General features: G+C 38.7%; 1 protein-coding gene across 5 annotated transcripts; it reads left to right on the top strand.

Annotated features, from left to right (window-relative positions):
• The first annotated feature begins 13,487 nt into the window (after positions 1-13,487).
• NDFIP2 (Nedd4 family interacting protein 2) lies at positions 13,488-60,626 on the top strand. Of its 5 annotated transcripts, none has more exons than XM_086771492.1 (9): positions 13,488-13,608; positions 33,000-33,156; positions 35,360-35,487; positions 42,474-42,561; positions 50,066-50,190; positions 53,048-53,114; positions 56,863-56,968; positions 57,120-57,165; positions 58,785-60,626. In XM_086771492.1, the coding sequence occupies exons 1-7, from the start codon at positions 13,573-13,575 to the stop codon at positions 56,964-56,966; spliced, it is 705 nt and encodes a 234-aa protein (XP_086627618.1). In that variant the 5' UTR covers positions 13,488-13,572; the 3' UTR covers positions 56,967-56,968; positions 57,120-57,165; positions 58,785-60,626. The 5 variants fall into 5 exon arrangements, with proteins under 5 accessions (XP_086627618.1, XP_086627645.1, XP_086627638.1 ...); XM_086771519.1 differs by lacking the exon at positions 57,120-57,165 and adding an exon at positions 39,447-39,506; XM_086771512.1 differs by lacking the exon at positions 53,048-53,114.
• The last annotated feature ends 11,463 nt before the right edge of the window (positions 60,627-72,089 follow it).

Genomic DNA, 72,089 nt, shown 5'->3' with positions numbered 1-72,089 from the left:
GAGAAAATTAGACTACACCTTGCACTTTGAAGCAAAAAGAGGAGAAAGTTGTGGCAGATTTTACATTCTACAAGAGATACTGAGTCACGGCGAGATTATTCAGAAATCACAAGCAACTGTTACCCTCACTTTCACTTGCCTTATTTTGTGAAAACAGTAGAGAGCAGTCGTGGTTCTGCGTCTTTTCTTGGTTATCATTGAGATAAATCAATCACAGATTTGGAGGGAGGTATTCTAGATCTTGAACTCTGCATGACATTCAATACAAAGTCAACATACAGTGGTTTATTTTTCTGAAGAACCAACCTGCCCATGAATATTCCAGCTGTGGTGTACACAGTGCACATATTTATGCTAACTAGACATATTCTAGTTAGCAATATCTGTTGGGATTGTGCTTGTTTCCTGAATATTGCCAGACTTCAGTACTGAAGACACGAAGAATGAAAGGAGCCTAGTTACCGCTTAGTGTTTTTTTTTTCCTATTCATGCTGGTGGGAAGTAAACCAGTCACTTAAGACTGGAGCCATCAATAGACTCTGACTCATTGACATTTTTGCCCTAGTCATTTGTTTTTGCATACAAAGTATTTTAGTTTTTTTTTTCTCGTATAGGTATTTAATCTAAGTCTTTCACATCAAAGAGCTCTTATAGCATGGCTGTGAGATGATGATCACGTAAACCAATTCTAATGGGGTTTACAAACACAGGCACTAAATACAATTACTCGCCTTTAGTGGCAACAGTACTAATAGTGAAATGAGTTAGCAACGTGATCTAATGGATATATTAATTTGTCTGCTAGATTTGGACAAAAGTAGTATGAGACAGTGTGGTATCAGTCTCCTTATCCTAAAAGACAGAGAATACCAGTATTGATTTCCTGAATACTGACTGATTATTCTCTGTGGCACATGAATCACTTTCAGTAGCAAATATCAGGTACAGTGTGAAAAAACAGCAGAGTAACAAGTTTCAGCAAAGTTCCATACTGCTTTTTCCTTTGCTAAATCTGAACTTTGTATCAGTTATCTCTACTCTGGTGGTAAGTAGTCTTCTCAGAATTAGTAGAGGCTCACTCTGTGACCTGTCTCTAGACTCCCATTACAAAAATATCTCTCTCCTACTCAAATGGTACTCGTTTCTCTGATTCAGAAAAAAAAGCCTGAAAAGCTGTCTTTTTTCCTCTCTTAGCTCTGTTCTTATGTGCACCTGGTTCAGACGAAGTTAAGTGTCTTCTAGTTCATGTAAACCTTTGGTGCCATAAATATTTATGCTTCGGTAAGATTCCAATTTTTTTGTGTATGTCCATTGGCTTCTTTCTCTAAAAAATAGATGAGTTTGTATGATGGGTGCTTTCCTCTGAGTGCTTACTCAGAGTTATGACTGTATCTTCAAAAACTGCTGAAGGAGGAGGAAAATTGAAGTTATATAAAAGCAATAGAATAGCTACAGTGAGTCAGGCAAAAAAAACCCCACAAATATTTAGACCAGCATCCTCTCTCTCTGACACCAATCAACACACAACACATTTGACAGTCCTAGCACGATTATACATTGATTTCCTCAATATTAAGCCTTGCCTAAAGCTAGTAAAGAAGCCCTTCTTACAGGCAAGAGAGAATGGAGTAAATGTGGACTCCAGTTGAAATAGATTCTCCATCCTTGGAGATATCCAACATTTGACTGGGCAAGGCCTGAGTCACCTGATCCAACTGGGCCTGCTCTGAGCAGAGAGCTGGACTAGCTGACCTCTCTGTCTCCCTTCCAATCTGCATGATTCTGTGACTCTACCCTTTCTATTTAGCATCCATCCGTCTATTGCTAATCCCTTGGTAGCAGAAAAACAAATCCTTCTCACACTCATCTGGGATCTTTTCAGTTATGCAATGAGGATGTCAAAACACACATTCTGGAGCTTTTTGGAGGCACAGAGGGCAAGCTAGGTGCCAACCTATGAGCTAGATGCTCAAGCTCCCCATATGGACAGTGGAAATCAAATCAATACACTTGATAGTTGCACTAAATTGTATGAGTCTAGGTTGCCCACATTCTCTACAAACTTCTTACTAATTTGCTGCATTTAAACTACAGTTTGGGTTGCCCCTGCCAATGTAGTGCAGTACAGCTTGTGCAGTTTATGTGGGTCACACATGTTTTACGTAGAACTGGGAATTTACTGCTAGTCTAATCAAAGAATTATTATTAGTCTGGGTACAACGATACTAGCAATTATAATTCAAATTAACCAAACATTATGGCTTATCCCAATAATGACACAGTAAAAATCGAAATACCCAGACTTTATAGTAATTGTCCCTGTCTCTGGTATTATGCTCACCCTTTCTCTGTCATTCTGGTGACACACAGATGACAACATTAGATTGATGGCTTTTGTCTTGGGAGGAAGGTGTCATGGTGAGTCATCCATGGAAGAGGTAGGATGTCGGGCGGTTCTTCCTCCTCTTTTCTGGAAATATGATGTTAGTGTTGATGGTTTCTTACTCCTTACTCTTGGGTCTGTTTAGTGTCATTATTATGCACTTGCTAACACAGTTCACTTGCTCCTTATTCATTAGTTCACAATTCCATATTACATCCAAATCTACTACATATGGCATGTTTTACATATATGAGATGCTTGTTCTATGCTCTTTTTGTTACTCCTAAATTGTTTTACCCAGCTCCCAAGGCTGCATTCCTCTGGCAGCCAGTAACTGACTACTGCTGAGTTGTTCATGACCCAAGGGTCTCTGTTATCATCCTGTGTCTGTGCTTCCAAGGCTCCAGTTATCATCCTACGCCTGTACTTCTCTACACTGCATTTTTATTCTAGGATCAGACAGGTCACTAGCGAAAGAAAAAAACACATGTTGTATCTACTACTTATAAAAATGTCTACTACAATAAGCTTACACCTTTCAACTCGACAAAGTTAAAACAAATTTGGTAACAGTCACCTGGTTATCAGACAATTGTTGTTACAGCTAAACAAACTAAACCCAACCTCCAGGCAGGTCAAGGCAAGTCCAGGCGAATCACAACACATCCTAATGCCTGTGTTGTCCACTTAACACAGAGCCTGCAGCCTGCTACTTGTCATGGTACCACTGTATGGGCCAGGTTTTAAGGCTGAAGAGTCTGGAGAGCTATTTAGCTCACCCTGCAACAGATGCCACCATTTGAAGAGCCTAGTCCCACCTCTAAGTGTCCTGAATGTGTTTTGAATCCTGGCAATGCATTCCTTGAACTTCAAGGAGAGTGAATTATTAACATTTTCTTTACCTAGTTCTGATAGCGCTGAGATCAAATAACGTTTCTAAAAGTCATCCTGAAAAGCACATGCTTGGCAGAACTGTTTTGAAATGCAAATACTATGGTCTTATCTACACATACTTTACCTCTGCAAGACCTCATACATCAGAACAACTGGTACATTACATATTTGGAACCAGCTTTTCTATCATTGATAAATATGATGTTGTCCAGGTAAGCCCAACAAATACCACATTCCTTCCATGACTGGTGTATTTGCCTCAGAGTAGAAATAGTTGAAATCAGCACAGCCTCCCACGCAGACATTTGTGTGCTGAGTTGAACTACATTTTGTATTGCTGCAGCCATACTCCTGTAGTATTTGCTGACTTGCCACTACACTTGCTGCACATAGATTCACTTTTGCTGGAACTCTTGCACAAGACTCAGATCTTCATCTCCAGTTGTAGATATCAGAAAAAAAAAATGCTGGAAAACACTAGGGGTCCCATTCAGGCCACAATTCCGGGCTTCATTTCTGTTGAAATTTAGTATGGCATATATCAAAGGCTAGGAAATTTGGTACGATGCATGCTTCAAATGGAGTCAGGAAATGGTAAATGGAATCAGCTCCTAGAAAAGCAATTTTAGATCTGTAAGTGGATCTAGTGCCTGCAGATTTTACCAAGGCTCCCATTTTCAATTCCCACCATCTTGCTTCTTATTACATCTGCCAGTGCAAACAGCTTAACAGCAGTACTGTCAGTACATGATTTGGCACTTCTGGAAGCTATCACTGCACAGTATTTCAAATGACAAGGAAATAAGCTCTCTTAATTCTTACTCAATGTACTTATTAAGTTACAGGCTTACGGCTGGAACATGCTGTGGTCCTGATCCTCAGTCATTCATTCTCCTTTCTGGGATGGGCACCTGGGTTTTTTTTCTGTTATGGCCACATTGCAGAACTAGCATGGCAGTTAATGCCCACACGATTTTCACCTCCATGATAATATGGTTGGCATGCAAACACATTTCTGGAATTACAGGAGACTAGTCTCCTATTCCTAGAATTTAACTCTTGAATATCCTTTCCCTCTTTGGTCTTTCCCTCCTTATTCTGTGATGAGCAAAATTAGCCCTCAAGTGGCCCTTTCCTCAACTTTCCAGCTGGAAAGGGCTAATCAAATGAGATATCCTTAAAAAAAAAAAAAAAAAAAAAAAGAAAGAGCTCCAACACTGAGATGAAGTACCTTCTGCTATTTTTCTGAGAAACATACCCTTATCAAAGATACATTCTAAACACCCTGTGGGTCACGTACCAGTTTCCTCATCTTGTGTGTTTCCTTTTTATGTCTGAATTCTTTTAGGAGATTCTTGCTCATCCATGCAGGACTCCTGCTGCCTTTGATCTCTTATTTGTTGGGAAGGACCCTTCTTGAGCTTGGAGGAGGTGATCTATGAATATCGACCAGCTCTCCTGGATCCCTCTTCTTTCCAGAATCATATCCCATGGGGTTCTTCCAAGGAGATCTCTGAAGAAGTTGAAGTCTGATATCCTGAAATGTAGGCTTGTGGTCCTGCTTTTTGCCGAGCTTCCTCCTCTTAGGATCCTCATCCTCCTGGATCTTCCTGGTTCCTGTGACTCTAGTGGTCACATGACTGCGCCAGCCAAGGCTGCCTCCAACTTTCACATCCCTGACCAGTTCTTCCTTGTTTGTAAGTATCAAGTCCAGTAGAGCACCTTTCCTTGTTGGCTTTTCAAGGCTGAGAGAGCTGGGATTGTCCACCATGGAGGAGAAGGCTCAGGGGGATCCCATCCATGTGTATAGATACTTGAAAGGAGGGAATGAAGAAAAGGCAGCCAGAGACTTTTCAGTGGTGCTCAGTGACAGGACCAGAGGCATTTATCTTAGAATGAGATTAACTGCATCATGGAAGTGCCTGTTTTTCTCCACTCACTATAAAAAAACAATCTAGATATCTAGATCTGATGCAGACATCTGCAACAGAAACATGTAAATTTAGGTGAGCTAACTGCTCTGTAATGGAATAAATCTGGGCAACACAGCTGACAAATATTTCAAGGTAAGTGTTCCTGCTTTCGTTTAGCTGAACTCACATAACTGCGTGCAGGATCAAACCTTCACTGAACTGCTGAGTTTAGAGCACTTCTGTATATTCCTAGCAGCATTTAAGAAACTCAAGCATAGTGCTATCTTTTTTTGCCTCAAAACTTATATGAACGCTGAAAGATCAGAGGGCTGGAGCACCTCTTCTATGAGGACAGGCTGACAGAGTTGGGGTTGTTCAGCCTGGAGAAGAGAAGGCTCCAGGGAGACCTGACAGCGGCCTTCCAGTACCTAAATGGAGTTTATAGGAAAGATGAGGAGAAACTCTTCAGCAGGGTCTGCTGTGACAGGACATGAGGTAATGGTTTTAAAATAGAAAGAGGTAGATTCAGACTGGATATAAGGAAAAAAAAAATTACAATGAAGGTGGTGAAAAACTGCAACAGGTGGCCCAAAGAGATGGTTGATGCCCCATCCCTGGAAACATTCAAGGCCAGGTTGGATGGGGCTCTGAGCAACCTGATCTAGTTGGAGATGTCCTGCTCCTTGAAGGGGGCTCAACTAGATGACCTTTAAAGATCCCTTCCAACCCAAACCATTCTATGATTCTATGACGCTATAGCATACTTGAAGCCATATACATGCACCACACAACTAAACAAAAGCTAGCTTCAGTGGAAATTGTCACTGAAGATTATTTCTCAAAATTGATTTTTACTTTCTGCTGCTGTAGTTCTAACTCAGCTCAGCTATTGATGGACACTTTCACTTAGATTCAGCGAACTAGGCATTTTTTCCAGAAAGCTGGATATTTTTGAAAACAAGAGTATGGAAATGACTTGAGCAATTTTAATTACAGTTGTCACTATATGTTTGTGCATTACTACTTCCTGAGGCATGTCTGGATAAAATTCATGCGACTACCTCTATTTAGCTGAAATAGTACATTGTATTCTGACAGCAGGACACATGTTCTTTAACTGTTAACATGCTGATCCAGTGAAAAACAACGCTTTTCTCCATGTTTAACAAGGTACCTGTTGAGGTAAGCTGTCACATTCGGACAGTTTTAACAGCCACCTAAGCTCATGTGTCTAGCTAATAGGTAAAAATTATGCAAATCCCCTGCAAGTCCTTTGAAAGGCTTTGCAAGATACAGAATGCTTACTCAAGAGGAAACTCAAGGCACGGGGCCTCAGACAGAATTTACGCTGAGTCAGCATTGCAGCTGGCGAGGTCTGGTTGATGCTATGGCGGTTAATGGCACGGTAATGCCCTATTTTTGTTTACATTGCAACTTACGTTCAAAGGAGACTAAGCTAGCATTACAAGGAGCCACTGTACCAGCGCAGCACTGTGTGGTTTTTAATGGAGTTGTATTACAAACACAAAATAAAAAGGTAGTTCCCAATCCAAGAGGTTTAGAATTTCTGCAGAGCTTTATTTTATAGAGAATAAAATCAATTTGAGCATAAAGCCTGCTCAAGAGCTCTATATATGGGAAACATATATATAATGACGAACAGACTGAAAGTTATTCAGAACAAAACCATTATCAGTACTGTGCAGGACGGTGTGTCACAGGACATCTAATCTGAATGACCAGCATCATCTTGATACTGAAAAGATCATTTTCACTTTATAGCTTCTTCAAATAGATTTTTATATTGTGCTGCAAGTGGTAGGAGAAATGCTAATACACTAGACTTACTGACCTAACAGTAACTTACCATGAACTTACACTCAGCTTCCCCCTGTTCCTGTAGGACAGATCACGCACTGCAGTTAATATTCTAAAGCAATATTGGCACTACAAGAGCATGGAGCTACTTCTGTATCTATTACTTGGCCTTTCCTCTTCTAGTTGCGTAACAAAATCATTTTCAGATAACATCCAGGCCTTTACTGTTTAGATTTTTTGCATATTTATTCTCAGATAATTTCACTCAAATTGTTTTAAAAGAGAGACAATATTCACATCGTTCACAGAACACTGAGAACCATTTTTTTTTAAAAAAAAAAAGTAGCTTTCAGAATAATGGCTGAACAAATATTTGAACAAACTATTTTCTAAGGAATACACACTATGACTATTTTCTACATAATCATACTTTATTGATAGTACAAAAAAATTGAGTGGAAATGTCTTGTCCAAATAGGACTTAATAAAAGCAACGGATTTCTTCTTGCAGCATCCATCTATCTTGACTTTGAATGCACAAAGCATATTGTCATCTGTATTTTCTGCCATTTCTTCTATTTTTCCCAACAGATCTCAAGAGTTTGGGGAATTTATTTTTGTTCTTTGCTTTCTAACTGGAGGTATTTTCTCACATATTTCCCATACTCCTTCATAATTTGGCACATATGTACATTTTTTATTCTGTATTTCTACCTTACTGTCATCAGTTTTATCGGTTTTGCCTGATTTATGCACATTCCATTCAACTCTGTTTGTTAAATGGAAACTTCAAAGCCATATGGGGATTTTTTTTTGTTTTTTAAACATTGTTTATTTCCATAACAGCATATGATGAGTACTGTCAAGACTAGGTTTTAACATGAGATCTGTATCTGAAAAAAACACTGAAAAACTACACCATACGATTTTCAAAAAATGCAATTAATCCAAGTAATTGGGTTTTTTTTTTTATTTTTTTTTTTTTTCAGGTAGTGTCCACCACTGGTGTTTGTTACACACAAATAATTATTATATTTTATTACAAGGCATTTACCAAACAGTAGTTATAAACTCTAGAATTTTAAAGAGAGGAATCAGCTTTAAAGAGAACAATTTCAAACTGGCACACTCGTGTTCACTCCTGTGATTCTTGTGCTTTGTACTGAGTTCTCTCCAAGTACACATGCTTCACCAAAAAGGTAGGACTTAGCAGATCCTTCTTACTCACTGCCAGACCCTCCTCTGTCACCTGTGTGAAACACCGTCAGCCTTTGCATTCATTCCTCATAGCAACATCCAGTTTGCATCACATTACGTGGAAATAGGACTTTTTAAGAAGAATCTCCTCTCGGAGACAAGCACACACTGCCTCACCCTTTATTTATGGACTCTCTACCACTTCCTTGAGAGTCATAGCTTACTCCACAAAACTGGCTGAGCAATCATCTCTCAGTGGCAACTTGTTCTGCACTTTTTTTTTCCGCAAAACCACCGAGCTATACTGAAGAAACTGTACACTGGCTCCCTGAATTTGCCTGAAGCATAACGATGCCTGTTTGGCAGATAACGTTCCTTCACTTCTATGGTCTCCTGCTTTAACCATGCTTGCAGCCAGCAAAGCTAATTAGTGTGAGTTGTAAAGGAGACAACAGAGACATAGCGATCTGACCGTGCTACCAATTTAGACAAAATACAGATCCGCACAGCTATGATGAGCTTGACAGAATATAACTGAACTAGTTTAAAACTGTCTCCGTGATTAACAGGAAATAGTTGTGGCAGTGCAGATGTCTGTGCAGACTGCAAAATCCATCCTAGACCAAGGCAAATATTTGAGATGTTTCCCACCCTGAGCTCTGTGTTGCAGTAATGACATTTAAAGCCGGTTCAGATATATTCGCGTGGTATTTGGACATATCCAAGGATCAGGCTTGCAAGACTATACACAGGTATATACACACTGGACAAAGAAGATGACAATATGTAATTGAAAACCTGTATTCAGCTACAAAATCTTAAAAGTAGCCCGGTGTTCCTGTTAACGATGGCTCTGTCATGTCGCCTAAAAAAGGAGAAGAAAAGATGAAGAAAACCAAGCCAACCTCCTGCTGTTTCTTTCTAAGAAATTCAGTTCTAGCGGTTTCTTTAAGCCAACTTCCTGCTTGAAGTAGCTCTCTAAACCCATACAGAGATCAGAAATTTTGTGCAGTTTACATAACCAAGAATATGGAATTAAAACTAAATATTTTATAAACAGTGAGGAAAACAAACACAGTCACTAAATCCACAGCCTGGTTTCAGGTCAGTCCATGAGTAAATTAGGTACATTAATTTGATTAGATTTACATTTGGAAAAATCTATTTATTTACTACGGATATTATCTGTATTAGAGGTTTGAAAACCAATGCTTAAGATGCAAAAATGAAGCCACAAAACCTGAAATTTTATTTTTTTGTTCAGTTTTTTGATAGAAATGTACAGCTTTTATTCTAAATTTTTATATGGTACAGCGAGCAAAACATGCCAGTAAGCACAACACGTACTTAAAATAGTACAAAATTGTAGAATAATATAAATATGCAGTATAAGTTTCATGTGTGTTTATCAAGATCAAATTATCCTACTTCTGAAATCTACCTATTATGTAAGTTCCATCAGAAACCTTAAAAATTTGAATAGGCTTATGCAGGTGAAGACGTGTAAAAAATACTGTGCTTTCTTATTCACTGGCCATTGATTGAATAATGAATGAAAAACAAGTTTAAAATTACTAAAAGTCTTCTACCGCTTGCCTTTGTGCAATTATGTCCAGACTTGTCTGAATGCAGATCACATCTTTCAACTTTTCACAGAACTGAGCTTCCAACAGCTATTACTACTGAGAAGATTCTTTTCTTGGCTCATTTTCATGGTGGAGCAAAGTTTAAACTGTTGTAAAACTTGCTGACTAACAGCAATTAAGTTTCTTCTTTCCTAAAAGAAATCTGAAGCAATACTTTCTTTTAAAGGTCACTTTGACACTATTTTATTTACGTGCTATTTAGAACACAATTTATGTTTCCTTAAATAAAGATCTTTTACAATAAATTGCTGCAGGATCCAGAAAACAGTGCTAGCCATTACTGTCACTGTAGGGCCATAAGGTTTAAGAAACTCAACTTGAAAGTAAATCTTAAAACTAATATTAAAGTGTTTTAGTCAGCATGACTTGTTCACCTAAGTAATAAAGTCTTAACAGTTCTGAAATACACATTTCCACATTCGATATATATTTTGTACAGGAGAGTACTAGAAAGATGTGGACATACTGGAGTGACTCCAGCGAAGGGCCATCAAGATAATGAAGCGACTGAAGCATCTCTCTTGTGAGCAAAGTCTCCAAGACCTTGGACTGTTCAGCCTGGAGCAAAGGCTTGGGGGGAATCTCATCAATGTACACAAATACCTGCAGGGAGGCTGCAAAGACGGAGCCAGGCTCTTTTCAGTGGTGCCCAGTGACAGGAGCAGAGGCTATGGGCACAAACTGAAACACAGGAGGTTCCCTCTCACTGAGAACGACTGAGCACTGGCACAGGTTGCCCAGAGAGGGTGTGGAGTCTCCATCCTTGGAGATACTCAAAAGCCATCAGGACATGGTCCTGGGCAACCAGCTCTACGTGGCCCTGCTTGAGCAGGGCAGTTGGGCCAGATGACCTCCAGAAGCCCTTTCCAACCTCAACCATTCTGTGATTCTGTGTTTCTGTGATTTAAAGGTGCCTTCGTGCTTGCCAATTACTTTGTATTACAGATTAGTACTATGCTGTAGTCAAAACCCCTTGAACCACATTGTTAAATTGAAATATACAGGTAACACTATTTTGAAAATACAGAGATCTGACAGAAATGCATGACTTGCCTTTTTTAACCTTCTACCAGCACAGTGACATACCCTCCTATACAGTTACATAGCTTTAAAAAAAAAGTTAGTATGTTTCAGAAAGAATAGGAACTGAAATACAGACATATTTAAGGACTAAATCAGTCACATTGTTTAAGTCCCAGAAGTACACTAATGATATTCCTGACGAAAAATAAGTCGAGTCTCTAAATATCTCCTAAGTTGTATCACCCACCTAAAATTTGTCCCCAAGTATGAAACTTCCTTCCCCACACACACTTTCACTACCTCTGCTGATTCTAACGCTGCCTTTACTGACTCTTTTCCCAAACTCTATGGAATACTTTCTAATTTCCCTCTTAAGACATTCTTGTTCTTGCCTACTGTTCTTTCTTCCCTTAAAAGAAGTGATTTGCACAAGTACAAAACCGAAAGTTAGATCTTAATAAATGCTTACTCAATTTTATTACAGACATTTACAGACTGAAATGCTATTTGGCAGCTATAAACTAGCGCACAAGTTAGAGTTTCTAGGACAGTGTATTCCACAGAGCTGAGATACAAAAAAACACTTACAAAAACCATGGAGGTCAGGTGACATTTTCAAAATTTCAGGTCAACATTCCGTTTCTGATTTGTACACCACTTTTCAGGAAATGTTTTCCTGGGCTGAGATGTTACATGCAACACTTCAGAAACAGATTACTTTGGGGAAATTTGTTTCTAACAATATAGAAGACACTAGAAGTTAAACCTATTACATGAATGGTCCAAATTCCATTTCCCAAGAAATCCATTAATACAATTAAGAGATTTTCCTTCTATTTGGTAACTGAAGCACAATGCATTACTCTGTACAAACTATTCTTAAACTCAGTATGACCTTTACTAATAATGTTCCCTTTAAGACAGAATAATTAAACATAGAAACTTTCATTATGTATGGAGGTAAAGAGGAAAAAGGAGGAAATCCTGTTAGGAAAATAATAACATTAATCCATTTCTAATCTATATTTCTCCGCCAACTTTGTTTCCTAACTGCTAGGGCTTTTGATGTGCAACAGACTTCTTGTATGAGGAACATAATGAATGCAACGAACAATAAAGTAGGGCTGAACTTCCCAAATTTGTTTTGTTTGAGTACCTCTAGTAACCGCTGCATCAGTCAGATACAGGCTGCAAGGAAGGTACCGGGCACAGACAGAAAGCCTCACACTTCCACCTCCTCCTCCCTCATAAGCCTGTATATCTTCACTCCCACCCCCATCTAGAAACAAAACTTCAAGCTTGCTTTCTGCTTCTCCGCCCTCCTACATGCACATCTTGGGACTTCACTCCCTCAAGTCCTCACTCAGCTTATCAGTAATGACTGCCTGCACGGAAACGCTTACCCTGCCACGCAGGTCAGCCTCCGTTCTAGCAAGCAGCCTGGATAAAGGCGATGATCTGAGCTGCAGGATAAAGTTCTGTGTGCAAGCCATTAGTGACAGGATGAAGCTGCTTTCGTGAGAACGTTTACCTTGCAGATCAGCTATACTCCAGTAGACATACAAACCTTAGGAGCTGCATCTACAGCTATTTCAAAATTGTTTCATACCGCAGCTACATCTCTGACAGCTTGGAAACCTAGGAATGAGTCATCCTCATCTGATAACGCCACTATGAGTGATGGTGTTTTTCACTGGTTTTGCCGCAGGAGGTGATAAACATAAAAACATTTACAGTTTTAGGAGGAAGAGAGAAGAGTCACATTTCCTGGTCAGAGAATGGTGCTTTGCCTTGAATTTTCAAAACAAACTAGGCAAAGACGCTCATGACTTAGAATCGTTAGAAGGAGATGCCCATTCAGGATAATTCTCCAGGTCTGAAGGATCTCTTCAGTGCCATATCCCCCATCTTCTTGCCCCGCGGAAGTAGGTTGTCTAAGCAAGGCACATTTCGGGGACACAACAGCTTCACTGAACAGCAGTGAATAGAAAAGAGCAGGGAAAGGGCTGAGGTGCAGGCATGCGGTGATGAGCTGGGGACCCTGTACACATAGCGACGCAGGAAGGGGCTGCGGACGGCCACGCTGCAGCTCAGCTCTGCTCATGCCCTGCCTGCAGCAGGGCCAGGACCTCCAACAGGTCTCGGTCCGGTGACTCCACAGGAGGCAGCAACCCTCTGTGCCTTCAGCAGCAGCAGCACATAACGAGGCCCGCGGGGGGCAGGCAGCAGGCTACACCGCGGGCTCAGAAGCCCCCAAAAGAAACACGGGTGGAAAAACGACGCCGAGGTGGGAAAAGGGGGCGCGGCCCTACCAACACACAGCCGCCGGCGGGGCCGCACGCCCAGGGGGCTGCGGAGAACATGGCGGCACCACAGGCCCGCCGCCATCTGCGCGCATGCGCACCCGGGCAGCGTCGGGCTGTTGCGGCGCGTGGGCACGCGCATCGCGCTGCGTCACAGGGAGGGGGCGGTAACTCTACCGCGCCCCGCCTCTCCCCGCCGCGCACCACCCCTGGCGACGGCGGGCGGGGCCTGGGCCGGCTCCGCCGCCGAGGTGGGGAGGGCGGCCGCAGCGGGGGAGGGTCCGGGGGGCGGCGGCAGCTCCGGCTCCGGTGGAGCGGGCGGGGGAAGGGCCGAGGGACGCGGGGCCGGTCGGAGGAGCTGCGGCCGCGGCTGTGCGTGTCCGCGGGCGGCCAGGATGGATCACCACCAGCCCGCCAGCCGCTACCAAGTGGTGAGTTCGGCGTCCCCGGCGAGGCCGCGCTCGCCTCCCCTCCACCTCTTTGGGGCGGCGCGGCGCGGCGCGGGGGCCGGCCGGGGCCCCTTTTTCCCCTCGGTTTTCGGCTTCGGCGCCTGGGGGTCTGGCAGGGACCCCCTGTCTGTTCCCCAGCGTCGGTACGGGCCCGAACGCGGCCCCTTCCCTTCCCCTGCCCCGGCAGGGCTCTGACAGCCGGGCCTTGCCCGGGCGGGAGCGGCCCCTCCTCACTCCCCCACCCCCTCCACCTCCCCGCCCCCGGCAGCCCTGGCGCCTGGCCTCGGCCGCGCCGCCGGCCTGCACCGCTTGCGCCCAGCCCCCTTCCCCCCCCCCACCCCGGCACCGGTTTTGGGGCCCGGTGAGCTCTTCCCGAGTGCGCCCGCCGCCGGTGAGGGGGTGCCGGGCCTTTCCGGAGAGCGCGGTGGAAGCAGGGCAGCGGTCCGCGTTATTTTTTTTGTGCTGGAAAATCTTGTTTGTCGTAGCTGGTAGCTGTTGTGGCAGAGGGGTGGGACGCGGTGCGTGTCCGCGTGTTGTCACCTTTAAACCTGCGTGCGTGTGTGTGCCCACGCAGGCTGCGGGCTGGCTCACTGAGGATCAGGTACAGGGGGCTGTGAGCCGCAGCGGGCTGGCGTTCGGTGAGCCTCTGTGTCTTGTCTGTATGCACACACACACAGCCGGAGACAGGCTGGCTTACTAAAGCTCGGTCTGCAGCACTTTTCGGTTCATCGCGTCCCATTTAAATGTCGGTTCTTTCCTTCCTCCTAAACGTCCCTACAGAAAAATAAATAAAAACAAAAAAAAAATGTTTTCTTACTGCCCGAATTGATTGTACTGCTTGTTTCTCACAGTAATTAGTTTTACATCAGTTGTAGTAATCTTGCAGTCATTACCTTAATGTCAATTATGCTCAAAATATATAAGCTTTTCTGATTATTGGTCTCAAAAATGACTTAGGTGCTGTCGGTCTCTTCAAAACTTTCAATTTTATCCTTCAGTTCCTTCTACTTCATGGCTTTGCTATGTATGTAAGGTTATACTATAGAAGTCTGAAACCTTTTCTACTGTCTTTAATTCATATTTGTACTACAATCTCCCAGCTAAATCCTGAATTATTTATCTTACTGTTTGTGCTTTACAGCTTGAGAAGTGAAGACGATGTCCATAGAAATAAACACATTTACTTCTGTGCATATGTAGAACTCAATACTAATACTTATATTCAGATCGTTCCTAGGTTGTGATCTAAAAAAAAAAAAAGTGATCGGAAAACCCTTGTAATAGGTTTGGAATATTTATTTTGATAGTCTTACAGCGTGGGAAGTTTCTATATGCTCTTAGACAATTGTATACTGGTATAGTCATAGCTGATGAACATATTTAGCATCCTGTGGCTTCTAGGGAGTGACATATGCCTTTAGGATGCCAGCAGGTCACCAAGTGCTTTATGGGTCAGTGATTTATAGCACACTTCTTTTCCTGTGCTGCGCTGCCATAACTTGGAATCAGCAGAAGTCCTAAAGTCTTTCCATCTTCTTTGCAACGGAGAACGAAAATCCTGGCAGAGCATTTTCTTAAAAGCTGACAAACACTGTCTTCCCTGAGGCCTGAAGTAACCTGGATATGTTTTAAAAGGCCTTAAAAGTGGATGCTATTAAACTTCAGAGAACTATAAGGGAAATTTTAATTCCATTACTCAAAGGAGTGGGGAAAAAAAAAAACAAAATGGTAAGATGGAACGAAAAAATAATTTGCCTCTGTAATGTTTTTATGTTACGTTTGATGAGGAACATCCAGCAATGGTACTGGTGCCCAAGCTTTGGGTACATGCTCTTTGGTGTGGCATTCCAAAAGGGCTCGTCTTAATATTTGACAGTGGGAGTTGGCCTGGTCCGTTCCCTGTGTGTATTAAACTTTGTGGTCGATTTGTGTCACTGAATTTTGTTACAGATTGTTCTCTGAAGGCTTTGCAATTACAGCACATTAAGTTCCATTGAATTTGTTCTAAGTCACAATAAAATTGCTGTGTTAATCTGTGATGTACCCCAGAGTTTAAAATACGGCCTTACCTGGTTACTGTCCCGTAGGAAAGATGGTGTTGTTTATCATCTCTTTGTTGTATCTGACTGCTAGACATTGAGATTTTCGTAATGTTATTTATTTGCTGTGTTGGGTCAGAGAATGGAAGGAGATAGACTTGATTAGCACCTGTTTGTTCAAGCGTGTGATCTTAAGTGTTATGATGTATTTGCTTACATAATGGCTGTGCTAGGTAGTGAGCAATAGATTACTGCAGATTTTATGGTTGTGTCCTAGTTTTTAAGGACGAATATAGAAGAGAAATACGACTTAATGTGGCTAATATTGTGTTAGTCTTGTGAACGTCCCACTCCCTAGTGCTACAGTTATGAAACCTGACACATCTGCTATGCTCACTAGATGTCTTTTTTTTTTTTTTTTATTCTTTTCCCCTATTCTTCATGAATAATAGCCAACACTTTTTTTTTTCAATTGTACCCATTCTGCCTTTACTTCTAACTCATTTGCTTTGCTGTATCTCAGACAAGAAGTTCTCCTCTAAATAGGCGTACGTTATTACTGAAAGAATTACTGACTTGCATTTCTGTCCCTGGCAGTGACAGTAGCACTTCAGTGGAGTTGAAGGAGCTATCTCACTGCTGCCTCTTTTTATTTGTGGTTTCTTCAAGTAAGTTAAACTAAAAGACTTTAAGAATGGCAGGCAATTTGGTTTTGAGCTTTAGCACAACAAGCCAGTTTTATGACTTCTTCTGAAACAGAAGATGTCTGATCATAAAGCTAACCCTCGGCTTCTCTCGTTTTGTATCTCTGTCAGAAATGGCACTAAAGCTTTGTTCTGTGTCTTATCCTTTCTTACCCATCTGTGTTTTTTTTTTAAAAAAAGCAGTTTAAAAAGTGTTCAAACCAGGCAGCTGTTAAAAAGCTGGTACTTGGAACTGCAGCAAAGTAAGTGTTGTGAGCGAAGAGCAGGCGGCACATCAGCATTACGTAACTGTCTGCCGCGGGCATGTGTAATTTGTATTGCTTTCTGCCCCTCCTTTTTTGTCCTCTCTTCGTAGGGCAGAGAGACAACTAATTGATGGGTAAGAATTTGTCATGCCTCCCTGCAGGAGTATGACATCAGAAGTAAATTAGCCAACCTTTGTTGTCTTGTTTTACTTCCTTTTTTTTTTTCCTTAGTCACTTGCATGCTACAATCCTGTTAGTAAACATGTCTTAAATTTTACATTAATTACAGGTATAGCCAGTTCAGTTGTGTCGTTTCCTTATGGTTGTATTTTTTTTGTTTTTCTTCCCCTATTCAGCTTGTTGTTGGATAAGGGGACTGAGGCATCAACTTCAGTAAAATTGTAATAAAAAGTCCTTCAGTGATCATTCTCCTGATTCTTTTTACCTTCTAGGTCTTTGTCATCTGACTTTAATTTGTGCATTACTATCTTGTCTGGAATGTCTGCTCCTAGTCCAGAAAAAGTGATTTGAATGATGCTTTGTAAATCTGTACTGAAACAAAGGAAAAGAAATGCTGCCATTTTCTGCAGTGCATAAAACTGGGTGAACAACCAAGTATTAAAGCTGGGGCCTGGCTTTTTTTTTTTTTTTTTTTTTTTTCCTTTGAAATGTGATTTTCCAGATAACTGAGTCATGAAGGAAGACTTCATGTCCGTATGAGCGATTTAGGCAGAGAAATCCCACTGAAGGCTGCAGGGCTTACATGCTGAACTGTTTAAGAATTATAATCAACTCACTGCTCCTCCCAGTCTTTCTTGATTAAAGCTTTGGGTTACCAGTCTGGGGTCAGGTAGTCATCAGTCTTTGACTTATGGAGTGTCAGAGCTAGATAGGTAAGCGATAAAATGGGCAGGAAGCAAAGAGGGACAGAGGGAGGCGAAGGCAGCAGTCCACGTGGATGTCAGTATAGCTGTCACTGAACTTGCTGTGCCACTGTACCACCTGGGTTTGATGGGGTTCGTCAGTGATCTGTAATACAAGGCTCTGAGGCAGCAGCCTGCTATTGTACGGTGTTATACAGAGATAAAGAAATAGAGATTTTTTTAGAAGGTGTGTGAATCCTGTATGCATTTAAGTTGTGTGTGCTTTTTTAGGAACAGTTAAGAGATGAAAATTGTTACTGTAAACACTTTATCCCAAATCCATTTGCTTGCATAATCCTACAAGTTGTGAATAATTATCTCAGATAAGGCTTAATTTTCTGTATCTCTTAACTCCATTCTCATTGACTTTTTACTCTCGCAATGTTATCTGGTTAAAAACCTTAATCAAAGTCCCATTGTCTTTGTAGATCTCAAATACATGAAAGTCAACCTACACAGGAAATGTGCACAAAGAAAAATCTCTTCCTTCTTCCTTTCTTTGCATGAGACTGAGCCTAATAGCGATTTGCAATAAATAAACCCAAATGTTGTTTATTCTGTACCTTTAACCCAAGATCTTTAGCTTATATCTAGCATAGTTTCTATAGTATTTGTTGTCTTTGGAGAACTCTTACGTAATTGGTGTTACTGAACAGATTGAGCTAGCTTACGTTAGGAAAATTCTGTTGCTTTCCAGAGATCTGGTGGTGATGTCATAACTGGAAGATAAAATACTACATTTAGGACCCTGTGCTTATAGTAGTGAAAAATACTAAGTAGAGGTGCATTAAGTGATAAGCTTTACTATTATTTGCCTGTGACAGCTACACTGATATTTTTAATGATATGAACCTCTTAGTCATTGAAGATAAAATTTTTCTGTGCACTGACTTTTTGCATATTAAACACATAGCATAGACCTTTAACTATTTGGAAGGGCAAATGTGAATCTTCTGCAGTGAGGTAAATGACACTTTCAAAGAATAGTCTCTCCTTGCATCTTAATTGTTTTTTGGAATTTAATAATTAACATTTTAAATTTTGAATTTATTTCTGTAATGTTTTTTACCTGTGACAAATTTGTCTGTTATACACAGTGGTTTTTTTCTTGAAAGAGTAGCTTAAATATTTTTATAAGCACTTTTCCGTATTTTTTACGAAGAATCCTACCACAAATGAAGAATTGTAGAACCATTAAGATTGGAAAAGACCTCCAAGATCATCTAGTCCAACCATCAAACCAACACCACCATGCCTAGTAAACCGTGTCCTGGAGTGCCACATCTACACGTGTTTTGAACACCTCCAGGGATGGTGACTCCACCACTTCTTTGGGCAGCCTGTTCCAGTGCTTGACCACTCTTTCAGTAAGGAAATTTTTCCTAATATCCAACCTAAATCTCTCCTTCCGCAACTTGAGATTATTTCCTCTCATTCTATCACTAGGTACTTGTGAAAAGAGACCAACACCCACCTCACTACAACCTCCTTTCAGGTAGTTGCAGAGAGGGATAAGGTCTCCTTAGAGCCTCCTCTTCTGCGTACTAAACAACCTCAGTTCCCTCAGCTACTCCTCATAACACTTGTTCTCCAGACCCTTCACCAGCTTCATTGCCCTTCTCTGGATGCGCTCCAGCAACTCAACATCCTTCTTGTAGTGAGTGGCCCAAAACTGCACACAGTATTCGAGGTGTGTTCTCACCAGTGCTGAGTACAGGAGCACAATCGCTTCCCTACTTCTGCTGGCCGCACCATTCCTGATACAAGCCAGGATGCTGTTGGCCTTCTTGGCCACCTGGGCACACTGCTGGCTCTTGTTCAGCCGGCTGTCAGCCACCACTCCCAAGTCCCTTTCCGCTGGGCACCTTTCCAGCCCCTCTTCCCCAAGCCTGTAGCATTGCATGGGGTTGTTTTGACCGAAGTTCATGACCCAGCACTTGGCCTTGTTGAACCTCATACAATTGACCTCAGCCTGTTGATCCAGCCTGTCCAGATCCCTCTGCAGAACCTTCCTACCCTCCAGCAGATCGACACTCCTGCCCAATTTGGTGTCATCTACATACTTACTGAGGGAGCACTCGATCCCCTCATCCAGATCATTGATAAAGATATTAAACAAGACTGGCCTCAAAATTGAGCCCAAAAATGTCGACACGTTGCAGATACAGTAGTGATGCAGTTAATGCTTAAAAAGTAATACATCTTACTTTTTTTTTTTTTCATTTTTTTAGTTAAGTGTTTCATATGAACAAAGAAATAAACCTCATACCTCTTTATGAGTTCCTCCTAAGTCAAGGTCATGATGTACCAGACAGGTACAATCCTTTCTGTCTATTCCCCATGGTAAATATAAAGCAGGGTGGTCTAGCTGTGTGTGTTGCCATCACTGTCTGGTTTTGGATCTCTCTTTTTGGAGAGCCACAGATACAACACCCAGCTCTGCATCTGATTTACAGGAAGAAATGCTGGCTCACTGGTACAGCAGAAGTAACAGCGGCTACAGTAGCCTTCAGGTTTTTCACGTGGGTGCAGGTTGTGGCATGTGGGCAGTTTCCTTTCTTTTTGGTCTGGGCGCAGAGGGACGTAAGGTGATTGTTATCAGCCCTGCACACAAGTCGGTTCAGTTATATAGGGCACTGGTTTTACCATACTGAACAAAACGAGTAGTAAAAACCAGCAGGACTTAACTAGGTTGTTCCATTCAGGTTTTTCTCCAAAGGTCTTGGTTGACTCTGCGTGAGGGTAGTGCAGAAAGAGAGGGTAGGAACAGGACTGTCCTTTCTGGTAGCGGCAAGGTGTTGGCATTGCCGAGCTGATGTTGTGAAACTGTGGGATTTTTACGTTCCTGAAAGACACACAAAGCCAAAAGAAATATGTACCAGATCTATTAAAGAGATGGAAGTTCAATAACAGGAATAAAATGCTTTCAAATAGCAGGGTTAGCAGAAGTCAGCTGTGATGTGGCTGAGTTAGATGTTCTTTTCATGTTACTTTAAAAAAGAGAAACTCTAAGCGCTCTCTCAGCCTGTCCGTATCTGAAAAATGTGGTAGGAACCGCATCAGGATAATCTCGAAAATCAAGCGCTATGTTAATGTAGAATGTTAGTAGCAGTCTTCTAGACAGGGAAAATGAGGTACTTTTGACAAACAGGTAATTCTAGGCTTGTTTTGAAACTTTCTTCCCAGTGACAGTGTTGACAAAACAAGGAAGATGTGGCAACTAGTAATGTCATCACATCTAACTTTGTGAGACCTTAGTACTCAGTTTACAGTCGTAGATTTGAATGTTGTTTTGAGTTTTGTAGCCTCAAACCTCCTTTTGCACTTCAGGTGCGTCAGCTACTTTGGAAAGAGGAATGAAAATGGACATATACCAGTACACCCACATTAGGCAAGCCATTTTCAAATAGAGAAGAAAGGTGATCTTAAGAGATTATGAGTAAAAAAAAAAAAGAATGAAAAAATTGGCAGCTTGTTAGGTTGAGAAGCGCTGCCAACTTTTCTTACTGCAACGGAGCTATTGCACAGCCAAGACTGTGGGTTTGAGCTGCCTCATGCTTAGGTCTCCCACTTCCTGGACAAGCACTGTCACAGCTAGCCGATTTTAGTAAAATGGGCACCCTCTTCGCCAGCTGTGTTTTTAACGAAGATGACTAACAACTTCTGTTTTGTGCTGAAGTCATTTCAGACTTGCACAGCCAAGGCTCACAGCACATATCAGGATGCGGATGCCTTACGGCTTCGAGATTTACAGTGAAAGTGGAAAATATATTTCCATTTTAACATTTAACTGTTTATTCCGCTTAAGCATCATTTCCATTATCGTAGGCTAAGATTAGCCTAAAACTGTTATAGTCTAACTTGCCTCTCAATCCCTCTATAGCCGAAACATTAGATACTGAGTTACTCCCCAGCCCCATCCCTGGCTGTGCCTCCTCCAGTTGTGTTTGGAATGGACAGAATGATTTAGAAGACAACCCTCCAAACTCTGAGTGGTGTAGACACAACAAAATCTGGTCAATACCCTGTATGTTACTTTATCTGTGTTTGTAATCCCATTTGTCTTTTTCTTGAGTTACCAGTGAAGGTGTTTAGTGGAAATTTGTCATGTTGCTTCTTATAAAACATGGCTTTCCAGTAAAAAAAATAGAAGAAAAATCTTGGTCTCTAACTATTGTATGGTGACTTAACATATTCACAAACATAATTTGTCCATTTTAGCTTTGAACAATGTTTTACCTTTTGACAGTAATCCTATTAATGTTGACTGGTTATTGTTGTAAAAGGGGTCAGAGTCATGTCCTTGCTGAAGTTGTATGTATAGCTTGAATTACTGAATGTGGTTTTGCTTTTCCCTGATTAATCTGAAAAGGTTATGTAGAGCAGCCTTGAGGAGAAGTTTTTAATAGGGAGATGCTTACTGTATCAGTTATTTCCTTACTGCAGAAGATAAAATTTTGTGTTGTGGGTTTTTTTTTGTGTATTAAGTAGCACGTGTTCATTTTTAAGCATTGCTTTGGTAATAGTTAGTGTAGTTAACACTTGTCAGCATGGAGGAGCGAGTGATGGCTTTGGTAACGCATGAGAAAATTGAGATAAAGAGTCCTGGGTGATACGGAGACCGATTGTCCTTTTTGATCATGGTACTTTGAATCAGTTGTCGTATTTTGGAGTTTAATGGAAACAGTATGTAATGTATTTTTAAGGTATGTACCAAAGCATTAAGACTTTTAATTGAAATGCCAGAGTTGTGGTCACAAAATTGACTTACATCAAATACATAGAATAAATGATTAGGAAAAAATGAGAGCACATAATTTGAACAAATGAGCAGGCCTCTAAAGCCCTGCAGTGCTGATGACGACTGGTGTGGCCCGTGTTCCTTTCTCACCTCATTGTCTGCTCCTTTTTTTTTTTTTTTTTTTTTTAATACTCCCTGTGGTTTAGAGGTAGTACTAGTTTGGAATCATAGACTAGTTTGTGTTGGAAGGGACCTTTAAAGGTCATCTTGTCCAACTCCCCTGCAATGAGCAGGGACATCTCCAACTAGATCAGGGTGCTCGAAGCCCCGTCCAATCTGTTTCCAGGGATGGGGCATCTACCACCTCTCTGGGCAACCTGTTCCAGTTTTTGGTCGTGTTCTATTCTCCTCTGAAGAGGTGAGCTTCCCGGACTGTTGCTTTTTTTTGTTATTTTGTTTCTGGTTTTGTGTACCTGCCTTAGAATCAATCAATCTGCTGGAAAGTGCCTGCTTCCTAATGTGTACATCATCTGTTTAGCAACTGAGAGGTTGTCATGGTTTAACCCCAGTCTTCAGTCAAGTACCACACAGCCACTTGCTCAGCCTCCCCCTGCCCAGAGGGATGAGGGAGAGAATCGAAAAGAAAGGAAAACATGGGGGTTGAGATAAAGACAGTTTACTGGGATAGCGAAGGAAGAGATAATAATGCTGATATATATATATATACACACACAATGATAATAATAATAGAATATACAAAACAAACAATGCACACTTTCTCCCCACTCAACGACCCATACAGCCTGTCCTGAGCAGCAATCACAGAATGAAACCGGAACGATTCTGAGCAATAAGAGTGAGAGCTGCCCACCAGCCAGCACCCACTTAGATACTGAGTGTGACGTCTGCGGTATGGAATACTCTCTTTGGCCAGTTTGGGTCAACTGTACTGGCTATACCCCTCCCCAGCTTCTTGCACCAGCACGTTAGCAAAACCTGGGAAGCTGAATAAGTCCTTGATCTCTTTAGCAACAACTAATAACATCAGTGTACTATCAACATTCTTTACATACCAAATCCCATACTAAATCCAAACCACAGCAACTACTGGGAAGAAAATTAGCTCCATCCCAGCTGAAACCAGGACAGAGATGCAGAGGATTGTCCTTTTGGCTGCATATTTTGTAGGTTTACTTTAAAATGATAAGTCAGCACTCTTTAGCCCTAACAGTAGGGCTGGAAAAACTCAATACTATCTGTTGAGACATAAACATGCATTCTTTAGAAAAAGTGCTTTTAATGTTCATTGGTATTGCGTGAGTTGTGTTTGTCTTTGCCACTAAACCTTATTAAAGCTGTGTGTCCCATAGTGGATGGAACAGAAAGAAGACTGCAAATCAAAACGAGAATCTTTTCAGTAGAGCCTGTTCTTCTGCATACAATGTACAAAAAGTGTGTTCAGCTGGTCCTGTGTATGTGTATGGGTTTTTTAAGCTATTGAAATGTCTCTCTGTATTATCTCTGTAAATTGAGGAGCTTGAGTACTCTGTTTCCAGTTGCTAAGAAAATGAATTATCCTGAAAAAGTCAGGCACAATTGACCTCCTAATAAGACTAGAGAGTATGTGCTCTTATTGATTAATAGTAGCCCCTGATTTATATTTTATTTAATTAATGATTTCGTTTTGGGCTACTCTGTTCCACTTGAGTGGAAAACTGTTCTGCTTGACAAGCTTTATTCAAATACACAAGCAATAAAACCTCTGTGTTGTCAATAAAGTTGAGACAGTTTAAGTTTTTCATAGAGTTTCCCTGCAGAATTTTCAAGGACACTTACTTACCTGTAATGTAGGAGACACAAATTTGAGTCCTTTTTTTCCCCTGCTTCTCTCAAATCAGGGACTTAAAGTGAAACTGTATGCTCCTTCTGCAGTTGAGTTTGCATGATACTTCTTCAGGAAGAAACTCCTCTTTATCCCTCTGTTTATAAAATGCATTTGCCATTTTTAGAGTCGTCCTGCGTTGTCTTCATTAGGAAGCTTTGTGTGTCAGCCTTCCTACTGTGCCTGGGCCTTTAAGTGAAACATGCGTAATATGTTTGGAGAAATACTCAGCTTTTTCAATCAACGTTGAATTTCACAGCCCAGATGAATGTAGACTAAAATGGAAACTGGAACCAACTTTTGAATATTGAGTTTGCTCTTGGTGACAGCCCTGTCCATTTCCTACTTCTACAGGCTCTCCTATTCCCTCTGCTTTTACAGTTTACATGTTTTGTATGTTCTGTGCAACTTTAGAGTGACCAGGACCTACTTTTGTACCGATTCTATAAAGCTGCTGGTAAGTAAAGACCTGATCTTTTGACTTGCAATTCTTGGAGCTGTCACTAATGGTTTGCTGAAGGTGTTGGTTAGTGGCAGCTGCCATCAAATCCTGATGGAACATTATTCATCACCAGGAAAGATAGTGAGAATGAACAGGAAGCATCCTTGCATGAAACCTGGGACCTGCCTGCATGTTGGGTACGGTACACAGTTTTGGGGTCTCACTATAGGAGCTATAGAAGGTGAAGGGAAGCCTTCTTAAAAGTGGTGTCTGAAACGGGTGGTGGCAGTTGTTAGCGTTGATCACTTCCAAAGTCACCAAGGCAGTCAACAAAGCATCTGTGGAGCTGTTATTCACCAAATTGTGCAATATTAAAACTGGAGGACACTCACTGAAATTTGGTTTGAATCATGGAAAAGACAAGGAGAAGCGAACATAGACAGTTTGTTAATACACAAGATAATTGAGGCAGGTAGTATTAGTGGGTTCAGGAACACAAATTCACACACATCCAATCCATAACAGATGCAAGTGGAATAGGCAGAGATGTGCACTTTACCAGCCATCATGCAACAGCTGTGAATGGCAGGGGAGTCTGAGGAAAATGGATGGCAAGTAAGTGACTAAGGCTTGTGTGCTGTCCACGTATCTCCAGGTGGTTGTGCTGGAGACAGAACAGTTCCTTAGACTGACCGCTGGTCTCAATAACATGTTTCTGTTTTATGAATGGGCCTGTATTATACACACTTATTTCTAACTAGAGGGTATTCAAGGAGGAGAGCCTTGTTTTGTACTTTGTTTATAGAATTTAAACCAGTTCCTCAAGCTATTCTCGAGTTACTATTTGGCTAACAGAAGGCTACATGGTACACGGTGATATTTTTAGTAACTTCTAAATTCTAGAGTAACTCAGAGTTACAGTACTTCATAGTGTACAAGCTCTAGAGTAAACTTTTTACTACTTTTTTTCTATAAATACTTTAATACTTATGCTTGAAGATTTGAAAAAATGTTGGTCCCAGCCGTGGTCTTTATGAGTATTAGAGACTTCAGCTTTTTGTTGACAGATTTCACAATTAATTCCTATAACCGTGCAGTAGGAAAAACTCCTTGGAACTATGTTTGACTTATAATTTTGCAATAAATGTGAAGCATATATCTCTTTGGATCATACCAAAATTCCAGTGTTCAGAATTATTTCTGAATAATTCTTCAGTAGAGAAGAAACCTAAAAAAATAAGTAGAGAGAAATGGATGCATTTTAAAGGATAACTCTACACTCTTAGTGGCGTTAGTCTCAGAGTATTTACTTTTCTAAAGGAGTTCTCATATTGACACGGGGTATGTTACTGTCCTTTAACAGCAAAGGTGGAGCTATTAGTGAGGGATGGTCTTGTGGTTTTGTTTAGTGAGAGGGGGCCTAAGGTGGCTGAACTACGACAGATGGGAAAGAATAGATGTCTTAGAGGCCACAGAAATGAGTGCAAATTTGTATGTTGTGCTGTTAAATGTGTGATTAATTGTTTAAATCTGGTTTATAATTCACGAAAAAGAGCAAGTGAAGTGTTACATGTAAAGTAGCCTTTGGGATGGAGAGATATATCTATCTATCTACATGCACATTATATAAATATAATTTTTTAATTTAATTTTTTTCCTTCACAAAATCCTGATCACCATTTTTTTTATTGTGGGTTTTTTTTTTCCTGACATGCTTATAAGCTTCTTTAAAAAAAAAAAAAACACCACAAAAAAAACCAACAACAAAAAAAAAACCCTTGGAAGATCCAAAAGGTTAAAGATCCCTGAGCTGACCAAAATGGTTTAACTATCACTTCAGTGAAGTGCACATAAAACCCTTTCAGTTGCTGTGGATCACTTTATTTTTCCATGAAGAGTCTCACTTGGGCAGAAAAGCCGTTCTCTTGCAACGTATTTTTCAACAACATTCAGTATAAGTCTCTTCACTATAAATCTCTTTGGATTCTTTTCGGTAGAAGTTTGCCTCCAGAGGTTGTGGGTTTCCATGGTACCTAATCCTTATTTAGCAGACACACTTGGTATTTCTACACAGCTGTGGAATGGCAGCACTGGACTTCTGTTCTGCTTTTCTGCTTCTAGTGCAGATTTTACACCTCTGACCTTCTAAGATATTGACTGCTGTTGAAAACATTCTGCAGAGATGCGTCATGAAAAAAAACCAAACCTGCTCCACTGTCATGAAGGACTGTTGCTAGATCTGGGTATATGATAGTTGATGCTTGCCGAGTGACGGGATGGTGAGAAAGAGAAATGATGTGGATCTGTTCTGTGCAGTCAGGAATTCAGATCAAATTTGATGATTTAGTTTTCAATACATAAAAGCAAAAAGTAGCTGAAAGTTGCTGGACTTGTGTGGTTTTGTTTAAGTACTGAAGTGCCTTATAAGCTTAATTGCGTGGTACTTTATTAACCTCAAGGCTCCCCAGTGTCTAGAGGATGATGCTTCTCTGGAGTGTTGTGTCTGTGGTCAGGACTGTATTTGGAGAGAGAGTATTTCAAGGCCAGGCTGGATGAGGCTCTGAGCAACCTGAACCAGTTGGGGATGTCCCTGCTCCTTGCAGGGGGGTTGGACTAGATGGCCTTTGAAGGTCGCTTCCAACCCTAACCATTCTATAGTTCTGTTTGGTGCTGAACTGCAAATAGCTGCCTTCTTACTAGCTGGGAAGATACGAACCAGTGAAGACTAGATTGTTGATAGGTTAGTATTACAGCAGGAATTTGAAGAAAAGGCATATTGTTGTACACTTCGTTATTAGTAGTTTGTATAAACTGATACTAAGGAGAAAACTCGTAAGTTAAGATACAGTGTGGTTGGGTTTTTTTACTCAAGAATTCTTGTATTTCATAAAATTGTGAAATATTTGTTTCAAAGGCCATTGTGGATATGTTGTTTGTTTGTTTGGTTGGTTTTTTTTCCCAATACATGAGAAAATTAAAACATTTATTTTGCAGAAGGATTTATTTATATATTCCACTCTTACAGTTCTTATCTAAGTGTAATTACAGGTTATTGGTTTTAGTTGTGCTTGTCCACTGGCTTCTAGTGACCTAAATTAGGGCTGATTGATCTTAGTAGTTGCATGGGCTTTGTGTGTTAATGGTATAGGTTTTATGGGTTTTTCTAAAAATAAAAAAGTAGTCGATAGTGTGAGCTGTACTATTACATGTCATTCAGAAAAAATAAAGATGGGGAAACAGAGCTGTCTCCGATAGGAAATATTTTTATAACAGGTTCAGAATTAAATTTTATTTCAAGATTTCCTTTGGGATTTTTTTTTCCTTGAAAATCCCAAGATTAATATTTAGCTATTTACAGATGAGTAAACCTATTTTTGGACTACTAAAGCTGAAAAAAACAATGCAAAATGTGGTTACAAAACAAGCATTTAATACACAGCCTGTAATGTGTTCAAGTGAAATTGCTGTTATGCAGCTAGAGAATTCTGCTTTCAAGTCTTGGTCTCTTAGGAGTAGTGCCTAATCTGTAGGGAGCAGTTTAGTACAGATTTACAAATCACTACCAGTAGGCAGGTGTGAAAGACCTTTGAATTTTTCAGCAAATGAAAGTATCGGGTGTAAGATGAAGAGAGGGGGAGCTTCCTGAAAGTGTAATGAAGATGATAGCAGTTTTCTTTTTAACCTGCTGTTGGTTACATCTCTAATATTTACTAGGGTGGAATTTCAGTAGAATAAATATGTGTGTACCAGTATGGAAGGTGTAGTGAATCTGGTGCAGAAGTGTTGGAATACTTTTTGTGCGCTGCACAGGCAATCTTGAGATGAGTCTTTCACGTGCTTCGCTCCAGCCCTAGAAGCTGCAGTGAGTGGATATTTTTGGTTGACCTTTTGGCATAGTCTGAAAAGATGACTCTAGAAGACCAAAGTGTTAACTCCTACAAAGTGATGATGAACCTCTCTTGCTAAGAGTGTTGATTTTTGTGGAGGAAGTGTACTGACTGATTTAGCATACAAAGGTTGTACTTGCATGATCTGTGTAGTTGTCTTCACACTTTTACTTAAAAGCATAATATTGGGTCTGGCATTACTGAGTTCCTGTGTATTGTATTCGTTTTAATGCAGTTTGAAAGAATCGATGAACTGGACAATGTGAGGTCAAAACTGGAGAAGGCAAGCTGCTTTGAAAATGTGATTATCATTTGAAAGGCTAGAAAGGAGGACACGTCAAAAGTACTCGTGGTTTACGATTGCTAGGGAGAATGCTGTGCAGCTCTGTCATGCCCTGGGCAGAACCATCACTACTAAAACTTAAGCAAAAGCTTACCTAAAAGTCAGGCTTTGTTGATATGAGATGGTAATAAAGGTATAAAAGGAAAGAGAAGAAGAAATCTGGGTAGCTGTTTGTTTGTTTCCCCCACACCCACCCCCCATATGGCAGTATCTGCGTAATTTTATGCTACACTAAAGAAATAATAGCGTGAAAGTAGTGTATGTTTGTAAGAAGGTCTTTTAAAATGCTTGCAATGTGCTGTTGAAGTTAATTATTTTGCAATAATTTTATAATGTACTGATTTCTGTAAGTAATATTTTACGAAATGGGGAAAACAGCAGCTTTTGAAATGTACATAAGATCAGGTAACAGAAATAGTAGTGCTGTTTGTGTGTTACACTAGGAATGACTAGAGCTATTGTGTGCTACTTTAATGCATTTTGTCAGAAAACATCATTCTAATCTTGGTACAGGAGACATAAGACACCTTATTACATATTTTTTCCCCTGATTTTTTTAAAAATTTGGCACGTTTTAATAGCTTGCCTACATTGCCACTCTTCTGCATCAGTTCCTTAGAAATGAAGCCAACTGTTTATCCAAGAAAGCAAACTTTAGTAGGTCAGACAAAATTGCTGTTTGCAGGTAAATGAAAAATGTAAGCAGAGAATGAGATCTTCCTCCCAGTTTAAGTTTTTATTTTGAAAAGCTTAAAGACTAAAAGCATCCACATCAATCTCCTCAGTAAAGGCTTCTCTATGAAGCATTTTCTTTTGGTTTATGTTCTTTAAATAAATTATTTATAATAAAAAAAAGAAATTATAAAATAAAGGTAGTTGTATTTTCCGAAATATTTAAATGCAAACAGAGGTGACATTCATTTTTATCTTCTTCTGAAATAAAATAATGAATCATTGTTTTACAGAGCTTTTCTGGGAAAGAAACTGAAGATAGTTTAGGGTAAAGATCATGTGAAGAAAAAGAATGTGTTTTCCTGTACTGTATGCTGTCTAGTAGTCACCATGAGATTTTGAGTCATTGGTGACAGAAGAGCTGTTGTTTCTTGGCTGAAGTGTCCTGATGTAGATACTTCTTGAGACTGTAAGCATCATGACTCTTGAGCCTGTAAAGTACTGTAGCTGGAGGGCTGCAAAAGCAGGAATTGAAGTACTTGTGTAAATAGTTTGAGTAATACATCTAATAAAAAGATATTTGCTTTTTTTTTTAATTGTAAAGCTCCATATAGTCAGCCAGATACCCTGTGTACAGACTAAGATGTGAACAAAATAATGTCTTTTGTGTCCTGCTTTTAAAATGCTGGGGTGAGGGGCAGGGGAAGGTACTAATTTACCCTTGTCTGTAGTTTAGAAGGTCCTGGCAATTGTTTTGACCATAATCTTGCCCAAAGCAGCTGTATTGCTTACTATTACGTAATGGTTCCTTGGGAGGGGGCTAGGATGATGAACTGTGAGTTCTTCTTAGTCCTTCAATTTAAAAAGTGGGCAAAATAATGTTACTATTGGGGAAAAAAAAAAAACAAACCCAAAACCAAACCTTAGATACATTTCTTATCTTTTTAATGTTAAATGCTGTTTCAGGTGACATTTATGTACATAGCGTAAGTATTGCCTTAAAACAGACATTTTGTGTTCCCTTCTAAGTGTTTTTAACTTGGTTTCTATGGCAATGAAACCTATGCAGAGTGTCAGGCCTCTTCTTCCCCTGTCTCCAAAAATAACTTCTAAATTTACCAGGCAGTGTGAGCCAAAATTAAACAGGAAGGGGGAGGCTCAAAGGTTGGATTCCTACTGGTTTCAAGCAAACCAGTGACTCCACAAAGGAGAATCGATGCCCTATGAAGACAAGGCAGAGTTCCTACAAGACAAAAAGATATAACCACCACTGTCTACCCTGCTGGCATAGGCAAAATTTCTAGCTTGCTGGGGCAAGTTTTGCTGCAGTTGTGGATTTTGATTGTTTTAGTTTGGTTTTGACCCTGGCGGGGCCCCCTGAGAGATGCTGAAGTTAGTGACTTGAGGAGAGAGTTGGAGACAGGACACTTGAACGAGAACTATCAAAAGCTGGTTTCTGTTCATGGCACAACTCGTGTTTGTTATTCTAGCTGTAAATACTCAAGCTGCTTAATCCATTTCTTGTGATTTTCATGATGGAGTATCCTGCAAGGAGTCTTATGATTTTTCTTTAAATTGCTGCATTAAGTTAACCTGGATGCCTTTCAGAATTTCCGAAAGATCTGTGTAGTCAAAGACAGGATAAATAGAAATGCTTGGTCCCTGAATATGAGTCATACAAAATAAAGACCTTTTGAATGCACTAAAGGGCATAACGAGACTCTATTGTATGGAGCCCTTAGGATGGAATTTTTCTATTTCCTAATTGCAGTTGCTATAACAATTGAATGACTTGTTAGCTTGGTTTTGGAAGGCAAGAAGTCTTATGTGCATGTTCTTCTCCCTTCCTCATGTTACCTCCATCGTGTGTAACTGTTATTAAATTACAGATGATTTGGAGAAGGGTAACTTTCAAGAAAGCACGTAGAAGACACAAAATTAATTTCCTCGGTAGTGGCAAAGCGGATTTTGAGCAGTAACATACTCATTGACCAGTTTGCTCCTCTGGATCTCTGTGTCTTCAGGATAGTGACAGCACGTGCTATGGCTTGTTAGGGAAAAAAAAGTTGCAGTGATTGAAGCGGAGAGCAAAAGAGAGGAAGAATGGAGGTAACAGACAGAAATCCATTGACTAGGCTTTACTCCTTCCCACACTTATAGAGCAGGTTGTTTTGGTGGGATAGTCAGAACCACACACACGTCCCAGATGAGCGTGAATGTACCAGCCATTAGTGTAAAATATGCCAATAATGTTCTTTTTGTTATTTGTCTTATTGCTAATCAAATGGCAATTTTATTTTAAAATGGCTTTATTTTAGCGATATCCATCGCAATACTAAGATTTTTCTTGTGATTGTACTTAATTTAGAGCCATAACATTTATAGCTCTCCGACTGTTTTTCTGACGTGCTTAACCTTCTAAGAATCAAGTGTTTTGTCTTCTCACTTGCTTTCTGTATCCCTAAATATATTAGGTTATTATGAAGTGGTTTTGTTTTCTTTGGCCTGAAGTACTCTAAATGACTATACATATTTCTCAGGTTACTGCTTCTTCTGGATCACTGATTAGCCATTAAATGACCTGATTGCTCAGTACCCAAAACCCCTCAATAACCCCTATCAGTTCCATTGAAGGTGACTTCATCTTAATAGTATGTGTTCGTGTGTGTATTGTGCCTCTGTGTGTATGTATGTGCACATATATGTAATTTATATGTATAGATAAACTCTTTAATCTTTAAGCTATAATTCTTTGAATACAGTATTTGGAGGCACTCCAGAAAAGCGATGAAAAATGCTTTGGCAAGTAACTTAATAAAGATTCTTGTTTATTCAAATTCTTATTTCTGTATATGCTTAACTGGACATGTTCTTTTAAAACTACATTCTAAAAAACAAAGAACCAAACAAACCAGCAACTTCAGGTTTTATAGGGAAAGGGTTCTTTCCAGACTGTGTAGAAAAGCAGAATATTTTGGGAAGTGTCAGAATTTGAGTGGAGAAGCTCTCAGTTATAAAAATAGGCATTTGTCTTTTGTATTTCTTCTAGATTAATACAACAAAAGATAGTGTTGCTCACCTGTTGTATTTTAAAATGAGTTAATACATTTTATAAATGTATTTAAGGAAAAAAAAAGTGTAAGAGTGTTCAGATAGTCGTATCATAGAAAATATTTTATAGTCAGCACTTTCCCATATAGGAAACCTTTTAAAAAAACCAGATTTTTAAGACTCCGTGAACATCACTGATTAGAAGGAATCAATTTCTAGGAGGAAAAAAAAAAAAAGCAGTTGAGATTATTTTTTAACTGTTTGCTTAAAAGGATTTAACTGGACTACTTAATGTAGTCATGTGCTGTTTTGTAAATAATTTTTGGTTTTGTTGAAGAGTAATCCTCTCTCTTTTTGAAGATGGTTCTGCAAGTACTATGTTGTTATGGAAAGCATTCCCTGAATGCGTCTGAAATTTGTGTATTTGTGTGTTTTTCTTCTAAGCTTCACAATGAGGATGATCCGCCAGAGTCTTCAGCAGTTGAGCAGCCTTCCACGTCTATGGAGACTACACAGACTCCCCAGACAGCAGCCTCATCCGAAGCAGAAACATCCCCTCCACCTTACTGTAGCATAGCTGTAGAAGCAGCTGCAACCTCAGGTATTTTTCTTACATAACAGCTTTCAGGGAGGAGTGTGTGTGAATCAGCACTTGGTTCATAGTGGTAGGATGCTGCGGTATTTTTTTTTCTTTCCCTGCATGCACAGTTGCAGTAAAAAGCTATGCTTTTGTGCAAAGCACTTTGTCTGGTTTGTTCAGAAGAAGCAAACTTCTAAATTACACTGATTGTTCCAAATTACTGGACTAAATGGATGTTCATTAATTAGTGTAATAGGTTTTATTTCAGTCTGCATGTAGTTCAGTTCCACATTTAATCTACATCTTTGAGTAGTGCTCCATTATTAGACATCATTAGCAATTTTCATTGCCTCTTCATTTAAAAAAAAAACAACCAAACAAAAAAACAAAACAAAACAAAAAAACCCAAAAAACCTCAAAGCACTAGTTTGTTAAAACTCAGACTTCTTAAGTGTGTGCTATTGTTTGGTAAAATTACTGCCATGAAAGGATTCATTTTGCTTTAAATGCTCTTGATAAAACTTCCTGGGGAAGATGACTAACAGAGGTCTTTTTCTCCATTTATTAGCTCATCTCTTTCTCATGAGGTTGTGACTTTTGTTTGGGGTGTGGGGGGTGTGGGAGACTTAACAGCAGGCAGCATTTAAGTTCCTGTTTAAGCAAAGTTGCTTGGATTTGTGTCTCCCATGTGCCAGAAAATATTTTATAAGTAATCTCGAACCTAATTTTTTTTTTAAAGTTGATTAAAGGAGCCATTTCCTGTCCCTGTTCTTCGAAACAGTGTTTGGAAATATGTGTCATACATAGCTGTGCAAAATTATCCCTATACATAACATCTTTGTGGTGGTGTGCTGACAGGTCTTTTTGCTGTGTGATCTGTGCTGAGAGAATAGAATAGAATCATTAAAGTTGGAAAAGACCTCTCAGATCATCAAGTCCAACAGTCAACTCAACACCACTATGCCTAGTAAACCATGTCCCGAAGTGCCATGTCTACATGTGTTTTGAACGCTTCCAGGTATGGTGTCTCCAACACCTCCGTGGGCAGCCTGTTCCAATGCTTGACCACTCTTTCAGTAAATAATTTTTTCCTGATATCCAATCTAAACCTCCCCTGATGCAACTTGAGGCCATTTCCTCTCATCCTAACACTAGTTACTTGGGAGAAGAGACCAACGCTCACCTCACTACAGTCTCCTTTCAGGTAGTTGTAGAGAGAGATAAGGTCTCCTTAGAGCCTCCTCTTCTCCAGACTAAACAACCCCAGTTCCATACTGTTGGAATAATGTTCCAACCACACTGTTCCTGATGCAAGCCAGGATGCTGTTGGCCTTCTTGGCCACCTGGGCACACTGCTGGCTCATGTTCAGCCGGCTGTCAGCCACCACCTCCAGGTCCCTTTCCGCTGGGCACCTTTCCAGCCACTCTTCCCCAAGCCTGTAGCATTGCATGGGGTTGTTTTAACTGAAGTTCCATGACCCAGCACTTGGCCTTGTTAAACCTCATACAATTGACCTCGGCCCATTGATCCAGCCAAAATCAAATTTTTACCATGTAAGTAATCTTTTTACAAACGACTGCTGACTGTAGGAGGAAACTCAAGGTGTATTTTAAATAATTTTTATTTATTTTGTTAATAATTCTATTCTATGTTATGATACTGTACTATTTCAATGTATAAGAATGGTCCATTTCAATGGTCTGTTTTGAGAGAAGTAACATTTAAAAGGAACGTGATGAAACTGAAATCTTGGAAACACGGATTTGCGTGGAACAACTGAAATTAACATCAAAGCCATGCTAGTAAAAATTACAGTAGGGTTATTACTGGACTTAAGTAACTAATTGATGTTGATAAGTAAAAGCTGGGTTTTTTTAGGATGTTTCTGTGCATGTCTTTTGTATGATTTGATAAAAAGCCTTTGTTTGGAATGCCTAAGGGATGTAACTCAGCAAATACGATTCTTTTGTTCATAAATTTGTTGGCTCCCTTCGGTATCTAGGTTAAGGTTTCTGCCTTGAGTAGCAACTAAAAGCACCATGAAACTGTTCACTATTTTATTTTATAAAAATATTTTTTTAAAGAATTACAAGAACTTGAAATACAAATACCATCTGCTTGAAAAAACCTGTACTTTAAAGCTCAATAGTTATGTCCATATAAATTTTAATATTCTTGACATCTTTCTGGCTTAAAAATGCATAACTTCTTTATTTTGAACAGAAACACAGAATGAATTTTATCCTCTACCACCTCCATACAGTGTAGCTACCTCTCTTCCTACTTACGATGAAGCAGAGAAGGCCAAAGCTGCAGCAATGGCAGCCGCTGCAGCAGAAGTTGCCCAACGAGTAAGTGAAACAGTTATATGTGATTTCAATTTTGTGAAACATTCCAGGCTAATTATTTATAACGATTTGGCCCATACTGTGGCCTATCCATTAAAATAATGGTAAGGTGGTGATTTGAGTATTTTGGATGCTTTGATTTTGTATAGGTAGCATAAGTTAGTTGAAAAGTACTATGAGAAGTGTACCGTATCCACTCTTCTGAGGCATAGCTGCTGTCTAAACAGCTGCAAAAGCCAATTTTTTGCCCTTTTTAAATAATTTATCCAGGATTTTGTAATCTTTTAATTAGGTATCAGCTACTAATATTACTTCATGGAGTTATTGCTAATATTTAGTGTTTCAGATGGTTTAAAAAAAAAAAAACATGAAGTAGACCTTTAGAGAGGAAGGAGGATTCCAACTGTCTAGAAGAGGCAAAACCCCAAATAATGTAGATCCTTTTTAAAAGTAAAGATCCCTGTTGTTTGCTTCATGGAAACTTTAATATTGAAGTTCAAAGAAATGTTCCAGGTACTTAAAACAAACAAAAAAAATCCATACCATGAGTTACGGTAAAGAATAAATTAAGTAATAGATATCTGTTCAGTTATCTTATAGTTTTGTAGTATTTTCTCATTATGAATAAAACAGTTTTCAAAATAGAAAATTGGTAGTTGCAACTAGTGTTAAATGTTAGTTTTGTAAGCAAAGTTCTTCTTTTTTTTTTTTTTTTTTTTTTTCCTCTCTCCCAACTTTTGGCATGTGGAAATTCTGCCGTTTGGTAGTACGGGCCATAATATACTATACCCAAATTGGGCTTCCAGTGCTTTCACTAAAATTCTCCACCTTGAGGTCATATATGGTTGCATTTGAGATGCATTTATAATCCTACTGACTGCAATGTTCTTCTGACTGGAAAAAGAATTCTGCTTACTTAGAGGGGGGCTGTTCCTTCCTTGGCTGCTGTGCAGTAATTGCAGTACACAACACTCACTTCAAGGTATGCACAGCTAAAGTAGATTTGTGTAACATCCCCAGTGAAGGTGTTACACAAATCTGTTTTACTGAATGCAGCAGGGAACCAGGAAAGTTTGCGTGGTTACTTGCCAAGTTTCTGGTATGAGGCGATGACCTCCAGTTGTAACCTTTTAACTGCTTTAATAGGAGCATGGGTTCTATGTAGTCTGTTCTTACTGCTTGTCCTATAAGTAAAACTTTTGCTGAAATATTGGACTGAATGAAACCTTCAGTCTGAAATTATAAACCTTTAAACTTACTTGGAATATTAGCAACCCAAACCTTAACTTTTAGGGTACCGTTACTAGTCCTGTGACATTTCAGACAGGACATGTGCAGCTCTCTTGCAAGATTCTTCTTGCTTTTAACTTTGTATGTCTAGAACCCTACGGGGTAAAAGTTTCAGACATAAAAGCAATCTTCTTTGACTTGAATTTCATAGGGAAAACCTCAGGCTATGGTTCAGCCAATTTCAAGAATGAAGTTAAACACAAAAAAAAAAAAACAAAACCCCAAACCTCCCAGTATTGTTTCCATATCATCTTAAGCCTTTTTTTTTTTTTTTTTTTTTTTTTTTTTTTATTTTGGAGAACTCTTTCTTGTATGTTCAGGTCACTGTGTCAGAAATGTCTTTTGCCCTTCCTTAGAAAATCTGCCTAGTTTAGGCCGAATTACAAGTTTTTGAAAAATGAGTTTCCACAGTTGATACATACAGCTTTCAATTTACTAAATGCGTGGAGTTTGTCTTGCCTGAACAAATTTAGACTGCTTATAGCTTTGAAGGGAATGGGACAGCAGATATGCTGTCGCCAGAGAATGTTCTCAAGTGTTCTGTGTCAGAGTAGGATTAGGGGACTGAAAGTAGGTACACACCTTATGACTGCTCTTGATTGCTTCTGGTGAAAACATTGGAGCTGAGAAATAGGAATTTGTGGTGTACCCTGAAGTAGTTTTATTATCCTTGGCCTTTGATTAGAAGGAAAGGGGAAAGCTACTTGATTCAACTGCAAGGACATCAGTGATAAGTGGAGGGAAGAAGGACAATGACTCAGAGCCTCTGAACCTCACATGTTGCAGGAAGAGACATCTAGTTTTGGTAGAGTAAGGAGGTAACTGCCTCAAAGTGAAGACAGGCAGGGATCAGAGAGATTGGGTCTAAGTTAAGTTGAGAACAGGCAAGGGTCAGTGGAGAGCAGTGGAATGGAGGGAGTATGGAGAGATTTAAATGGGAAATAGGAGGGAGAAGGATAGATTGGGACCGGTAGAGAGAGGAACCCAAGTGAGGACAAAATACGGTACTGGGAAAGGAGCTGAAGCTGAAAAGAGGAGCAATAGGAGAGAAGGAATCTGGAGTGAAGAGGTAGGAGAGTAGGATATGGTGACAAAGTGAGAAATAAATGAGAAATAAAATTGTACATAGTCTGCTTTTCCAAAACACAGAGTAGAGCTTGACATTAAAGAATTAGGTGCTGACACCACAAGAATTTCACTTACTTAGGAAAAATCAGTAGGAACACACGATCATTCTCCCAAAGCAGAGATTGGTTGAAAGGTTGTAGAATTATAGCAGTACTAAATTTTTTTTTTAGTGTCAGAAGTCTGCTCAGTGTACCTAAAAGCCAAAATCTTGCTGACTGCTCAAGATCTCAAGTTAGACAGAATTTCTACTCAGTTTGCTTCTGTGTTTTTTAATTTTTTTTTTTTTTTTTTTTTTTAAGCACACCCATGCTTACACACAAGCTATTTTAAAGAAACAGTTAAGGCTGCCAAATTGAGATTTGGGGAAAAAATAGGAAATGCTGAAGTTGAGTTCCAGTTTTGTAGATGATACTAAAATTATGTGCCAGTGCAGTTTTAATTAATGCCATTTTAATTACTGTACTACATTATACTGCCACAAAATCCCTGCCTTATTTAATACTTCTGATGGACTTACACTGAGGTGGACTAAGACTGTAATAAGACTGTCTTTATCTGGCACATGACTGGAGTAAGAAAAAAAGGTCGTGTTATGGTTAGAGTGGTGGTTTTTCAGGGAACAATTTTGATCCTTGGCTCTGAATACCTGTGCAAGAACAGATAAGTGACTTAAACTTTGCACTACTGGTGTGTAGTTAGTTATTTTCTCACTTCCATTGACTTGGGGATCACAAGCAGTGATGACTGCGGACAGTGTCTGACTTGTGTATTACACGCTTTACAACACATACAGAAATGGTATAACATGTAGTTTTTTTATTTTTTATTTTTGACCTTATTAAATTAGTGCTTTTATGAATGTGAACTCTGCTATGATCTGTGCCTGTAGTTTCTTCCTTGTAAAATGAGGATTTATTGCCTCTTCACTACAATAATGCGAACAGTTGGAAAAAGTTAAATGTTCTTATGTTACGTTGATGAAGCTGATAATTGTTTTATGGTATAGTCCAAAGTAAAGAAGGCTGCAAACCTCATTGAGCAAAAGAGAGGAAAATGGTATGAAAAGGCAGGACATTTAATAAACAGCTTTCATATTTTTGCGCTTGAATTATGTAGGGATCTTACAAAAAACATCAGTGGGACCACATTAAAGACTTCATCATATGCCCTGCGTCCACAGGTTGTATGAACAATCTAAACATTTACTGAAACTTTCAGTACTCGTTTTTGTAGTTCTTTGTGTAGCTTGTCTTAAAAGAATAGATTGTGTATAAACATTTATTTCTTTAAAATGCTCACAGATAGCTCACTGTATCAAAAAAATTCAGCAGCCCTATGTCATTAGTCATCAGTAATAGCATTAGTTACCCTGGCTTTTGATGTTTTTCATTTCAAATTCTCAAGGTCAGTTTTGAAGGGTTAATTTAAATGGACAAAAATATTGCTAACAGTGAAATGACTTGTTTGTATGTTGCAATGAATGGCTTTTACTTAATGCTTTTCAGTTGCATTTGTCTTATGTTTTTCTGTTTTTACATGCTTAGCACGCCCAGTTTAGGGAGTCTAGGAGTCTGTTTGATGAAATATTCCTCAGTCGTCCAGAGGTATGGTATAGTTCTCTCTAGTTTAGACTTTAACTATGAATTTTCCTGCTGGCAAAAAAATGCTTCTGCGGTTCATTTTGCCTTTTTCCCCCCACCATTAACTTTTACATATTGTTTTGCATGTTGAAAGTATCTTTTATGGGTTTTATTAAGTAATTTGACCCTTTACTCAGAAGTTTTTCTGAGTAAATCCACTGCATTGAGAAGAGTTTTATATCAGTTTAGTTATCCAAGGGGTCCCTGTAAACTGGTTATTTACTTGATTAAAGACGATTGGCTTGCTACACTCCATGCTCGGTTCCAATTTGAGAGAAGTTAAAAAGCATTGGGAAAACACAATCCTCTTTTTGCAGCATACTACAGAGAGCACTGTAGTTTCAGAGGAGTTAATAGGTTCAGCTTCAGTAGATGCTGCGTACCATTTGATGTTCTTTTGCTTAGAGAAATTACTCTATGTGACATGCCATTTATGTTGATAATCTATTTTGCTGCTTAGGTGTTTCTCTGGTCATAGGAACACTAAGTTTCATTTTATACAGATCTCAGCGTACTTAGCAAACAAGAAATAACTGTCTATGATCCTTAACATGGACAAATTTGTCCAAAATTGCTATGAGATACTGAAACAGTATTATATATTTTACAGATTTGTGTGTGTTGTCATTCTTGTCATTAAAAAGAAAAATATATAAATAAAATATATAATCATTTTCTTTGATAAAAATGTCAATATCTAATAGAAGTATTACTATGAAATTATGTTTAGTTCTAGGCATCAGCAGAGAGGACAGTCATTCTGCATTGTCCCTTTTCATTCCTTAATGAATGGTGGCAAACAGTTGTATTTTGAAGGAAGACTAGGGCAGTTGACACCAATTAGATCAAATGAGAGCACTGTGGAAGACAGCCAGTAATGAGTGGGCCTTGAGCAGCGGCCAGTTAATGTCTTCAGTCTGCAGGACTGATCATAAAACCACATGGTACTGAATGATGTAGATAGAGGCTGAACGTGATTTACACGCAGGAAACCATTTATTAAACATTCTGATAAGTTTCATATGCCAATTTTTGGAGACAGTAGATAGAACTTAATATAATATAATTCCCTTTTGACATGAAGTGTGACAAATTATGACTTGTTCACCCTTATTAAAACAGTGCCTGCTTACAAATGTCTGCTCTTATGTCCTGGGTTATATATTGACCTGTTTTTCTGCTGTGTTTAAGCCTTAGAGAAGCCTATGCATATAGAGAAACTTGCTAAACTTGTTGCAGTTGAGCAAAATTTTATTTTTCTGAAGGAACATTTTGCACAGAGCATGATTCACTAATTGGTTTGGAAATGCTGGTATGTAGTACAGTGGTTAGCAAACAGTTTTAAAAAAGGTCCAAAAATTATTTTATATGAGATTTTGTAGACCTTCTGAAATTAAAATTTAAATTATTTTTGTTATCCTGACTTGAAAAAGAAACTTTTGTGGCATACTTTTCAGAGATAAGCACATTTGAATGAAGCTCTTTGTTCCGTGCAGTTTCAGCCCTTCCTTCCCTTCCCTTCACTTCCCTTCCCCCCATCAGTCTTATAGCTGCAGCAATGTTGAGCTAAATAAATTAATACTTTCATAGTCACTTAAGATGACCATTTAGGGACATCTGCAATTATGTAGAGTTGAATTATAGCCCTTTAAGATTGTTGTTCAGCTAGTGCTTTGTGCTTTCCTTGGAATTGTCTGTGTGAATAGCAGTGTTTTTAAAGTACGCTATCTGATACAGAGTCTTGGTTAATTATTTTGAAATAAAGAGCACAGCTGGGATTTCACGGCCATGTTACGAAGGGTAAAGCTGGCTGCCCTGAGTTAGTACAGTTTGTTCTAGCACATTTTTAACCATAATTGCTATACCCTGGTAAATTATTTTGCTGTGTTGACAAAGGTGAACATGTCAATCACATGACAGAGCTTTAGATCACTGTGGTTGTTTAATGCCCTTTTAGTTATGAACTTAATGTACAAAACATTTGGTACAGCATTATTTAACTTGTATCATCCTGCATTGTTTTGATGTTGTTTAAGTATAAAAATGATATGTTTAACTGGTTTTACGGTTTTATCAGCCTCTCCTTAATAACTGCAGTCATCATGAAAACTTTTATGTTTCGCAGTCTGCAGTTGCAGCAATGTTTTACTTGTGCACAGAACTGCGTATGTGAGCTCTGCCAAGTTTTGTTGAAAATCAAGTACTGAGAGTCAAAACTAACTCATACTTTCAATATCTTAAGATCTAGGATTTTGAGATGATGGGAGAAATCTTGGGATTGTTTTGACTGATATCTGTGTTTACTTTTGTTTGACTTAAAGTACTGTGCTTTTTGATTTTTCAGACAACTTCTAAACACTTTTAATGTGTCCGCGCCCTCTCGTGGTGCTAGCGGTTTGCTTTGCGTAGGTTTCGCAGTGAGTTGTAGGGTACTGGAGCTGGTTAGTGCAGTGCTATTGCATTAGCAGTTTATTTTAAGATACTAACCTTATTCTAAAACTGTGGTTTTGGAAGCATTAAAAGACTTTTCAGGCGGGAAAGAAATAGAACGTACTATGTAATGATTTTTTCAAAATTTTAATAGCTTGGCTGCATATCAAGATAGTTACAGTAAGAAAAGATATATTGGTTGATTTTGATTGTCAGAGTACTCATCTAAAATAATTTCTAGTGCCATTTAAGATGGATAGGTAATATGTACATACCTTCTATAGAAACTTTTCCGTTAAGTATTGTTTCTATCAATATAAGCAACAAATAAGATTTGTTTTATAGATATGAATTATTTTTCTTTTAAGCTTCCTTGATGTGGACGTGTTACAGAAATGTCAATTTTCTTCTAGCTTTAGAAACATAATTAATACTTTAATCCTACAGATAGTTACTCTAAAATAAACTTTTCACTAAATTATCACTAACCTGTAAATCCAGGAAGAAGAGTATCCACCACGGGATGATTTCAGTGATGCAGATCAGCTTAGAGTGGGCAATGATGGCATCTTCATGTTGGCATTTTTCAGTAAGTTATCTTGTATCCAAGACCTACTGAGGTATATCTTAATTGTACCTTTTTTCCTATGGAATATAAAAGATAGCTGTGATGAACTGCATTAATGTACTGTAATGAATGGAATTTTTTGCCTGTACACAGATATAAACACTTCCTGTTTCAGATGTAGCAAATATATTGCACTTTTTTCCTGTGGCATTTGTCACAGATAAGGGGACAAAGCAAAATTATAGAAAATATTCTGAGGCATAGCAAGGCTGCACTGTTAACTAGGAACTGGGAAGTGCCGTCATCTTCCAGTTGGACTACCAACTTGAATTAAAGGCTGGATCGCAGAAATCTGGCAATCGGTTTTTAAGTAGAAAAAAATTGAGAGAGATTATGTGCCATATAAAAATTGCTGATGTTAGTGTCGTGAAATAAATAGCAGTGGGTGGATTTCTGGAACGCATCCAGCAATGCTTATTTTCAGGTTGAGCTAACCACTAGCATGTAAAATGTACTGTCTTCAGGTAACGTCTGAATCCCAGCCAGCACTACTATAGCACTTCTTCAGGTACTGCGTGTGCACACTACGTGTGTCTTATCTGGTAACTTCTGTACTGCATTAAGCAAAGTTAATTTAGCCACTGTAAGTTACAGATGGAAAGAAGTTACTTCTGTTTTGCCAATTGCATATTGCTTTCTAATTTCTTAGGATATTTTCCCTTTCTGAAATAAATGTGTGTGTTTGGCAGCCTGGATGGAAGCTTGGTGTTGGGGATGCAGCTGTTCTTTTTAGCATTCATCAGGATGAAAGCTGATTGATTATCCGCTGAAATCTCCTTTATGTCTTTCAACCTAGATCTCATCTCAGTTCTTTTTTCTTTAACGTCTTTCACAGTCTCTGTTATAGATGCAGGTTACAGAACTTCCACAGCAGTTTTATTTCATGTTGGTGTATGATGTACTACGACAATGTGGTGTTTGCATCTTGGGGTAAAAATACATGTCTATACCTCATATAGCAAATACATAAATATATATAGGGTAACAAAGTGAGTTTTGTAATCTGGCCTCTTTCTGCAGTTGGACCATAGAAAGGGTATATATTCTTGGAAGCAAAGGGGGATATGACTTCATCTTTTTTTCCCCTTTTTTCCTCTTCCTTATATGCTACAACTTTTTGTGTTTAACCTATTTAGACTCTGTATTGTGTGAACTTGTTCTTGCTTTTAAATCCTGATTCAGGCCCTCATTAGCACTGCACTTGGAGGTCAAGTGGATTGTTGGCTCTAATATGTTTTAATCACACTTAAAATCACAGCTGAAAACAGACTTGCTATGTTGCAGCTAGGAGCACAGTAGTAGTAAAAATTATGCTGTGCAGAAGCTGAACTGGAATCCACAAAGGCTCCAATGACACTCACATGCAGTTGGCCAAAACTTCATGCCCAGAACCTTGTGTGCATCTTCAAGAATGCAGATATTTACTTGGATAAACTGGCAAGTTTCTCTTCAAATAGCTGTTTAGCTGAGGGTGGCTGCACAGAGCACTACTTTTACACATTTGACAAAAATACTCTGTAGAGCGTAATTTTTCTTGATTGTTCTGGGACTATGCTACCGCAATCTTTTCTTGCCTATGAATGAAGAGTGTAAAATGAGTGCTTACACATGGCAAGATATTTATGCCAGTGTATGCTTAATTGGGATCTATGTTGACTGTTATGGATACTGATTACATATTGAAATTGATAAAGTTTACTTGTTGTTTGTGCTTATAGTATGAGGAGTTCACAAAAACTCATAGCACTTATAGACCTGTAATATTAATTTGCTTAGTAATTTTTCATAGGAGATGAAAAACTGATGAAAAACTAAATGAAAAATGAGCTGAGCTTAAAAAGAGTAGATAATAAAGAGTGGGTGGTGTATTCCTATCTTTGTAATAAGGAGATAAAAGTCTCCATAAAGTTGATGTATGTAGATTTAAGACAGCTGGAATAAAGATGAAATTTACAGTGTGTCTATCTTTTGGGGTTTTTTTGGGGGGTGGGATATGTTTAAATACTGCAAGTAAAGGTGGTAGATCACAGATGGCCTGGAATAAATTCCTTCACCTAGTTAAAATGCAGGAGAACAGTGTCAGGAGCTGTGCTCTAGGGAGGAGAGTACGAAAGGAATGGCTTGGTCCCGGTGTGCTCTCCCACCTCCTACTATGACTGTTATGTACAGCGTTGGTAGAAGGATCCTGGGGGGACACAGGCTACCTTTGTTTTAAATATAAAACAATGAAATTAGCTTTTTAAATTTCATTTTATTCAACTGAAGTCTGATAAAATAAACTCTTTCCTGAGCTTACCTGCATATTGCAATCAACTAGTGATATGTAGCTACCATCTAGTGGTGGCTGCCCAAGTTGCAAAAACTCGCTGCCTTGAGGCCGTCTAGTGGCCAGATCTGTCTGTCTGGGGTTTTTGTTTGTTTTAGGAGCTTGGTGCACGGAGGTTACAAACTTGTTTCCCATCTGAGTTCTAAAATACTGGTGTTTAGCATAAATAAATTAAATGAGACAATATACTCTAAAGAATAAAAGTCCTTTGTGTGAGCAGGCGTTTTTTTTTATTTAGCACTTGATTCAGAAACTTAGTGGAAAAATTTGGGAAACAACCTGGTTTATTTCTAGTATGTGGTAAAATCATATGTCTTAAGAAATTGATGTTGCTCTTGAAATCGGTAAGTATGTTGGTGAGCAAAGAATCTGCTCGCTAATGGTCAGGGCTGGTGTTTGTCAGCTTCTGATTTTGAGGTAAATGAATATATTAGTGAATATATTCTTTTTGCTATGAATGCAAAATGTAGCAAATTTTACTATCAGATCACTTAATATATTTTTTTTTCTATTATGTATGAACTCAGCTATGCCTTATGCAGCATAGTAGAAACATTTCAGAATGCCAGAGGGAGTTGTTAATAGGTGAATTTCTCAGAGAGTTTTTGTTTTTTTTGTTTTTTTTTTTTTAGTGCACAACAAAAAGGAGGCATTTCTGAGCTGGTTCTTTTGATTTTGAACACAGCTGTAATGGTGATAGAGCAAGTAACTGTCATGACCAAAAAGATTTGATTTTTTTGTACTTAATCTGCCCATAGTAGAAGTCTTTTGAATCATATCTGACTCATCCTGGTTCATTATGTGAAGGAGGTCGTTTTGGGCAGTAATAAAAGGCTTGTATGATTTTTCTAATATATTTAAGGAGTACTTTATAAATATCAACTAGCCTTTTCACTTGTGGGCCCCAGAATGAATTGCGGAGCTTATCTGGATTCTTTGAAACGATGGAAGGGAGTTTTGGGTTGTCCCTGCAACCTCGGAAAAATTAATATTTATTTGGACCTTGCAGGTGAGTTAATAAGAAGGAAGAAGTGGAGAAAAGTGTTTGATCATACAGCCAAAGTTTAAGTTCTCAGATAGAGATCTGATTTTTTAAATTTTTGAAAAACGTCTGGGCAATTTAAACACTGTTTACAACTCACACCAATAAAATTTTATGGTATGGAGAAATGTAAATATGCATATTGTTCCAGGTGCTATATTGGAACAGGTAATAACCATACCAAATTTTTCTAAACTTATGTTCGTACAGTTTGCAAAGCTGTTAGATGCTTCAGCAGTCAACAAACCGCACACAAGCTAGGATGTCTACTTAGGGGGTTTCAAGCTGGCACAAGCTGGAAGGCAGAGTTGTGGCACAAGCTGGAAGGCAGAGTTGTAGCACAAGCTCAGTTTGAGCCCAGCCTCCTGTTGATGCTCCTGAGGAGTGGTAAGCGTGGTCTAGATTTGTGGTGGGAGTGTGAATTTAGGAAACCCGACTTCTGTATGCTCACATCACAAATGTTATACAGGTTTCTCTTAGTCATGCAAGAGAAGCTGAGGGGAAGTAATCTTGACTGAAGTTGTAAATGTTGGAAGGAGAGAAAGGAACTGTTTTGGGGAGTGCTTTTTTCCCTTTGATTATCAGTGGAGCGTGGATGACCTTCATGCACAATCACCTAACTTCTTTCTTTATCCAGAAAGAATTTGACTTACATGGTTTCTCCATACATGTTGGATGTAATGGAAAGTAGTTGGAATGAGGAAGCTTCCAGTTGGACTTAAAGAAAAATTTACCAACAAGGGTGATGAAGCAGTAGAAACAAATTGCCTAGGGAAGTTTTTAAGCATTCATCGCTGACTAGAAAGAAAAATGTTGAAGTTGATAGCAAATGCTTCTAGTGATCATCATCAGACTTCAGGTGAGCTCTTCAGGAAGGAGCAAAAATGTGTCCCAGTTCACAAATGGAATAAATTCCATGCAATAGAGGTGCCTGAAGATCTGGAAAGTATTATTTGTTGCTGTATGTTTCATAAACCTAGGCCAGGTATGAAACATTAAGCTCTTTGGTGTTTGCTGTATATTAAAATAGTAAGTTGTTGGACAAACAAATCGGGCAATAAAGGATGTAACTGAGCATCGTTGCTTTTTGTATATATAGTTGCCTTTATAATCTTATCAGAGACTTGAGCCATGGTTAAAATTTGGAACCAACGTAGGTCTCCAGACCAGTTTAACTGGCTTCTTTTCATGATACTTAATATAAACTTAAGTGATTAATGTGTAGCTGTGGAAAGCTGAGTAAAAAAGATCAGTAAGTTAAGTGAGGGAGCAACTGATGAAAAAGCAGGTTTGTTCTAGTATGCTAGTCATTATTGTTGCATCTTCTGATGTGTTGCAGTATGTGCAACTACAAACCTTTGCATAAGATTGCTTAATTACTTGAAAACCTAAGTTTTGTTTACTGTTAATCGTGAGATAATGAACACTGACAAAAAGCAAGCATGGATTAATAAATTCATAATGACAAAGTACAGCTTTATACATCATCTTTGCCTTGCCCTTGTACTTACCAGAGAATGAAGAACAGCAATGAATTCAACTTGATTTTGACAAACAAGCTTGTATTATTTTATTCCAGTTTCTTTAGAATTGCCAGTAGATAAGACTTTTAATTTTTAACTTTAATTTTTAATATGAAAGATCCTATGCTGACCACTGCCCCTCAGAAGAGGGCTTTTGATGTGAAAACAGCAGATGGATAGCCTTATTTTGCATGTCAAATTCTAAGACCTTTACAACATTTAGAACATCCTGTGTGTTTTATTTCATCTGGAATTATCTTATTGCAAACCATAAAAGGAAAAAAAGTACATCATGATTGTTGTGGGTGCTACATTGGATATCAAGAAGACTTTTTATTTAAAAAGACCTTTAGTCAAACCCTCCTCCTCCTGAAAAGCAACTTCTTACCTGTTTCTCATTATGAGTTTTGTTGTCATGAGGAAATAAGTCTAATGGTTATATTATTTTTATGTGAGTTACAGTAATATAGACTTACTTTCTCCTCATGTTGTCACTTCAGGAATGTATAAAACTCAAAAATCTTACTTTTATCAGTTCCACTTGTCTATGTGGTGTTAGAGTAGCAAAGAAAGAGACTGAAATCATTATGCCAGTGCAGTCAGTGTTTCATCTAGATGTCTGAAATCTATGAAAAGAAAGAGGGCAACAGTTGATAGTTGGGGTCAAGTATGAATCCAAACGCTACTGATCTCTGGGATAGGAAACAGCTCTTGCTGCAGAGTGGTCTTACAGTGGGAGTCTAGAAGATGCACACAGAATGTGGCTACATGAAGAAGATGGGCAAACAGTTTAAGAACACTTTTTTAATTAAAACCATGATGTCGTTTGTTAGCTTCTGAAATCTGTTACTCATAAAAGTATGGTGAATTTGGGGAGCTGGCTTAAAATAGGGAAATTCTATTTTCAAGACAATGTACTGAGCTTTCTGGAATATAAATGTTTTTCTTGTCTCTTGGAAAGATAGGTAGATGTTAGGGTCACAATGTTGTTCATAGGTAATAGAAATGCTCTCTTTTTTATTTATTCTTTTTCTTGTTATGTTTTTTGTTTTGTTCATTTTTATTTTATTTGAGTGTGGGTTTTTTTTAAAGATTAGTAATTAGCATAAAAGTAAGTTTTCTCACTGCCACCATCTGTCCATGGCTCTGTCTGAGGCAAGATGTTTCTCACTTGTACAAAATTATTGTGTTGATGTGAAGTACTCCAAAACTGCTCTTGAAACTTCAATTTCTTTACAGTTCATAGAAACCCACTGCAGTTTTACAGACTAATTTTGCATTTGTGGGCAAATCGTTGCATCTTTTTATGGATTGTTGGAAGAGTTGTAACAAGGTTTTAAATTCCAAAAAAAAAAAGTGGTTGTCTATAGACAATCCTCCCAAATTGACTTTTATTGAAGAAAACTGTTCACCAATTTTCTGTTCGTAACGATTTGCTGTAAGTGTTCAAACTTTTAATGAAAAGGCAGACTTTTTTTTGTCTGTGGTGGTTTGATGTCTGAGTTTTATGTGGGTTTTATTTTTTTCCATAAGTTCAGAGATTTAACGCATTAAGAACTTGTGTGCAGGGGTTTTGTTCCCATCTGCCCTGCCTTCCATTCCTGCTTCCCTCTTCAGTGATTTTTGTGTTTACTATTAGCTTCCCTAATGTTTTCAATTTTTCACCATCTCGTCCTCTCCAGAACTCCTGTATCGTCTTCTTCCACCAGCTCTCTCAGCTCTTCTGTTTGGTGACTTTCTTTTTAGTTGCCCTCATTTACTCCCAAAGCTAGGACATCACCTAATTGGGAATTCCCACACTTTTACCTAATGCATGCAAACTGAAGTCAATACAGATCGTGTTGTTCGTTGCCAAGCACATACGCAGACTTGAATCTTCAAATTGTAAAATTACTGGTAGTTGTGTAGAAGTGTTAATTGAAGTAACAGTAGTAGTTATGCCCAATGTCCTTTTTGTTTCTTGATTTCTTAAGCTTTTGTGTAAAACTTCCAAGGCTTCTTATATCTTATGTTTGAATGTAGATCTAAAAGAGAAGACAGTAATCAATGAAATATCAGCTTCTCAACTTATCTTCATTTCTATACTATATTTACAGAGCAAGAATGGATACTTTTTATTCTGTTCGTTCCAAACTGGATAAAGCTGAATATGCAGCCTTGATACATGCACGTATGTGTGCATATAACTATATTTTTGGTTATAAAAGTGTAGCAAGGTTTTTTTTTTCTTTGTTTTAATTCATCTTGTATGTTTTAATCTTTTATTTGCATTTACCCTTCATGTCTGTTGTCATCTGGTTAGATCTCTGTAGCAATGTAATGCTTTCTTTTATGTTGGAATTTTTTCTTGTTTAAAGTAGTAGGTTCCAGCCTGTTTACCATTTGCTTTATTATTAAGTGACTGTATCATGGGGAATGTCTGGGTTCAAAGTCAGTCTCTGAAAGCCTGAATTACTGGAAGGGAATTACTGACTGTGAAAGCATGTCCTTATTAGCATGAAAGTGAAATTAATGTTAAGTCTGTTTGCTTAGCTATACAGATTAACAGAAGCTACTGTTTCTTTTATTTTATAGTGGCATTTATTTTCAACTGGATTGGATTTTGTTTATCCTTCTGTATAACAAATACCATAGCTGGAAGGTATGGTGCAATCTGTGGATTTGGTCTCTCCCTGATCAAATGGATTCTCATTGTACGGGTATGTTTCTTGATCCACACAGTACAGACTGTTTGTAGAACCAAACCATAACAATTTATTCAAGGATATCTAATCATGGAAGTAAAAATATATTTAATTCAGTGCTTAACAGTGCCTAGAATTTTCTCTGACTTCCACTTTAGTAGCAAGTTTACTTGCTGTGTATTCATATATGCTTACTAGTAACTAAGCTTAATCTATTTTTATCTGACATAGCATTTTACATTCATCTTTCCACTAAAATAAATGCAGAATGACTCATTCTTCACACAAATATTTAAAAGCATGCAGAAGACGTGGAGGAAGTGCCTGAAATGTTACTGGTATTCTAGTGTCCTATATGAAAGATTTATAAATGGCTTAGCCTGTCAGGGGCGGAGTGCAATCAGAAAACATTTCTTCCTCGTGTCTGATTCTTTATTTCTTGTAAGATACATGCTGAATCAAGTCAAAACTGAACATGAAGTTAGTCATATTTCTACCATCTTAGATGCTCAATTTCATGATATTTTCACTGCAAGATTACATACTTCTCAGAAAGCTATGTCAGCCAAGTAGAAGTTACTTAGCTGACGAAGTGGATGCTAGATGAAACGTAATGATTCTTTCTGAGCTTGCATTCGACATGTCTGTGAGACACAACATTTAAAATCTCATCCTGTCTAGTGAAGAAAAAGATCTTGGATAACTTAGTTATCTTGTATACCCTTCCAACTCTATTTTTTTTTTTTTTCTGTGTGTGTGCTAGTACCTTAACTTGATTTGGTCTTACACAATGGTGTAAGGACTGTAAAGATAAAAGATTGCATGGTCCTTCCTGGACGTGTCCCTGCCTCCTTCTTAGAGCTAAGGATGGTTTTTGTGGTTTTTTTTTTGCTTCCCCAGGGCAGGGAAATGCTACTGGACCAGATGTGATTCTGGTGTATTTAGCTGGAATTCAGGGTTTGGGATGGAATTTATCTTAAGGGAGCAAGAAGACATGAATTTTTCAGCTCTGCATTCATTGAGGATATTTTCAGCTTCCCTTGAGGCGTTCTAAACAGAGAACAGAACTTGCTCATTGTGTTAGTCTTATTATTCCTGTGTGCTTGAAAATGTGCTCATAACAAACAGAAAAATTAATATATGCTAAAATTCCTTGAAGAATTACAGTGTTCTAGGCTATATATAAATTTTTCTATACAATCTGTTACTTGCATATGCTCTCTCTGTATTGTTTTTTACTGTGTGGGGCATCAGGAAGAACGAAAGCATGGTTTTGCTGTTGGGGAAATTCTGGAGCCATGGCTGCTTCTGCCTAAAGAAAGTGTGAAAGTGGTGCACACAGACCAGTATTTGATTGCTGGTCTTAGTAAATCTTCTTTCCAATTAAATGAAATTGTAACTTAAAAAAAAAATGCATTGGTATATATGCTTAAAGAATTGAAAATACTGACTAGCAAGTGATACTATCAAGGGATTAATAATGTTGTGAACTTCCTGGGAATTGAGTATTCATTTGATATTTTAATGAAGTATCAAAATATGAAATGCTTACTCTGCCAAATCGTAGAAATGCTCTTATTTATTTAGGAATAACGCAAGTATCAATTCTTTAGTTCAACTTAGCAAGTCTTTCTTGATTTTTTTTTTTTTTTTTTTTTTTTTTTTTTCTTCTCCCTGGGGTTGCCCATAGACCTGCATACTGTACAGGATTAAACCTTTAAAGAATTCACATCATCTGGCTTTTTTTCTGGAGAAAACATGGGCACAGTTACTTGAAGTGAAAAACAACACCTATATCTAGAGTTTTTTACATGTCTTAGATTTTTATCTCATTGCATATGTGGCCCAGTATCTTATCTTCTTTTTTTTTTTTTTTGAGTAAACTGAATTATGTGATTTCTTGGTTTACAGTACTGAAACGTCCAAGGAATAGAAAATGGGAAGCGCTGTGTCAGGATGCAGTAAACATAACTGAATGATGGTAGGATGGGAAGTGTATGAAAAGTGTGCAGAGCCACTAAATACGTTATTTTACTCCTTCTGGCAACTTTTCACACATCTCCCCATTCCTACTTCTTATGTGAGTTTTGGAGGCATTTGATGAGCCTTTTTATCAGTGAAGCATGCAGTCTGGAGTCTGGTAAAGGCACAGATACCTGTCTCCAATACCATCACACCCTGCCCTCCAGCTGCCTCCCACATCACAGGGAGGACAAAACTGTCTACCATGGTCACTAACAGGAACAGTTGAAATACCACTTCAAGGTTCATTTAGTTGTGTTCAGCTCACTGCTGGGAACTGAATGCCGGTTTGAAAATGAAAAGACTTTAATGAGTTGGGGGTCTTTATGGGGCTGGTATTCTTGGCAGCGATTAACAGTAGGGGGTATACAGAAGGTCAAAAGCTCTTCTTTTGAGGGGTCAGCAGAACATCCCTGTCTGATAAGATTAAACTAATGTGGCTTTTGGTGTTAATATCTAAAGCAGCAGGCTTCTGTAATGTGTTTGGGATAGCAGGCACTGGGAGGAGAAAAGGAAAATCGACAAGTGGTGATTCATTATAATAGAAAATGTCAGATGGTTCTGGCAAGTAATACAAGCTCTTATATCTCATATATATATATATATATATGTACACACACACACACAAAGACATGTTTTTTGAGAGATTTTAAAATAACTTTGCCGCAGACCAACTGACACTGGAACTGTTATTTGTATATTAAACTGCTGCACAAATACAAGTTTTGCATTTTAGTTTAATATATTACTTTTAAATTTGCTTTTCCTCTGTGCTTTCTGTATTTGCATAGTGCATTAAGTGTCTAAGTAATCTGTTTTACTGCAGCTAAGCCTCATGTATGAATTTCAGTTTTCAGATTATTTTACTGGATATTTCAATGGACAGTACTGGCTTTGGTGGATATTTCTTGTACTTGGTAAGTGGTAATTGGAAACATTTATATTTTGTTGGGAAATACTTAAAGATCAATCTTGTCATTGTAAGTAAGAGTTCTGTAATTTGTGTAGCTGTGTGTTTTTCTTTAGCTGATGTTAGTTTTGTGTCTTTTTTTTTTTTTTTTTTTTTTTAATTTCCATAGTATACACAAGGTTATTGGTTACCATAGTGGTGTTACTGTGTGAACTGCAGACTATTCAAATAACGTTCAGCTCAAAAAATTTTGTTGTATGTATAATGGTGTACATATCTGAGACTTCTAATTTGTGCCTTTTAAGCTGCTTTTACTGATCTAGGGGTGCAGAACTGTGTAATGAAATTTCGGCTTTATGTACAGAACATATTGAAAGTGAGTGGTACCTAGTACTTATCTGACATGTAGGTTTATACATGTATTACATTTTAAGAAATGTGACTGACCCTAGGAAGATGGAGTCTGCTGTCTTGCACAGAGGTCACAAAATGTCCCTTTCTAGTCCTTTGAAATGCATACTGCATCCGTAGTTTCTCAGTCGGACAAGAGAATGGCTTCATGCTTTCTGATCACAGTGCTCCCATGATGTCAGCTTTCTCTTAAGAGGTCTGTCCATATTCAAAGTCTTATACACATCAAATTCTGCTCATCTGTCTGCTTTTAAATAGGATATACCAAACCCCAGCCACCATACCTTTTTTTCCTACTGTGGATTTTGCAACTTAAATGTAGAATCTGAAATTATTTTCTTTTACAGAACTGAATACTTTTATCTATCTATTTTATTTTCTAGCTCTGGAAGCAGAGGAAACTATTGCTGGTTCAGTAGGTGGCACTCTTCCCTTTGAGTCAATTGACTCAAATGGCTAACAGCAAATAGTAGAATGAAATGTTGAGTAAATTTAAAAAAAAAAAAAACAAAAAAAAACAACCAAAAAAACTAACACTGACATTCTGGCTGTTTGTGACTCACTATTTATCTCACAAGAAATGACAAAAATCTTAAATGATGTTACCTAAAACTTTCTCTGTCTGCCTTTTACTAAAAGTTCGAGGACATCCATCAGACTTCTTAATACTTGGCTTGCTCTACTGTTGTGCACATCGTTGCTTGAGATATATAGAAACTGCAGATGTTTAACACATCATAGCGTCAGTCCCTTAAATGCTTTCCTTGTAGGAAAGTATTTAAGTAGGAAGTGAAATGACTCTTTACAGGTAACAAGCATGTCCGCATAAATCTTCAATTAAAACAAACCCTTGTGGTGCCTAAGATTGGGGTTTGACACTTTTTTTCACTTGGATGAAAATACTGTGGTTTTTCCCTAACTTTTTCTCCCACTGTATCTATGGAAAATGCTGTGCATTTGTAGTTCCTCTTTTTACTAGTCTTCTGCAGTCCTTGTTCATAAGTTATCTCACTTAAATTTTGGAAAGCCTTATTTTCGGTCTTAACTGTTGGAAGATGTTTTTCTTTCACAAAGTTTTTAATATGCCTTGGAGTCAAAGGCACTGTGGGGCACGCAGTATGCATCCAGCAGTCAGCGCTCCCTTGTCTTAAGCATGTTTCGCATGAAATACACCAACAGTGTTTTTAAACTGATAAAGTGGATATACAGAGATTTCTAGAACATCATGGAAGGATTTAACTGAACAGAGCTACTTAGTGGGACATGAAGGAACGTTATCAAGTCATGGGAGTTCTGCCAAGCAGATCTGTATTTCATTGTTTCGGATAACTTTCCCATTAGAGCACGTGAAGTCGCGTGTCCTGTGTCTCTCCGGAAGTGAATGAAATGAGTTGGATTCTTTCTTTTGCATAGTCATTTGACATACTTGAGCCCACCTATTCCTGTCTTTTCCTCTCTTCTGGTGTTCACCTATATGTTTCTGCTCCCTTCTTTCAACATCTGGAAAAATCTGCGCATGCTTCATGGAAAAGTGAAGTGGTCTGCTTCCAAGCAGCTGTCATGTACAGTGAACAAATTGAAAAAAGAGACAATTCTAATGTTTAAATTTAAATATTAGCCAATGTTTCTTTTTGATGAACACAATGGAAAATGTTTTGATTTTTTTTTTTCCTTCCCTAAACAGAAATATAAAATATGGGTTGAACTTGGACTGGTTTTCCAACACGTGTAATGCAGAAAGTATGTGTTCAGGCACCTTAAGAGCTGCCTGCCCACCTTTTGCTGTTTCAGCTGCTTTTCAGTTGAATGTGGGACTATCTCCTGTAATGTCTGAGTAGCAGCTTTTGTCGTAGACTTTTTGATCCATGTCTTAGTGCTTTCTTTTCCTTGCAGAATTCACCTTAATCACATAAATTTTGTCTAGCTTAGGTCAAAGTTCCAGTGGTTAGCAGAGCATTCTCTCTAGGGTTTTTTTGTGTGTGTGTGTCCTAATGAGGCTTTGGTTTTACTTTTTTTTTTTTGCCTTTTAAATGAAACAAAAATTTACAAGCAAAAAGCATCTAGAGAAGAAAGGGGGGGGGGCAAAAAAAAAAAAAACAAAACAAAAAAACAAACCATGATTCTCAGTGTGGAGAGCAGGAAGAAAAAGTGCATCACATGGCAAAATACCAGTGTAACCACAGAGATGGTTTATTAGGATGTAAGATGATGAAAAGGACTTGTTAAGCTTCAATTTAGATTTTCATTTGAATCTTTGGAATAGTAACGTGCGTGTGTATGTATACACATAAGCATATATCTTCAAGGTACCTATGTGTTCATTATGTGAAGAGAATTGCTCTTTAGGCTTGTGTTTTCTCTCTGCTGGATGTAGAATTCAGATTTTGATGCCCCCAACTCTTTGAGCAATTTTTTTTTCTCACTTTTGGATTCTCCCTGATCCAACTGATGAATGGATTAATCTGTTGAAGTTTACTTAATGGAGAAAGATGAAACCAAGAGCTGTATCCCCTGTGCAACAATGTTATTCTGTGTGTGTTTGCTCAGATGTCCAGTGAATCTCTGAACTAGTAAAATGATGTTGACAATGTTGTGTTAGTGACTTCCATTGTTGCAACTGTAACTTCGTGTGACTCTCTGTATCCCTACTTTCTCTTATCAGAGCTGAAATATTATTTCAAATGCAGTTAAATTTAAATATTTTAAAATAATTTGAAATATAGAATTGATAAAAAAAAACAACCCTGTAATCATAACACATTTGAGTAATTTTCTTTGAATCGACTGTTGTTGTTCTTCCTCTTGGACAGGTGCATTTTCCTCGATCCTTAAATCTCAAACCATAATCTACTACAATTTATTATTGGCTTGTTGCTACAGCTATTTGTACTGGCTGTCTTTTTTTCCCTCTTTTGACTTTTGATACATTTATCTTAGGCATTTCTAAAGGTACATTTTGTGGTTTGAGTAATCTTCTAACAAACTAGTAACTTATTTTAAAAATTCTACTTGACAAGAAGGTACAGAATGTATTCTTTCCTTTTTTTTTTTTTTTTTTTTTTTCCCTTCTCTCTTTTTAAGTTCTTTTATGCAGTCTTTCTAGCAGATGATACTTGAACCTGGAATGAGTGTAAAATTTCTGGAAAGCTTTCCATAAGGCTATGTCCTAATATCACAAGATAGAAGCAGAAGACATGCCTTTGAATTTGTGAATGATGCATTAAAAAACCTTTGCTTTACTTTGTATAATCCAGTTTTTAAAAAAATATTTTATTAAGAATAATGTGGGAATAGCATGTGCTTAGGTTGATATACTTCATGTTGTGCGTTTTCTACACTTTCAGGACTCCTTCTGTTCTTTCGAGGCTTTGTTAATTATCTTAAAGTCAGAAATATGTCTGAAAGCATGGCAGCTGCTCACAGAACAAGATTTTTTTTCTTGTACTGAAGGTAAGCAATTTTTAGTGATAAGATTATCTCTCCTAGGAAAACTGAGAAGAATGAAATACTTATTTTAAAAATAAGTAATCAGACTTCTGACACAAACCAGAAGTTGCATGTTTTTTTAACATATGTCGTGAATGTTGTATATATTCTACAGGAACTTGGAAATATCTGAAACTATCTTGAAGTCATGAAATTTGAAAGTAAATAATTCATCCTTGTTACCTTCAGTCCTCCCTGGAACTAATGTGCAGTGACAAAAATGAAGAGGAACCTGTTGTTTTTCCTAAGCGAGAAACCGTATCTGCTGCCTGTCAGGATACTGTCCTTTGTGTTGGAAAACTGGCCTTAGTAGTCAACCTGTTGTCAGCAAGTTAGGAAGCACTAATCTGCCTGCATATTAAATCTGATTGACATGGGTCTGAACAGGCAAACAATAGATGAGCATTTTCTCTCTTTACATGACAGGATTAAGACAGTCATGTACAAGTATGATTATTGTGTATGCAACAATGCACTTTATATATCCTTCAGGTAGCTGACTAATCAATCTGGCACATATCCACTCTTTTTTTTTTTTTTTTTTTTTTCTTACACTTTTTATCCGTTAGGTGGATTTATGGGACTTCACTGTGTAACTTGAACTAGGGGTCTCTGTTTATGTTTAGCTTTTTTTGCTTAAACTGCGTCAGGAGATAAATCTAAGCCTAGAGATAAGTACTGTAGCATTCTCGTTACTCTGAAGCGTACTTAAAACGCCTAAACTAAATACTGTGTTTTGACTTAACTGAGAAGCTGTGTTTGCTGTAATAAAGCAGATTTTTGTAACTTTTTTCCAAGATTAGTCACAGGACCAATATGAAGTAACCAGCAACACATTATCAAAGCCTGATAAAACCTGAGACCCTATTTGCCTAGAAAAAAATAGTTCCGTTTGTATAAGACAGTGATATACGTTTAAAAACAGCTAATAAATATTTGTGCTCTACTATATAGTTCACAGTTAATGGAAGAAATATGTTAATGTAACTGTAACATAATATTTCTTTTTAATGTGCCATTTTGTCAAAATTATGTGGTAAGTTAAATAACTAAGGCGTATATTGCCTTTTAGTAACCAACCTAAATTGGTATCTACATGGCAGCACTTCCTTTTTACAGGAGTTACATATCTCTCCTTTTCTCAGTAATATAACCACCTCTTCAAAAGGCTGAAATTTGTAGAGATGAGACTGAACATATCTGTTAGACTTTATTGTACTGAAAGCTAAAAATACCATTTAAAAATATTTGAATACTGTTCAATTGAATATTTTGAATACTCTTCAGAAACAATTCTGCTTCTGGACAAAACACTGTTTAATTCAGCATTAACTGAAGTTAATGAGTTGTGCTATCTGAGTTCAATGGCTTTGAATTTTTCCTTACCTATAAGCATCACTGAGACGTATGGGCTGATAAGGTCCCTCAGAGCTGGACACGTCAATATTTGTTTTAATTATCTTCAGTATTGAAACAAGAAGTTCAAATTAATTACTGTCACACTTAAATGTCCTTGTTCTTGCATAGACATGTAGTTTCCTCTACAGTGACTATTAGTTTTAAAATATAACAAATGGTACTTCTACAGTTATAAAATATTCTCAGGTGTTCTTTTGAAATGATAACAGAATAGTAGTAAGTTTTCACTTTTTTCTGCCATCCTGACATGGATGGGAAAAAGACTGCTGCTTTACTCCTTCTAAGTTTAACATCTGTTAGCAACGCTATTTCTAGTGAATCACTGCAGTGAACTAAAGTAGAACTCTTTCTTTATCTCCAGACTGCATCGAACAGACATTCCTTTCCTATACCAGTGTGAAACTTCCAGATGATCGGTAACCCTCTGAGTTCATAGGATAGAAGGCTACTAAAACCAGAAGAGAAATTAGTGAAGATATGGCTTCAAAAATGAGTGACAGGATGGTTTATGCTCAAATGCCAGTTCTGGTCATTCTAGTAAATGTTTAGAATCACTGCCTTTTGTTTTAGCACATTTGTATATGTGCTTATTAAAAAGATAGTACTGAGGTAAGAACAAACCGTCTGTTAATATAGATTAGCTACAGTCAGACTCGGTTAATCTGTGCTTGTTGTATCTGAAAGATTTAAGTGGTACCTTGGTTCCCAGCGTGTATGTACCACTGACTTGCTGATCTGAACTTTGAGTACAATGAAATGCATTAAATGATTCTGATTAACCAGCTGAGGCAGGGCTTTTTTTATATAATTTAGATTCATCTAATGATTGAGTAGAATATTAAGTTTACTAAACCCCAGAGTTCCTTGTTGTCACAAACTTGTATTCACCAATATTTTGTCAAATTTGAACCAATATACTGGTTTGCTTAAAACGGATACTCCAGTTTGAGTCCCCTGTAAATAACTCTGCATAAATGATTGTTTGAATTGCTTCTTAGGAAATATGTCAAAATATATTTTGTAACAGCATATTCTCTAAATTTTGTTTAATCTTAGAGCTACGTACGTATTTTTTGTTAATTGACTATTAAGGGTATAGTTACTATTAGATGTAATTTTGGAGGTAAAGGCATTGAATTGTTTGTCTCCTAACTTTTCTCACATGAATTATTATTAACTGGTTTGGGCTTGAGCCTGAAAGTTTGTTATTCATATGCATGATCCCATTCAAACGTGAAGTTTTTTCACATTAGTAGGGATGGACAGCCTTATACCGTTAGTCCTTGGTTACGCAGTTGGATCCTCGTAGGTGCACCTTTGTTTCTGAAACAGAGCATTGCAAATGTGTTCCCTGGGTTAGAACACTGCCTCTGTTTAAGAAGTCTTGAGTTCAGTATAAATATGACAACTACCGTGAGGGCTTCTCAAAAAAACAATTCATATAGTTATCTTACAAAGCTTGTTTAGAATAAATACTTTGCCATTTCCTAAGAATAAACTAATTTAAATGTAAGGTAATTTTGGAAATAATCTATGACAGAAAATAAAAATAATCTTACTTTTAAAGCTCTGAAAGTAGAAAATGTGTGTGGCACTTCTCCTAGTATTCACCTAAGGTATTACTTTCTTATAAATATCATCTCTTTAAGGGGTACTGTCTACTGTTCATGCATGTGTGATTTCCTTTGAAGTTTGTGAAATTTATGCTTCTCCTTAAGTAGGAGAATACATCTCTCAGTCCTTTGTACAACTGGAATCTCAGTTGCAAAAATACATTGATTGTTGGTTGCACCTTTGAGGAAAAAAATATCCAAATACTTTCCTCCAGTTTTTTGTTTTGGTTTTTTTTTTTTAATTAGAATTCTGCCTTTTTATTACTAACAATAAAACCAGTGAGGTTTATGTTGTTTTAAGCTAGTGCTGTATTCAATTTTGTATCTATAATGAATGTTTAAAATACACATACATAAATTGGTGACATTATTCATTTTCTTAATCTTTCAGAGATACTGAAAATGACTAAAACTTTAGGGGCACCTTCACTTCCTAGCTTTTTATGGAAAGAATTAAAATTAAGTATTATGTTCAATATCCAATTGAGATTTCCTTCTAAACTTATCTGCTTGTTTCTACGTTCTTTTGCATTCATTGTCCATATGAAAAAGAAGCAGATAATAAAACATTGCTTTGTTTTGCTAATTAAGACTTGCTTTTTGTTTTTTCTTGTGCGTCACATTGAAAAAATGTACACTGCAATATTTTTGTCAACATGGAGTTATAGACAAATTACTTGGCAAAACAGGTACTGACTACTCTAACTCTCTACTCTTCTCCTTTTCATCTCATGTTTTATGGCAACAAACCGTAAGGACATTTCTTTTAATGAGTTAATACAGCTATACGAAGCATGCAATGATTCATTTTCTATTTTTACTGATGTCAAATAGTACTATTTTCCAACTATATCAGTTTTCACAAATAGTGGTTTTCAGATTGATTTATCTCTGCTTGCTTCACTGTTGTAAAAAGCTTCATACAGATATTTGGGTTTGGGTTGGTTTTTTTGAGGTTTTTTTTGTTTGGTTGGTTTTTTGGGTTTTTTTTTTTCTGGACTAACTTTGGAAAAGTCTCATTTGGACGGAAAGAATATGTAGGGTTAAAAATGTACACGTTATCTAATCCTCTGTAGTTGATGCAGCAGTTTGGTAGCCTGAAATCTCATCAGCAGGAGGAAGGGAACTGGGACACTGTTTTCAAAGACTCTGCAATCTATTCCAGATGTGTCAAATGTGGCATATTTTCCTTGCTATTTCCTGTGAGCGTGGTTAGGAGCAGCTGGTTCTGTGGTTTAGAGACACCTGGCCAGCTTTGCTTTGTATCTTCGTCTGGAGAGGGGAGGGGGAGAAGCTCCAGTATCGCAGTGAAGTTGACTGTAAACAGATTTTGTATGAATGCAAATAAGGCTTTGAAGTTTGGGGCAAAAACAGCTGGGGGAGGGAAGATGCAGAGAGAAAATTCCATTTTACTCAAGCGACTGGCATGAACTTAATTTCTTTAGTTTTGTCATCCGCTTTTATTGATGTGGGCACCACATGGACAGGAAGATGGAAATCTTGAATATGATTCAAGTAGCCTGTGACTGTTAACACATTTCAGAAATGATCCGTCGCTCACACTTCCAGTGCAGATGACTGATTAAATTTGACTTCTTAGGAACAGGAGGTTGTCTCCAAGCTTTCACTTTGCTGTCTCACCGAGAATATGGACACAGTCCTCATCCTGCAACACCTTTTAACCTAGTTTCAACACTCCACTCTTTCTGGGTCCACTTCCCTCCCTTTGAATGATGACAACAGGTGAGGAAAAGTGGCTTTATTAACGTGCTGTCATAACATCAGAAAGCTTTTAATCTCTTCCACTTCTTGAGAATGTTTTCCCACAATACTCTGCATTAGTCTCTCCTGTGTGGTTGCTTGCATCATTCACTTGAACAAAAAGTTAATCCCATGAAATTACCATTGCTTCCTGGATTTTTCAAAGAGAAGATGAATAACCTCTGGTGTGGAAATGGATGTCTCTCAGTTGGGGGGGACCGGGCGGGGGGGGAGAAATCTAATAATGCTAAAATGTGATTAGCATGTGTGCACAGCTATCCAGAAACAAGAGTCCAGTGTATTGTTTGTCCTGTGTATGTTGTTCTTTTCCACTGTCCCAAGATCCTTATTTTTTTTTCTTTATAATTCTGAGGATACTTCTGCCATCTGTGTCTTCTCTACCTACCATATCCTTTCCACTTCCACGTTCCTTCTCCTTTCTCTGTGCACTTGTTACACACCCAGCAAGGACAGGCGGAAGGCTGCCCTACTACATGTTGGCTGCAGTTAATTAATAAACCATCTAGCAATTTCCAAGGTTTTTTATTCCCTGCAACGGTGATTTATATTTTCATACATCCATATTTTACAGATAAGCCAACTTTTAGAAATCAATGACTTTCAGACAACTGAAAATGCTCAAAATATGTGACCGTGCCATCCCTCTTTCTTAAGCGTTGCTTACGCAGGTGGAATTAAAACAGCGGCAGAATTTGGTTTAGGTATATTTTTCTTTATGTCTTGAAGTGTCTGCATGATCAATTTGAAACATTTTTCTGATATGCAATTGCTCCACAGTCCCCCACCCCTCCTTTCCCAAATTAAAGTCAGCTTTCCTAGGTTTTCGTTTCTGGTGTATTTTCTGCTTGAGGAAACTTGCAGGCAGTGAGGCTTAAAAGTGTTGCGAACAGCATCAGCTCTCCAGCTATTTTTCTTTTTTTGAGTGTAAACCAGAAAGGTATATATTTTTTAAAAGTTGAAAATGTTTGGCTCTTTCGTACTGAGGGATGGTTACAGTTATCCCCACATCTTTACATCTGTTCTTGTCCTCACTCTTAATTTTTCTTGTGGTCAAAGAAACACTGTGTTTGTGGGGATATCCTTGGTGTAATAGGAGAAGTTGTTCATTGACTCTTCATTATACATGGCTGCACAGATGCCCATCCTTCTTAATTTTCTACGTTGGTGCAGTCGCATGACTTCCAAATGCTCACTTTCACATGGAACTGACTGCTGCTGCTATAAATTGTTTATTAGTAAAATAACTATAAAGCACATGCATGTGTTCATTAATTGAGTCGTGTAGTTTGATGTAATTTCAGTAGCACTGCTGGTCAGTCCACTCCTGCTGCTGTATGTAGCTGGTGAGAGCTCGCTCCTGGCGTCTGAAGCCTTAGGTGTGGTTTTTTCCATGAGCAGTGACTGGGTGCTTGAGTGAAGTCTGCAGGTCTTCCCGGTGGAAGCATTATTGGAATGAAGGCAGTGCTAATCGTCATGTAACTTAGCGTGAGCTCCTGCGGGACCATTGCTTAGCTGGTCTGCTCCTCTTGGAGTCTCTAACTGATTTCTGATTAATAAATTAATTTGACAATGTCCTTTCAACTTTCATAGAAACTCTTTATGTGGATTTTCGTCTCAAAGGATGACGAGTTGTTTTTGATGGATCAGATTTACCTCTGTACCTCTCGGAACAAGGACCTTCTGAAGACAGCCCTATCAGTTGACTTCTCCATATACACTGAACAATGGAAATCATTTTTGCAGGTTAAATTGATAAACCAAATACTGCTATTTCTACCTGAAATATGAATAAAATCCCACTTAAAAGCTGTCAGTTTGAGGATAGTCTGACACTGTGGTTAAGCAAAACCACGATTTTCCATTGTAAATAATTATCAACAATCAATTGTAGTGTTACTGTACTTTGAATTCTCAAGCTGCTATTTTTTCACTGAGTCAAAGTTTTGGGTTGTTTTTTTTTTTTCTGTAGGAAACTTGCAATGCTTATTCCGGTTCTGCCGGTGTTCATCGTAAGGTGGGCATAAGTTAAACGTAAGGCACACTGACAGCATAATCCCGTGGTTAAAAAACTTCAAGTCTACACATTCAGGAGATTTAAATGTTTCTGAATTCCAGCTGAAAGCTGATGTGACCTGTTGAACTTGGCAGGTTACATATGGCTTGGCTCGGGTCTCGGCCTGGTTCCTCCACAGTGCTGGTGAGTGCTGCTACGCAGCGTGCTCTGGATATGTCACGGGTTCAAGCTGAGATTGCGTACTAAGCAGAGATTCACTGTGAAGGGAGCAGGAGAAACAAGGGGAGGAGGAGTACTTGGACCTTCAACTCTGGGGTTGCCACAGCCGACAAAGCAGGTGTTTCTGGCAAGATGATGGGAGCACATCTGAGTACAGTCCTCACCCTCTTCCTTCCCAGTTGACTGTCCACTTTGTGTACCTACATAATCTGTGAAAAGAACCCTTAGGTTTTCTTTTCTTCCTGGAGACAACTGGAATAGCAAACTCTCCTCCACTTGGACAGAGAGAAGGAGGTCCCAGCTGGCTGTCCGCAAAGGTGCTTGGCCAGCAGTTGTTGGCCTAGCTGGACCCATGGGAAATGCCTCTGGCTCTTGCCTTGCCTTGCCAGCAGGGAGGCAGTCTGCAGCCCTGTCTTTGATTATACAATCTGCACGACATATGCTGCCTTCTCAACTCTTGTGACACAGAGGTTTACATTAACAAAGAAATCAGTGTTGTCAGCTTTGGATTTTGTCGCAAATCTTGTGATGCTGGGCAGCTTTTTTACCATTTCACTTAGTGTCGTAGCTACACGAGGTTCAGTTTAGGATGGAAAAAAGGTGTGTTCCCTCCCAGCATGTTTTTCAAAATCTCTTAGATGGGTGCGATGCGTTCATGAGCACTTGCTTCTGAGCTTGGTGGACCTCTCCACAACTACATGATATAAAGGAGGCATTGAGATTTGTGACTGGCTTCTTAGGAATTACCATTTTACTCATGCAACTTGCACTTTTTAAGAGAAACTGCTGCTTATTGGAAATGTTATCCATCCAATTACAGCAAAAGCTGTAGGAGGAGCATAGCCCAGGACACTAATAGTGTGTAATGTAATACAGTCAATGAAAAATTTCAAATAGCATGTTAAATTTTTCATGTTGAAAGATTTTTTTTTTTTACTTGCTTCTAAATTTATGTGATTTTTATTTTAAATTTATATGAAGTTTGGGAACTGTAGACAGCTAAAGGGTGAATGTTGCTGTTCTCAAAGGCTGAGTCACTTAATTTGGTTGTTTTTAGAGGGTCATGCTCCTTTGAACTGTGAAAGTGAAAATTACTTAGGGAGGTTTCAACAGCAATGAGTTACCAAGAATTTAAGAATGAAATTGATCAAGAAGACATACCCAAGAAATTAAACAAAGAAAAATCCTGCCCTACCCTCGGAGGGGGAAAAAAAAAAAAACATTCTGTTTTTTAACTTTCATCGTGGCCCGTTGTGCAAAACTAACTTTAGTTCTGCAAAATCTTCCCTTGCAAATCACCAGTGTTGTTAAATACTCAGCAGAAGAAAGTGTCCTTCCCATTATACAATTGAATGTGTATTTAGAGTCTTCTCACTGTTAGCATACATACAATGCATTACATAAAAATTCACTACAAAGAAAATACATTATTTTTGTAAGTCAAGGAAGTTCTCTGTCCTACAGTAACAACAAACTAAAAATTTTGTGCACTTGCACAAAAATGTCGCTGGTAAGGGTTGGGATTTTCTTTTCACCTCCATGATCAGACTCTTCAACAGGATGTTGTGAAGCAAGTACAGTTCTTAAGACTGGGTATATATGTTAACACTGGCAAGTTTGTGCGATGCATGTAATTCTTACCTTCCTCGATTCTCTTGAAGATACATAATGCAAGAAGCTTCTTCAGCTTTGTTGACTCTGTAGTATAAAAATATAAAAATTTTAGAATATGGGAAAGGACATTGTTCTTCATTTGCTCTTTGCTTTCAAAATTCAAATAAATTAATAATTCCTACATGTGTTGCCAGTAAATGTTATCACAAAGCATTTTTACATGTTTGTTGTTATTTCCCTGTGGCTCTTGTAAAGTCTTTCTCGTGATAATATTTGGGCTATGTAAGCACTATATATAGAATTTTATCTATGTCTATGGTCCGTGCCTCTGAAGTGACCTACTGTATTTTATGTGCATGCAGTTTACATTTCTGTTATCATATGAAGAGAAAAGACGGTGTGTGTTTAAAAAAAAAAAAAAAAATTAAAAATCTAGTGAGGTTTGCTTTGGAAGCTTCAGCGGACTGTTTTTTAGTTCCGCATCTCAGCCCTAAGCTTGCAGTGATAATGGTGATTTTTGCACCTTTATTTCCTTGCATTTTTCTGTATTGAGACCTGTGTTAACACTTGTGCAGTGCTTAGCACAGTCCCACTCCCCATCTTTTTTAAAGCTTCTAATTATATAGCATCTGTGTTACAAAAGTGATTCAACAGCCAGCGTCTGTGATTTGATCCAGATTTGGGGCTTGTGAAATGCATAAAATGCAGTCCAGTAGCATTTGTGCTCCTAATTAGTACAGGATTGTTTTGCCCATCAAATGAGAAATACCATACAGTTAACTCTCAGCTATCCGGGGGCAGCTAATCCACATGGTGAATCGGTGAATGCCAGGGGCTGGCACCTGCGCTGGTCTTGTTTGGGTGCCAGCTCTGCACTCAGCAGTTTAGCCACAACAGGTTTGAGTTTGAAAAAGTTATTGTGGACACCTTGTGTGTCGGATCCTGGGCTTACTAAAGTCCTCTGCAACTGAGCTAGCTGCATCCAGAGCTGTCTTTGGTTTCCTAGGCTGCGTCTCTAGTTTCTGGGCTGCTGGGAAATATCATGCAGAAATTTCTATGTGGAGATAACTTGGGTGTGTGTCGTGGTTTAACCCCAGTCAGCAGTCGAATAACAAGCAAGACGGGGAGGGAACTGAGAAGAAAGGAAAACTCGTGGGTTGAGATGAAGACAGTTTACTAGGATAGCAAAGGAAGATGATTATGATAACAAAATACAGGGATACTAAAATATACAAAACGAACGATGCACAATTCATCACCACCCAATGACTGATACAGCCCATCCTGAGCAGTGGTCACGGAAACAAAAACCGAAAAAACGATCCTGAGGAGCAAGCAGAAGAACGAGAGCGCTGCACCCCAGCCAACGCCAACTTACATGCCCTTCCAAGCTTCTTGCACCTGCACGTTAGCAAAACCTGGGAAGCTGGAAAAAGTCCTTGGTCTCTGTAACAACAACTAACACCATCAGTATATAGAATCATAGAGTAGACTGGATTGGAAGGGACCTTTAAAGGTCACCTAGTCCAACCCCCCTGCAAGGAGCAGGGACATCTCCAACCAGATCAGGTTGCTCAGAGCCCCGTCCAACCTGGCTGCTCTTCAGCGCATCTTGAGTATCCATCTTAACAAGAAATATTTCATGATAGTGAGAAATGAATATGGGGCTGATGTATCCAACGTTTAAGTTCCTTTATGAACCTGGTTTTATGTGTATTGCTCAAGTATACTACAGCTTGAAGCTGAGTCCTGCTCTCAGGTATTTCTATATTTAGAATAAAGGAAAATCTCCTTCCCTGAGTATCCCTACTCTTATCTGAGTGCTATAGCTAGGTTTAAGGGTTGGTTAGCCTCCTAGCTGCTTTCCTTTGGACCAATAGTTTCCACACTCACTGCAGAATCAGTCATTTGGATTAGATGAGGCCACAGGAGGCAATCTGGTGCAAGCTACTGTTCAAAGCAGGGCCAGTGTCAAAAGTCAGGCCACATTGCTTAAGGCTTTGTCAACTGGGTCTTGAAAACCCTAGAGCTCTGCCTTTTGCCATGCCTCCTGGGTGACTTGTCCCAGTGCTTCATTATTGTATGGTTCGTCATCATCGCTGACGGAGTTTTGAAGAGGGATGTGCCCAGTGCCTCCTTCTGCAGCACCCCAGAGCTCTGAGCTCCCTCCTGGCAGGCAAATCCTGGCACGAGGAGGGATGTAACCCGGGTCTCCTGGTTATTGAGCAGCCCTGCAAACTGCTCAGCTGTCAAGTGACGAAGGAGAGAAAGCATTTTGACAGAAAGAGTGTCCAACCTGTAATGAACTGCCCACATTTCAAGCACTGAAAAGAGATGGTGGGTCTTCCACTATTTCCTGCCAGTTTGTTTAAGTATCTCAGTGCTCAGAGCACTGGATGCTGTCAATTCTCTTAATAGTTTCTAAAATTGTCACTTCTATGAGGCCTCTTCCTCCATACCTGGCACCTGGGTATTCTCTTGTGTTTCCTATTTCAGACTAACTGTAGGTTTAGTTATCTGAATCACTTGCAGCAGGATTCATACCACCTAATTTCATTTGCCTAAAAATTTACTCATCTGATCTGAGCTAGTCATCAAGGATTACTCTGTAGTCAGATCAAGAGATGAATCTGCAAATGATGCTTTTTTCCACCCAAAGCTGCATGTCCAAAACGGAGTCAACTGAATCAGCATTGAAAAGTATGCAAACTGCACCTTTCAGTACCTTTTAAAAAATGTGCCCTGCAGGTTCTTAAGAAAACAATAGCTTTTGGTCGCACTGGAGCTTGCTGAAGACTTCCTCATTTATAGGAAAATTACTTTTTTTTCTTTGAAATTCAGTTGAGCAATTTGCCCCAACTTCCAGTGTTCCTGTCCTTTGGACACATCTGTCCTGTGGCTGAGGATACCACAACTTCCAGAGCTGCCAGTGCCCCAGGTTCCCCCAGGATCCTGCCTTGTATTTGGCAATAGATTTCAGTCTGTGGTGTTTCAAATGGAATGGTTTGGGATTTGTGAAATCCTGGGGTTCTTACAGACTTTGTTTCACAAGTAAATAAGGATCAGCTGTTTGCTCCATTCTGATCCAAGAACTGAGGGGACATAATGAAGCAAGTACGCAGATGGTGAATTTTTTTTCACAAAACATGTCGTTGAGCTGTGGGACTCCTTTCCTCAGTATTTTGGTATATTGTTGTGGTTAAAATGGCTAAGTTCTTTATAAAGACCAGAGCAGCCAATTTCCATGGCCAGGATCCTTTTGTGGTATGGCTTGTGAGGGCTGTATGTTTTCACGATAGAGCTGGCAAGGTGCTTTAAGACTGCCATGTAGCAAGATGACAGTCAAAATTGTCATATTCCCAGCTTATTTGTATTTGTACAGTACTTGAACTGTATTTGTAGCTGTTAATTTGGGATTAATTGCTACTTTAGCAATTTTGAGATTTCGAGAGGTCACCCAAGTGATCTGAGACCTACAGAGCCGTTCGATTCTTGAATCCTTCCCTCACTGAAAGCAAGAAATCTATCAGTTCTGAATCTTCCTTAGCAGCTTGGCATAAAGAATAAGAAACCCTGCGGCAGGAGTGCCACTCAGTGGCTAGAGAACACTTTCTGGGTAGAGCTTAGGGACTTGCACTGTCATGAATTAAACTAATTTTCAGAGACAGCCTGGGACTCTTAGTATGCTGCTAAATATGCCAGCTGCAGAAAGGGATCCTTGGCCCCCAGGATATACTTTTCAGCTTTTCAGAGTGGCGTTTTTCTAGCATGAAGCAAACGATTTGCAATACCTTAGAGCGCTCAAGGGTTCAACGGCTGCTGAGAGCATTTGGAAGACTGACATGGTAGCAGAGGAGAGTCAAACCTGGTGCAGTCTTAGCCGTGCTGCCTTTTGGGAGCTTCCTCTGGAATGTTTTCTTGCCAGAACTGCATCCAAGTTCGGTCATGGGGAGAGAGCTTAGCTAGAGCCGTCCAAAATAGCACCAGAGAATGACCTAACAGCTAAGCAGTGCAGAAGACTGGGGCTCTGGTGCTTGCATTCAATCCCCACCTCCTTCACTGAGTAACTTGATCATAACCTTAACACCTATTTTCATCATGTTAAAAATTTATTTAGCTGCAAGCTCAATCAGATGAAAACCTGGTAGAAGCCTCTATACTGTTTAAGAAGTTGTGTAGATTCCTTCTCTCAGCTCTGGGAAACTGATTTAGTTGTTCCAAACTAAGCAGGATTTTCTTGTGAATTTCAAAGTTTTAGTCTGTTATATGAAATGAGAAGTGATCCAAAACACAGTGCAATAAGCTGAAGGACTCAAGCGTTTAATTGCGGCCACTGGGGAACAGGAGGGTCTGCCACTGCTTGAACGCTCAAACCTGCCCTTCCCAGCGCTATACAAGTTAAAATGCTGTAACTGTGTGACTTCCAGGCAGGTAGCAAAAGGTGCATGTTAATATTTAATTTTCATCCTGTGTGACATAGGAGGGCCTCCCTGCTCCTGACTCCACTCCGCGTCCCATCTTCTGGTGGGCTGGTTTCCGTGTAAAGGAAGGGAGTTGCAGCCAGCTCTGAAAATATCCCAGGGTCCGAACAATTATGAAAGGAAGGTGTGTTACCAAATACACTCGCCCTGCCCAGCCAGTGAGACCACGTTTCGGGTAGTTTCACAAGCTGTAAGGCCTCAAATCCTGCCAATGTTAGCACATAATCTTTGCTTTGCATTTGTAAGTGGTCCCCTTGCTTTCGAAGAGAGGAGTTAAGAAGAGAGGCCTCTTTTCTAGGACTAGCTTTTAGTCTGATTTTTTAAAATCTCAGTTGGTGTTTTTTGATTAAAAAGGAAACACAGCAAATATGACTCTTTTAATATTGTAGTCAAGTTTTCCTCCTTTGGGGGTCTGTAAAGAGGTGCAGAAAGGATGGCCGAGCTGTTGACGCAAGGGTGAATGATAACCAGTCGCTCTCTGAGGGCCTGGATGGGTATCTGAAAGGTAATGCTTCACCTGGGCATCGCATTCAGGCCCACTGGTTGTGCCCACCCAGAAGGCTCAACAAAAACCTTTTCTCTTTTTTTTTTATTCTTTTCTTTTTTCCTTTAGCATTGTTCTACCGAGAGGAGGCTTCCTGAATTCAGCTATATAAACTTTTAATGAGTAACCTATTCATGAGGTTCCATTCCACATTGGCAAATAGCGCGGATGGGAGGGAGCTCCTTGTGCTCTCTGCGCCAGAGCCGCCCTCTCCTCCCCGTCCCCTCTCAGTGGGACTCGACCGGGGCAGAGAGAGCTTGACCGGAACTCGCCAGCCATGAAATACAGTGGCTGGAAACAGCTTTTTGGCACCTTGCCGCATCAACACACACACGCACAAAAAAATAGGCACTTTGTGGTGAAACTGTGGCGTGTACCGTCTGCCCCAGCCGATGAGAGGCTTCTCAGGCCTAAAGTAAACAGCTCTTGCTAAATGCTGAGGCCTGCACTATTGTTGACATAGCGATAAAATAGCATTTGCAGCCTACTGTGTGCTTTCTTTCACTGCTTTTGAAAGGTGTAGTGCATCTGAGCATCAAAAAAAGCAATGGGTTTGGATCCGTCGTGTCATGTTTTACAAGGAGAGATCCCAGCGTCTGTCTGGATGGGACACAGCAGTGCTCACTCCTGCTGCCGCCTCCTCTACCTGGTGCTCTGAGGGTTGGGTTTTTTCTCCAAACACAGGAACCTCTAGATTAATTTCTCCATATAAATAAAAGATACTTACTTGAAATAATATTGATTGCATGCTGGTTTTCTTGAGGCTTAATGTATTCCTGAAAAAGGAGGATTAAGAACTAGAACTGGGGGCAGAGAAAGCCCCAAACCTTGAACAAAATAATTAACAGAAGTGATTGGAAAAGGTAAAGTTAATATGTAACATTACACATTCTTTGAAATCTAGATGACTTCATACTATGCAAGACAATATGGCAAAAGGTGATGCTAATGAATAATCCAGCTCATCATATGATATTCCAGCAAATACTGAAAAACAGAATTATTGCTCAAGGTTTTACAGTCAGCTGTGTTTTATGAAAATATTCCTGAGTTAGCGTCTATGGACAACTCTGGTCAGAATTTGTCCCACAGATAGTTAGCTAAGAGTTTTTAAAGAAAATGTCACTAGTAAACATTAATTACTTAACTTCTGCTTTAGCAGAAAAGAGTTCATAGACTGTACTGTTGACAGCTTAGTCATCCATCACTGACAGACTTGAAAGACATTTGTACTGCTGCAGTGAAGATGAAATGTATGCATTACATGTATTGTAAAGAGACAGGATACATAGGAGAACAAACAAACATCCATTAACATTTGGTTTCACCTGGGGCAGATGTGGGTTTCACATCTCAGACTTTGTTCCTTTTTAGAGTCACATACAGGCTGTGTGAGAGA

The sequence above is a fragment of the Chlamydotis macqueenii genome, chromosome 1, assembly GCF_036417535.1.
Source record: "Chlamydotis macqueenii isolate bChlMac1 chromosome 1, bChlMac1.mat, whole genome shotgun sequence".
Taxonomy (NCBI): domain Eukaryota; kingdom Metazoa; phylum Chordata; class Aves; order Otidiformes; family Otididae; genus Chlamydotis; species Chlamydotis macqueenii.
Note: the sequence above shows the minus strand (reverse complement) of the source record. Positions and strands in the feature narration are given on the sequence as shown.

Coding starts and splice junctions, on each gene's coding strand:
- NDFIP2 (XM_086771519.1), top strand. CDS start 13,573: ATGGATCACCACCAGCCCGCCAGCCGCTACCAAGTG. Junction 39,507..42,473: donor TATTCCTCAGTCGTCCAGAG/GTATGGTATAGT, acceptor CTGTAAATCCAG/GAAGAAGAGTATCCACCACG. Junction 53,115..56,862: donor GTGGATATTTCTTGTACTTG/GTAAGTGGTAAT, acceptor CTACACTTTCAG/GACTCCTTCTGTTCTTTCGA.